At 44.4% G+C, this 72,089-nt stretch overlaps 1 protein-coding gene across 1 annotated transcript; it reads right to left on the reverse strand.

The window, feature by feature from the left end:
• Positions 1–24,155: 24,155 nt before the first annotated feature.
• On the reverse strand, positions 24,156–54,018 carry LOC148524965 (fatty acid-binding protein, adipocyte-like). Its single transcript, XM_088471545.1, has 4 exons — positions 53,903–54,018; positions 37,846–38,018; positions 34,761–34,862; positions 24,156–24,337 (listed from the first exon to the last, which is right to left on the reverse strand). Exons 1-4 carry the CDS (start codon positions 53,979–53,981, stop codon positions 24,287–24,289), a joined length of 405 nt encoding a protein of 134 aa, XP_088327671.1. The 5' UTR covers positions 53,982–54,018; the 3' UTR covers positions 24,156–24,286.
• Between the last annotated feature and the right edge of the window lie 18,071 nt (positions 54,019–72,089).

Raw genomic sequence — 72,089 nt, forward strand, 5'->3', positions numbered from 1 at the left:
AGAGGTGAGGGAGTAATATAAGAGAGGTGAGAGAGTAATATAAGAGAAGTGAGTAATATAAGAGAGGTGAGGGAGTAATATAAGAGAGGTGAGGGAGTAATATAAGAGAGGTGAGAGAGTAATATAAGAGAGATTTACTCTGTATTCAATTGCCAAACAGGTGAGAATGGGACACAGCGAATGTGAACCGGGCGAAAAGTGCAAGATGAATTGGGGGAATCACTGTACCCCAGAAAAAGATGGGCTGACTTCGGAAATCATTATGGCAGTTTAGTATTAGCCTTAATTGAACTACTTATGGTACTTCAGTGGTGGTAATTGGTTGCTATTAGCATCTTGGTAAAAGTGTTGAAGAATGGCATAAAGCAGTGTTTTTTGGAGAAAATAAGTAGTCCCATCAAATTTGGGGTGCTTTTAAATGGGTACTACCATATTTTAATGTCTCTAATGTGTAGTTTTAGAAAAGTGAAATTCCTCCATCATACCTGCAATCCCCAAAACACTTGGCCCCTTCTTAGAGCGCCCCCAGAAGCTTATTTCGCAAGTTTTTGAAGTTGTCCCTTTTTCATTTTTGCCCCAAATTTCAAAGGCGTTTTTTGGGGTGTTCCTGGAATTTTTTTATTCTATTTTTTGGGAGAATTGTCCATTGGGGGGGTGTACCAAGGGTTTTGAGTGGTTTCCTAACATCTGCCCCCCAAAATATAGATTTTACACTTTTTTGCGCCTGCTATTCTGTGGAGAAAAAGTATCACCTATTTCAGTGCCTTGACTTTTCGTATAGGCGAAAACGGAATGGAATTGAATACGGAGAAAAAAACAGGTGAAATTTTTGTAAAACACCACATGAAAACGTCTTTTTGCTCCAAATTGAATACGGCCCTTAAACTGTTACTAATGTAACATGTATCTCCTCATTCCTTCCTGATACTTTTCAGTGTCCTCATAGTCTGGAAAATAGAGGAGATATGTCTGTAGAGGATCCGGACTGCAAACATTATCCCATGTTAATGCTAACAGCTGGCGCCGCCTCCCACACAGTCCGGACACCGCTGGAGAGGAGACATGTCTGTAGAAGACCTGGACAGCAGACATGCCTCCATGGCAATGCTAACAGACTGCGGCGGCACCTTCCACACAGTCCCCAAGACCACTGGAGAGAAGACATGTTCATTTAGTAATCTATGTATTAAGCTAAAATTGAGTTAGATATATGCCACATGTTTGATGACTTTAAATGCATATAGTTTATATGATTGTATTAGACTACAGGTTCTCAAACTCTGTCCTCAGGACCCCAAACAGTGCATGATTTCCAGGTCTCCTCACAGAATCGCAAGTGAAATAATTAGCTCTTTTAAAATGTGTCAGTGAGTAATGAATACACCTGTGCACCTGCTGGGTGACCTGGAAAACGTGAACTGTGCGGGGTCCTGGGGACTGAGTTTGAGAACCTCTGTATTAGACTATGGGCCTGATTCAGCAGTGCATGCTAGTGCACTGCTGAAAGCAGATTCCCAATGTTTGGGAATCTGTGCAGGCGCAGGGCCCATTCTGCGAGTGTGCTGCTAACTCGCTCACAGACTGGCAGTGTCAGTGATTGACAGTCAGCTGCCATTTGTGGGCGGGGAGGGGGCGGCAATGCCTTCCATTTCCCAGAAATGGAGGCGTGTTGCCGCCATTGTGGGGGAGGGAAGAAGCCAGGATTTCCGTTGGCTGATGGAGTTTTCCTGGCCTCTTCCTCTAAACTGCGGCGGCCGGCCATGGGACCCCATTGGTCACCTCATCTGGCCGATGGTACTCAGATTATCCTATGCTGCATTGAACAACGCAGCTTGGATAAGTAATGCAAAGGAGGCGTGATGCCTCCTGCTGCATTACCATATCTGCAATAGTCGCAATTGCAAAGTTGCCTGTGTGCAGCTTTGCAATTACGATCCTTGCTGAATAAGGCCCTATTTGTTTAAGTAACTTTAATCCATTCTTTCCCTTACTCACCTTAACCAATTACTATTCTTTGTTTACAAAATAAACTGTGTTATTCTTTTATGCAAAGCCTTGTATGCCTTTTTTTGTACCTCCCTGGGGAAACTTTGCCTCTCTGCTAGGGCATGGTATTGGAAAGAGCTGTTGCCAAAGTAACTAATACTAAAAAGTGGGCTGCGCAATCCTAAAATTATGACCCAGCAAACTCACTATATGTTCAATATAAATTTATTATAACATGTTTTTAAAAAAAAATATCTATAACAATGTCTGCTATAGGATATTTAGTAAAATAATAAAACATGACATGATAACACACATAAGTGATAAAATAAAAAAACACATAAGTTAATTCGCACATGTGTAAATCCTATATAGCAAGTTGATAAATGTTGAATTGCTTAGACAGATACTATTAGCAAGAGCTAATAAAAAGAAGAAAATTCCTTTTTTGGGGAGCACTCATTAAAGACAAATTGATATTCATTTCTTAATATCCGAAGTATACATTTTTGAAGATATGATATTTATTTTTTTAAAACATATCTTTTATTAATGTTTCTTTAAAATATAGGGTATCTGGGCTTAGATATGTGTCTCTATGTGTCAAGGCTATAATAGGGAATATTCACCAGATCTTAATAGATGTGTCAGAGTCAGGGCCGGATTAACAGCCCGCCGAGGAGAATGACAGGAAAAAAAAAAAATTCTATCATCTCAACCGGCGTCGCACACATGGTGGAGGTGGTACTGTCCTATCTGCACCCCGCCGGGGCCATAACAACGGGAGTGGGACGGGCCGGCCCGTGTGCGCGACTCCACAGCCACACACCATTGGATAGTGCACTTCCAGATCCCTTCGGCGCTCGCTGCTATTCTCGGATGCAGCAACTGAGCAGCAGTGCGGCAACCACCCATTTGCGGCAATACATCGCGCATCACGGGTGTCATGATGTCACGACATTGCCTGTATGCAGCAGCCTGCCTGTTCCAATCCGACTCAGTGGAGAGAAGACGCGAGGAGCTGAGCTCAGGAGACCAGCCAGCGGCTGCAAGGGGTGGCACGAGGAAGAACTGAGCTGCCGAGCAGAGCAGGTAAGTTAATAACTGGGGACTGGAGCAAAAAAGAATACCTCAGATGGGTGGGTTTTGTGGAAACAATATAGGATATACCATCTAGGAAGGGTGGCACAATGACTAGGAGGGTGGCACAATGTATATGCAGACTAGGAGGGTGACACAATAATGTATATACAGACTAGGAGGGGGGCACAATAATGTATATACAGACAAGGAGGGTGGCACAATAATGTATATATAGGCAAGGAGGGTGGCACAATGTATATATAGACAAGGAGGGTGGCACAATAATGTATATACAGACAAGGAGGGGAACACAATAATGGCTGTTCAGGGGAGGATAGGGGGAGCACAATAATGGCTATACAGGGGAGGACAATAATGTATATGCCGAATAGGAGGGGGGGCACAATAATTTGTATACACACTGGACAGGTGGCGATACATACAATGAGGGGGGACACAATGGCTGTTTAGGGGAGGAGAGGGGGCACAATAATGGCTATACAGGGGAGAGGAGGGTGGCACAATAATGGCTATACAGGGGAGAGGAGGGTGGCAATAATGGCTATACAGGGGAGGACAAGGGGGAGCACAATAATGGTTAAGCAGAAAAGAGGAGAGGATGGCACAATAATGGCTATGAAGGGGAGAGGAGGGTGGCAATAATGGCTATACAGGGGAGGACAAGGGGAAGCACAATAATGGTTATGCAGAAAAGAGGAGAGGATGGCACAATAATGGCTATACAGCGGAGAGGAGGGGGGCAATAATGGCTATACAGGGGAGAGGAGGATGGCACAATAATGGCTATACAGGGGAGGACAAAGGGGAGCACAATAATGGTTATGCAGAAAGGAGGAGGGGGGGCACAATACAGAACATACAGGTGAGGGAAAAGAATAATACAGAGCATATAGGGCCCCATTTACAAACTAAATATAACCCCTTTAGCGCTCTCTAAAGGGGTTATGCCAGGTTCCTGTATTTAGTAAACAGCGGTGATCTTAGATTACCGCTGTTTGTACAGCATCACTCTCGCCATCTTTTAGATGGTCAGAGCAATGCGGGCCCCATTGCCGGCAATGGAGACATGGCGGTGCCTTTCCGGCTTCAGCGAAGCCTTCCAGGCACTGCCGGGTCTCCGTGTCATGCACATGTGCAGACGGACCATCACGTATGCGCATAACACTAGAGTCCCGTCGCTGGCAGCGTTAGGCTGCAAGCAGCCCAGCTGAGGACCTCGTCGGGGACTTCGACTTCGCGGGACCTCGCCGGAGGGGTAAGTATTACTAAATACCAGTGGAATACTAAACGAAAATTCCCACTGGTATTTCCCTTCGTTTGTAAATGGGGCACATAGACGGAAGTGGGGGCTTAGTGGCACAAATACAGATATAGGGGGTCAGAACAATAAAGAACATACCAACACAGAGAGGCAAATACAAACATTTAAGGACATAAGACAAGTCAAAAGGAAAAAATGTAAGGGGGAGTATCAATTAGGTTTACCCTGCAGCTAATTTAACACACTGCCCAATTCATTTAGCTGCGGGAACCCCACGCGCTAAGCCCTAGAGCAGTGGTTCTCATACTTGGTCCTCAGGACCCCACACAGATCACATTTTCCAGGTCACTCAGCAGGTGCACAGGTGTCCTGACACATTTTAAAAGATGGTGGAGCGAATTATTTCATTTGTCAGTCTGTTAAGAGATCTGGAAAGCATGCACTGTTTTGGGTCCTGAGGACCGAGTTTGAGAACCTGTGCCCTAGAGGGTGGATTTTTCCTCATAGACTCAGGACCTGCAAGTAACAAATCTGCGTTAATATGCACTTTAACATGTGGGGAAACCCATAGATTCCTGCACTTTCCGCGGAATGCACGGAGCGCGTGATAACCCATGATGTTCTATGTGGGGAAATGTGATTAATTAAATATCTCCAGGACTATTCCCCGTGCGGCAACTGTGCACCGAGTTCGATTCCCGTGTAAGATGGAAAGAATATTGCAAATATACTATTTATTATGATTGCAATAGTAATGTTAGTATAAAGGATATCTAAATATATTAACCTCAAAATAACTTATATAGAATGTAAATTGGGGCTGTAGTCAGAATAAATGATTGACAATTATTATAACTTGACGCCATTTACCTTCCCCCTAGAATGTTTTGGAGATAGTATAAGGGCTATTTATCAACTATACTAACATTACTATTGCAATAATAACATATATTCTATTTACATGTATGGGTGAGTGTGTATACATAAATATTTAATATTATTTATTATATAATATATATTTGCGCCATTTTTTATTTTATTGTGAACCCCCACAGAATTGTCTCCCAGTGCTGAAATACGGCAACAGCCTCAGACTGAGAAGAAGCTTCTGAATAATACAGCTGGCACAAGGAGGAATGCATAGCAATGGGTCTGTTGAGAGGTAGAACAATTTAATTCAAGAAATAAAAATGTTATACAATTTTATTTTGGTGGGGTTTTTTTGTCAGATTTTGGAAAGGGTATTTGCTGTCAGTTACGGGATCAGGGCATGATGGTGAGTGAGGGGTATTTCAGTTGGTCATTTTGGGCTAAGGGAGTGGTTGTGAGTGAGGGTTATATCATTGTGAGGGGGGGTTGAGAAGTGATAGCGGGGGTATTTCAGGTGATGAGTGAGGGTTAGATCATTGGGGGCGTATGGGGTTGTCAAGTGATAGCGGGGGTATTTCAGTTGGTGAGTGAGGGTTAGATCATTGAGGGCGTATGGGTTGAGAAGTGATGGTGGGGGTATTTCAGTGTTTGAGGGATGTTTAGTTACAGCTATGCACACTGCTGATAATCAGGGCACATCGGCAGTGCTGGTGTTCATTCTCTGCACTTCTGCGCTACACTGTCTGCACACTAAGGACCTCATTCAGAGCCGCTCGCTATTTGCGGTCGTTCGTTCAAAAAAAAAGGGGTGGCTATTCAAATGAACCGTTCGCTCTTTGCGGTCTGTTCACGCCTCTATGTCTGAACGAGCGAGCAAAACTTGCGGTCGAAATTTTGAAAGATACGCCCCCTTGCCGCTCGCACCATACGTCATGTCCGCTATTTATTTGATTAATCGAGTACATCGAACAGCGTATGAACTGCTCGCTATTCTTGTGGTTGGTTTTTCCTACCACTATATTGCGAGCAGTTCTGACTATAAAACAACCAGGTCACGTGGTCGATGACGCTGCTGTATTAATTATGCACACCCTTAAAACGCCCGTTTTGACCTTTAAGCACGCCTGCGTTCTGAATTCCACTCCCCGTTTTCAAACACCTTCCCCTGTTACCACCCACATACGCCTTATCCTGTCACTCAAAGTAGCAGGCATTCGCTATTTAACGAACTAACGATTTTCGGCCGCACTGACTGGTTCGCGCATGCGTATTACAAACCGTACGCATGCGCAGATGTGCGAACATCGCTCGGAACGAACGAGCGGCCGCTTACGAGCGGCTCTGAATCAGGCCCTAAGTTGCTTGTCACAGAATAATACTGGTCAGACAGTGACAGGCAGCTATTCCATCAGTAGGGAGGCCGTGGAGAAGCTTGGTTTGGTCTTGTGAGACTATCAGGTTGGTGCTGGGAGGGACATGGAGGAGGAGGAGCATTGTTTTGTGTGCTGTGAGCAGTCATGGACCAAGCGACTGGCAAGAAGCACAAGTGACGCAGAACACATCTGATCTACTGCCTCCTCCACTATATGATATCTAGGTTGGTAAACCCCAAAACTCAATACTCCCCTGAATGAAAGTGAATCATCACCAACAGAGAGAGGATTAATATATTAAGCTGGAACAAGAATTGACATGCAGGTGAGGAATGGGGCGGGCACCCGACTTTACATACAGATGAGGGGATGGGTGCAACAACAGTGTGTGTTTTTTTTTATTTTCTATTCAATGAAAGAGCAGATAGTACATGTTTCATATAAGTGGAGGGATATTGAGGTGGTTAAAGGTAGATGCTAGCTATGCCCTCTATGATGCTAGTCACATCCGATGGTACGGGTCACACCCCCTGTGTAAACCACACCCCCACATTACTAGTCACACCACCGCCATGCTGGTCATACCACCTTTGCCGACGGCACACAATAGGCCCTTCATAAGTTTCAGCTCCAGGCCCATGTGGACCTTAATCTGGCACTGGCCAGAGTATTAGTACAATGCTCTGCATATGAGCAGCAACAGAATTCTGGGTTATCTATGCTTATGAATTGATAGTATCTGTGCCTGCATTGGAAGAAATAGTTGTTGGAAAACAGGAAAATTAGTGTTTGCCATTCACCAGCTATCCGGACACAGGAGAACAAGCTACTTACCATCCACTTCATAGATAGATGTCAGTATTTAGGTGAATATGAAAGGATTAATGACCTGACCAGATTGCTTTACAGTAAAACTCACTTCTGTGAAAAGGATGAACGGAAGCTGCATCTGTAGCATGTTGCTAATTTACTGTCAACATGTGCAAGTGCACCTCCATGCTATTATTATAGTGTCAGCACTGATGTGTCATACTGTACGAGGCTCCCAGAGGCCACCACAGAAAGTATATGTGATGTTAAGCTTGTAAGCATGAACACCGTATAATTATCTTAATTATTGGTTTCACCTTAGGCAACTATTTTTGTACTAAACATACAATGCTGAACCAGGCCCAACACCCTGCACCAAGTATCTTTATATAAGCTTAATCTCCCAGAATGTTTGGGAGATTCATGCATTTTGGTGAGGTCTACTGGACTTGCAGGAGAGTAGACCAGCGTTCCAAGATCTGCCCACTTACCCAGTGAGCTGGATGGCTTGGGGCCTTGATGACATGATTTACATCGAATTGCATCATCTTTATCACAAGCCTGATGCACAATGTCACAAATTGCGATGTAGTACAGCAGGTGTCAGACGACAATAGCATGATCGAATTAAAATTCCGTCCTCATGACCCACCATACAATGGGGTCAGTCCAATTAGGTGCGAATTGTGAGTAGCGAGTTTGTTTCATGAAACTCAATGACTTTGTACGAATACGCGCACCTGGGAATTCTCCAATTAAAAATGCCTATTCGCAGTACTCACAGCGGAGGTTTGCGAATTGACTGGCAAATGCGATGTGAGAGAAGTGCATTAAAAAGTGGGGAGACCATCCTGGACCACCCAAAGTTTATAATTTTGTTAGCAGTACCATATAGAAGGCTGTTTGTGGGCATTAGGAAAGTACTGAAGGAATGGTGTCAAATAACTGATTTGTGCTTTTTTTTAAAAATGCAAAGAAAGATTAAAAAAACAAACTTTTTCTCATTTTATCTCAAACAAATTAAACGAAAAATGCAACATAAAGTAGGGAAAAAAAGGAGATTTTGGAGTATTTAGAATTTTTTTTTTTTACACAATTAAACAATTATTTTTCAATTAAAAAATACTATAAATTAAATTTGGGGTGCCTAAACTAATGAAACAGTTGAATTTGGGGTAATTTGAGGCCATTTAATTTGTTAACCCCCCAAAAAATTACATGTAATTATTGGACTAATTAAGCTAATTGCAAACTTCAATTTGCGAATAAGTCATTAGGTGGGGTGTCCAAGGGGTCAGCACGGTGTCCTGACATTGTAACCTTAAAATAAAAGATTTCCTTTCCATCTCTCACCCTCAGGGAGGTGCGAATGGAAAAATGTGAATTAACTCTGACTGGCTCAGTGTGAATTGATAAATAGATTGCAAAATGAATTTGCTATGCAAATATGTAGAGAAAACAGCAACACGCACCTTGCAATTCGAACCTAATTAGAATGACCCCAATTCCGCAAATTGCAGAGAGTAGTGGCTACAATGATGAGATTCATAACACAACTCCCCCTATACAAAACACCTGGACATACACTAAACTCCAAGATCTCACGGAGGCGACATTTAAAAGTAGATAAATCTGATATACTTGCAGGTAACAGTAATTGTGCTCATCCTTTTCCGTAAAAATTTGTACTTATCGCGCAATCCTATTAGCCGTGGTTTCCGAAGGTGCAAGATCTCTATAGCAAAAAGTTGCAATAAGTTTTCACCACCTCCTGAGGAGGTGAAAAGTTGTGCAAAACCCCTTATGTTTAGCTAAAAATGTCAGGACTTGGTACAGAACCACTAGGACACTTTCCTTAATGACTAATTAGGCAAAAATATTTTTTAAGTTAGATTAATATGGCCAATAAAGACATGTAATTTTTGGGGCAAATAAGTACAAAGTGCAGGAAAATGGGTTAATTGAAGTGGGACTGGTATATGCAGGGGCGCCGAGAGGGGGGGAGCGGGTATTATTTACCCGGGCCTGGGCTTCATGAGGGGCCCGGCGGGGGCCCGAGTCCGGTGCCGCCTCCCTCCCTCCTCCCACCTACACAGCAGCCCAGCACACAGCGTGGGCTGCAGTGGGAGTCTGCTCGCGGCTGCTAAGCAGCAGCCGCAGCAGTCTCCTATGCCTGTGGGGGGGAGCAATCACACTGATCGCACCCCCCTCTGTCTTTGTGCCGGGCTGAGGGGCTCACAGCACCCCCATCCCCAGCGGGCAGCAGCACTGCCAAACTGTTATATATTTTTGTTTTAGCTCACATAATTAGGCCATACCCCTCTCTTCACCTGGGACCGGCAGGGCTCTCTACGCCCCTGGGTATATGGGGTGCAACATGAATGGGACAGGTGTTTTTAAGATAGCATGGGGATGTTAGAGGTGTATTTCAAACTTACTTTAAAAGTGTCTGTACATGACACCAATATATGCTTATAGGGATTTTCATGCACGAACAATTTAAGTAGAAAATATATTTTGCAGAAAAACACTTGCTTTCTCTCATTATTTGAATGTTTTTGTTTTAAATTATATTACATCCATTTGACACATTTTAAGAACCCTAAATATTATTATTATGGCCACTTATAAATTATGTTTAAATTATATTATTATTATTATTATTAATAAATTATTATGTAATTATATGTTATAATAATAATTATTATTGTTTTTAAATTATAATTATTATTGTAATTATTATTATGGTAGTAATTATGTTTAAATTATTATGTAAATTATTATTACTAGTAAATTATAAAATGTTATTGTTTAAATTATTATGACCACTTTTAAATTGTTTTCCTATATCAGTTTGCCTTTTTTTTGAGTACATGCAGTTTTCTCCATTGTTACCTATATTTACTGCGGCAAAATACACATAAAATGATTGCATGTTTGCAGCTTTGCGACTTTTGCAAATGGATTGTGCAACAAACGGGAGTGTGCATAACTAAAATGCACTAAATTATTGCACAAAGAGTTGTGAAGTGTGCGATAACTTAACACCCATTAAGTTATCGCGGCTAATTGAATTCCCCCGTTAGGAGTTGCGCGTGAAGCAGCCACAATTGTGGCCATGCTCTGTGTTTGGAAATAAATACAAACTGCACCTCGCCCAGCTGATTGAAGTAGTCTTCATCATCAGCATGCATTTGCACCAGCCCTATCTACAGGGCCCACTGGCACCTGTAAATGAAGTATTAAAAAAAGACAAGACACAAACATCAAATTAGTAAAACATCTTTATTAAAAAAGAGAAATCCCCGAGATATACTACTTACAAAATCCTATGATATAGGTTCTCTTCGGCCCATGTAGGAATCCCATGGTACATGGCAAAAATTAAGAGTTATGGTAGACTTACCTTTGTTAACTGTATTTCTTCAACCCCATAGGATCCACAGAGATACCATTGGGTGTGTGTGGTTGGAGTGAACCAGGCACGAAACAGTTAAGCTTTATCTCCCAGGATGCCTCTGTCCTCCTCCACATACACCCCAGCCACAGGCAGACAGTTTTGTAAACAAGCCCAACGGAGGAGCAGGAAAGATGAGAAGGAAGAACATTACTCCCAAGAAACACTCTCTCAGAAAATGAAGGAATCAGTGATCAAGAGAGAAAAATACCCACTGAGGCCAGGTGAGTCAGGGTATGCGCTATGTGAATCCTATGGACTTCGAAGAAATAGAGTTAACAAAAGGTAAGTCAACCATAACTTAATTTATTCTTCAGGTTCCATAGGAGGATCCTCAGGGATACCATGGAATTCTGACCCTAACACTCTCTCAAATTACCATCCTATCTCCCAGCTCCCATGCCCCTCCAAGCTACTGGAGAGACTTGTCTACACCCGCCTCACACACTTTCTTAACACCCACAACTTATTGGACCCACTTCAGTCTGGCGTTCGTTGCCAGCACTCCACAGAGACAGCACTGACTAAGGTAGTAAATGATTTGGTCACTGCTAAGGCTAAAGGCCATTACTCACTCCTAATTCTTCTAGATCTCTCTGCTGCTTTTGATACTGTTGACCACTCTCTTCTCGTACAAACATTACAATCCCTAAGTCTTAAGGACACAGCTCTTTCTTGGTTCTCTTCCTACCTATCTGATCGCTCTTTTTCTGTTCTTTTTTCTGATTCTGCCTCCTCTTCGCTACCTCTATCAGTTGGAGTACCGCAAGGCTCTGTCTTAGGTCCTTTGCTATTCTCAATCTATACCACCTCTCTTGGCAAACTAATCCGCTCTTTTGGATTTCAGTACCATCTGTATGCGGATGATACTCAAATCTACCTATCCTCTCCAGATTTATCACCATCTGTATTGGTACGTGTCACTGAATGTATTTCTGCCATTTCATCTTGGATGGCATCTCGCTACCTGAAACTTAATATTTCTAAAACAGAATTAATTATATTTCCACCGGCCAATAACAGTCACCAATCTGATCTCTTTATCACTGTTGATAACTCAACAATCCACCCCACCCCACAAGCTCGCTGCCTTGGTGTCATCCTTGATTCTGAACTGTCCTTTGTTCCCCACATTCAATCTGTCTCAAAATCATGTTACATACATCTAAAAAACATATATAAAATTCGACCATATCTCACACAAGACACTGCAAAAACTCTAATCCATGCACTCATTATTTCCCGCATTGACTATTGCAATAGTCTCCTTACTGGTCTTCCCAAAAACAGGCTATCGCCATTACAATCCATAATGAATGCAGCTGCGAGACTTATCTTCCTTGCCAAACGTTCATCGTCTGCTGCCCCGCTCTGTCAGTCCCTCCATTGGTTGCTAGTTTTCTACCGTATTCAATACAAAATACTGTTACTTACACATAAGGCCATTAACCGAATTACACCAACATACATCTCTTCACTCATCTTAAAATATCTCCCAACCCGACCTCTCCGCTCAGCACAAGATCTGCGTCTCTCATCCCCGTGCATTATTTGCTCCCATTTACGGTTACTTTATGGTTACGGTGACTTTCTTCGGGCTGCACCCACTCTGTGGAATGCCTTACCACGCACAATAAGACTTACCTCTAGTCTTCAATCCTTCAAGCGTTCCCTGAAAACTCACCTCTTCAGACAAGCTTATCAGATTCCAGAACTGACCACATAACCTTCATAGCTTCCATGTCTTATTACATCCCCTCTCACAGTTCACACATAACCTCACATATCCTTCACATACTCCAGACATTTGGCCGACATTCCTGTGTGACTGGATCATGCAGCCCACCAAGAAACTCTGCATTCTGGCTGGACCAAATTGCAATATATATAGCACCTATCCTTGTGTATCAATGCCTATTTCCCTATAGATTGTAAGCTTGCAAGCAGGGCCCTCTTACCTCTATGTCTGTCTGTTATTACCCTGTTTTGTTCTATAAATGTTTCCAATTGTAAAGCGCAACGGAATATGCTGCGCTATATAAGCGTATGTTAATAAAATAAATAAATGTCCCATAGCAGTTTCCCTAAGGATGGGGACACTTGTGAGCAGAAAGGAGAATCCAACACCCAAAGGAAGATTCCTGAGAGCAAAGGTATCAAAGGAATAAAATCTAAGAAAGGTGTGGACACAATTGTTCAGCAGAAGCGCCACGTCGAACCTCCAACTAGGGTCCCACAGACCGAATAGAATGAGCTGTAACCCTGTTTGGAACAGGAAGATCAGCTTGCGTGTAGGCCTGAGAGATTATCATGCAAAGCGATTGAGCCAGAGTCTGTTTGTTAGCTGACCAGCCTTGCTTGTGAAAGCCATACAAAACAAAAAGAGAATCTGATTTCCTCAAGGAATTAGTACAATCGACGTAAATCCGAAGAGAATGAACCACATCCAAGGAAGCTTCACCTGCAGAAAGATCCGAGGACTGGAAGGCCGGAACCACAATCTCTTCATTCAAATGGAACCAGGATACCACTTTAGGGAGGTACCCAGCCCTGGTATGGAGGACCACTCTGTCCGAATAAAAGATCAAAAATGGGGAGCGACAGGAGAGCGCTTCTAAATCAGATACCCTGCAGAGGAGATAGCAGGGCAGAGGAGATAGCGAGGAGAAAGAGCGTCTTCACTGTCAGCCACTTGAGGTCTACTGAGTTCAGAGGTTCAGAGCCATGTGAACCATGGACAAATCCCACGGAGACTCCGGAGTGACAAAAGGAGATTGGATGCAGAGGATACCCTGAAAGAATGTTCTGACATCAGGCAGGGGAGCAATCCTTCACTGGAACCAGATTGACAGAGCAGAAACCTGAACTCTAAGGGAGGCCATGCGAAGATCAAGGTCTAACCCAGCCTGGAGAAAGGCAAATACCCGGAAGACCCTAAAAACTGTAGGGTCATAGCCTCTGGGGAAGCAGCATTAGAAGTAAGAGTGCCAAACTCTGTAATAGATGCGGGCTGAGGCAGGCTTACGTGCCCTGTGGATCATCTAGACCATAAAGTGAGAGAAACCCATGGCTCTTAAGAGGGAAGACTCAAGAGCCACGCCAGCAAAGACAGACGAGGTAGATCCAGCTGCAGGCAAGGGCCCTGTGTCAAGTGGAAATGAAATGTCTATGGAGAGACTCCGTAGATCGGTGAACCAATGTCGCCTGGGCCAGGCCGAGGCTATTAGTATCATTGTGCTGCCGTCTTGCTTTGATTTTTTAAGCACCCTTGGGAGGAGGGAGATCAGAGGAAAGAGGTATGAATTACACCTCGGAGCCAGAGCGTCCACAAAGGCAACTTAGGGGTCTCTGGTCCTTGACCCATACACGGGGACCTTGTGGTTGTGGCGTGAGACCATGAGGTGTACGTCTGGCAGGTCCCATTTGTCAACCAGGAGTTGAAAGACCTCTGGATGGAGAGCCCATTCTCCGGCGTGTATGTCCTGTCAGCTTAGGAAGTCCGCTTCCCAGTTGAGAACTCTTGGAACTAGACTGGCCTGCCGTGGAGAAGATCCTGCATCTGAGTTAGTGCTCTGTACACTGCTCGAAGCTCCAGAATGTTTATGGGCAAGCGACTTTCCTGAATTGTCCACCGTTCCAGAAAGGAATGATTACTGACTACCATGCCCCATCTGAGAAGGCTGGCATCTGTCGTGAGAAGTTCCCAATCTGGAATCCAGAAGGGGTGACCCTTGTCCAAATGGGACGTCTGTAGCCACCATGAGAGGGAAAGCCGAACCTCCGGAGAGAGGAGGATCATCTTGGACCGGATCAGATGATACTATCCATTCCACCGTGAGAGAATCAGTTGTTGCAGAGTACTGGAGTGGAACTGGGCATATTCCACCATAATGAAGGTGGACACCATCGACCCCAGGACCTGTATTGCTGAGTGAATGGATACCCTCCAATTGTAGAGCAAGCTGCGCACACGCAAGTGTAGTGTCAAGATCTTGTCTGCTGGCAGAAAGATCCTCTGTATTCGAGAATCCAGGAGTGCCCCCAGATGTATCATCCGCTCTGTCGAAGATAGGGAGGACTTTTTCCAATTGATGACCCAACCGTGTGTTTGCAGACAGTCCATGGCCAGCAGGAGATGGCATTGTAACACAACCCGTGAGTCTGCCAAGATTAAGAGGTCATCTAGGTATGGCAAAATTCTGACTCCCTGGCATCTGAGGTGTGCTGCTATAACCACCATTATTTTAATAAAGACCCAAGGGGCTGTTGCCAGACCAATAGGTAGTGGCGGAAACTGGTAATGTTGCTGCACAACCGCAAGTTGTAGGAACCGAACCGCTGGTGGGTTGGAGTAATAGGTACATGTAGTTATGCATCCTGAATGTCCAGATAAACCATGAAATCCCCAGGCTCCATTGCCAGTGTAATTGATCGCAAGGTTTCCATACGGAACTTGGACACTCCGATAAACTATTTGAGGGATCTGAGATTCAGAATAGGCCGATGAGACCCATTTGGCTTCTGAATCAAAAAGAGAGTGGAATAAAAATCTATTCTTCTCTGAGCCAAAGGAACCTGTATTATTCCCTGTACACAACAGGGAGTGAATGGCCTCCTCGGGGGCCAGGGCCTTGATAAGGTCTGATGGGGGACCTGTACAAAAAATTCCTGGGGATGCCGCCTCAACAAAGTGAGGGCGTACCCCCGAGAGACCACTTCTCGGACCCAGGCTTCTGTTGTTGTTTGACGATCAGAGTTGGCATATTGAAGAAGTCGGCCTCCCACCCTGGGATCCACCAAGAGTAGGCCCGCCCCATCAGGTGGAAGGTTTGTCATCAGGCTTAGAAGCTGGACATCTGGCCGACCAAGGCTGCTTGACTCGTGGCTTGGTGGTCTTAGACTGCCTGGGAAAAGACTGTCCTCTTGCCTTAGCCTGGGAGGCAAAAGGACCGATAAGGGGACAGCCTAGGCTTAGATGCAGCTGCTGATGGCAGAAAGGCAGATTTAGAGGCTGCCACGGTAGCCACAATCTTGTCCAATTATTTGCCGAATAGCCTGTCTCCAGAAAAGGGTAAGGATTTGAGTGCCTTCTTGGGTCCCAGGCAGGGGCGTTTTAAGAGAGGAGGGGGCCCATGTGCACTCCTCGTGCAGGGCCCCCTCCTCTCTCTCTGGTGGCTGGCAGCCGACTGACGCGGCTGGCCAGACACCGGAGCATTAGTAGACTTCGGGCACTAGAGTGTCCCCAAGGTCTACTGCGCATGCGCAGAACGCCGGAAAAATGGCCGCGGCGGCCATTTTTCCGGTGTTCTGAGCAGCAGTGACACCCGACACGGGACCTCGGACAGGTAAGTTTAAAAAAAAATGGGTGCAGTGTGTGCGGTGCGGGGCCCACCGGGACCCGTGTGCCCCGCACACACTGCACTCATTATAGATACGCCACTGGTCCCAGGTCCGCCTTCCAGGACCTTAGCCAAAGGATCCAGCGTGCGACTAACAAAGCTGCAGATTCCTGGGAGGCAAGGAGTCCAGTATCCAATGCAGCGTCTCCCAAATAAGAGGCCGCTTCCTGAATATGGGAGATGTAGTCCAGTTGTTCCCTGATAGCGTCTGATGGCAGGCTCTCTTCCAGTGCCCCTGCCCATCCTTTGATAGCCTTAGCCACCCAGGCCGCAGCCATAAGTAGGAAAGTGCTTATTGAGGGATCGCCGTCAGGGCTGGGGTAGGGGCTGCCGGGGGAGAGCCTACCTTCCCTGTGCTGCATTAACCTCCAGTTGCGCTGACCTCCTGAAAAAATGGTCACCGCCTCAGTCCCCAGCACCAGTCTAACTTGCCCCGGTGCTCTATTGGGGGAGCGGACTAACCGGTCGCCCCACTGCATCGCCCTCCAGCAGGTCTCCACCGCCGGAGGTAAGGACTGCCACTTACCTGCATCACTGCTGCCTGGCTGCAGTCCTTGGTCCCCAGTGGCGCCACTAGTCACGCCCAACTGGCGCTCGCCGAAATCACTGGACCAATTACCGGTGTTGCGGTGCCGGCGGAGGTAGATGGAGCAGCAGCACAGATGTCCATTAGGACGCCTAGCACTGCTTGTTCTGTAGTAAAAATAAATAAAATAAGTAATAAAATTAAAAGCTTGGGACTGCTAAAGCAGTCCTCCTGTTATCTAAGGTGCGACTGACCCTGTCCAGCACCAAACGAAAAACTATCTGCCTGTGGCTGGGTATATGTGGAGGAGGACCTAGTGGATATATTTACTAAAGAGCGGGTTTTTAGAAGTGGAGTTATTGCCCATAGCAACCAATCAGATTCTAGTGATTATCTTCTAGAAGGTGCTAGATAAATGATAAGTAGAATCTGATTAGTTGCTATGGACAACCAATCAGCTTCAAAAAATCTGCATAGTAAATATACCCCTAGGCCTCATAAAAAAGATAAAACCGGCATCATTTACACCAGGGGCGTATTTAGAATGGGTGCAGGGTGTGCAGTGCACACGGGTCCCCGGGTCCAGGGGTTGCCAGCATCGCACACCCTGCACCCATATTATACTTACCTCTCCGGAGTCTCACTTTGGTGCCAGTGTCAGCTCTGTACAAAACGCCTGTAAAATGCCCGCAGCGGCCATTTTGCCGGCATTTAGGGCATGCGCAGCTTGGAAATCACAGGGAAAAATGGCCCCGAGTCTATCAGTGCGGCAGTGCACTCAGTGCTGAGTGGAGGGGGCCCGGGACGGAAACTGCACATGGGCCCCCTCCTCTCTTGAAACTATAGCTGATTTACACAAACACAAGTGCATAAGGTGGCGTCCTGTAGATTTATGTTACTTGGGCCTGAATTCATTGTTCCTGGCTCCTCACCTGTCTTGGTAGACCCTCGTGATCAAGCTCTAGCGGCGAAACGCGCGTCGAGGACGTACGGGACGGGGAAGGACGGGACGGATGGATGTCTGTTGCTGCACGGCGCAGCATCTTTACCACAAGTTTGTACCCAGATCGGGATCCTATTGATTGTGGTCTATATCTATTTACATTTTTGGACTATTTTCGCCCATACTATGATGGATGCGTACGTCTCAAGTCTGTTCCAATCCCGATAACTATATCCGAGTAATCACTCTCATAGAGGCTATACCATTTGGACAGTAGCAGGGTATTATTCCTTGATGATCAGTATATAGTCTATTCATTTTTCTAAGGAATCACGTTCATCTTTATATTTGTTGTTTGCTATGGTAGCCATGTTACTGGTAACTTAGTACCGTCATTTGCATATTGTGACAGTCATGTTAAGCATTGCTTGTAATCTACCCCTTAATTATGTTATAATCAGGCATTTGACTTATGCACTGTGGGGAGTTTGATATGCAGTATATGTATCTATATTATTGTTAACACATTCCCAAATCTGCAACAAGGGATTTTTCATATATGCATAAGTGTCGAACCCAAACACAGCAAGTGAATCTTTGATTTCATACCATCTTTTGGCTGAGTATTTTTAACCTTGCCTGTGTGGTGTTGGGTTTGGATAATATAGACCCTATCAGTATAATATCTGTGCATGTATGGATACTGAACACTTTGTACACAGCGGTACTTTCATGATATAAAAAAAAAAATTTCTGTTATTAAATGATTTATCATAAGTTGCTAAATACTATGTAACATGGTTTAATGCTTAAATGTATGAATAATGTAATTTGCAAACGTGACAACAGGAGTTTATAAACACACTTATCAAACCTTCATATATTCTAATCATATGTCATTTATTCTTAATGTGTTGCTTTTCTTTATCTCTATTAACTGAGGACAATCTCTAGTCAGTAGTTCTCTCATTGAGTGTCCAATGCATCAGTATGACACCCAAAAGTAGAAATGAAACCTGAGTAACGTCCCTGTTATTCTGTTGTTTCCAAGGGTAAACTATTATCCGGTAATCTCTCACTCCTCACAAATAGCAATTTGCATAGGTGGGGAGCAGCAGAATGAGGAATAGTAGCACTATACCCAGACTTTTCTGATACTTCACGTTCTTTATGCCCTCACAAAATGATATGTTAGAAGGACAAACTCGGATATTTTCTATATATGTTACTATTGTGTTGAATTGATTAGATTCTTTTTGGAGTTTTTTAAAAAATGGGGGTTCCGATTCAACACTTGATATGTTTGAATATATGATTTCAAGTACACTTTAAGTATTTATACTGCATGTCTTATCAATTTTGATGCCAGACAATTATACACTTAAGGTTCTTAATATTTCGCCCCAAATTAGATGGATTAATAAACATTGATGTCATCATAGTGACACTTTCCTGTTTATTGTTATATGTGCTATAATTTATTAATTTTTGTCATATTTTGCATATTATAGTATTTGTGGATCTCTACTTGATGTTGTGTCTGTTTATATATGAATTATTCTTCTTATTTTAAAGATATTTATTAAAAGTTAAGATTTAATTATTTGATTATTCATCTAAAAAAAGAGTGCTCACCAAACAGAGTTCTTTCTATTTTTCTTTTTGACAATCTGTATCTAACTCTAGTGAGCACCACCACTGCCAACATATACTTTTGAAATTTTCCCCTCATTATTCTCAGGAACAGTGGTTAATACTAGGTATTACTATTTAATCTGTTTATTTGCCTGTGCGTCATCATTCCCGTGTGTTCCCCTTCCCTTACGTTATATTGGTAGATATGGGCTCTGGCTATTTACATTACCTTCCAGGTGGGCATAGCCTGTGCCACTCTCACAGTATCGTCCTTCTCCGCAATGTACAACACTGATATATTGGACTGTAGCAAAGCATTTGAGAGTAAAAATCTATCAAATAGACCCAAAAAAACATACACTTCAAAGGACAGACCATTGGACCATAGAGAATGCGGCAGAAAAGGTGCTTTCAATATTGATGTTATTTTGGATTTGTACAATCATTAATGCCAATTTTTATAAAAAGAGCTAAGGGCTGATTCAGACCCGCTCGCAAGCGCTATGTGCTCGCAAGCGGGTCAATGTTTGCCCCCTGAGCATATTCCGCCTCCGGCGTGCACATGCGCGAGACCCGGCCAGCGACGGGCGCTCCGTTGCTACGGGTCTCGCACCAAAATGGGGCGCCTGTCGATTGTGATTGACAGCTCACCCTGTTTTGGAAGCTGGCAGGGGGGTGGCTGGACAAATGGAGGCGTTCCCGAGGAAACGCCTTCCATTTGTGGATGGCCCTACTGACATCACTAGTGACATCACTGGGGCTTTGCGATGGACGAGACCCTACCACAAGGGTCTCATCGCAAGCTCGATGGTCGCGACCATCACCTGGCCGCTCGCAAAAGCTGTGGGTGGTCACCTGCAGCTTAGCGAGCAGCTAGGAGGCCGGAACAACAACAAAAAAACGCTGTGATTCAGAGCGAGCGCTCTTAATGAGCGTGCGGCTCTGAATCAGGCCCTCTGTTCTATGGACCTCATTCAGAGTCGGTCATTGTGGCCGCACGGACGTACGCCATCGATGTTCGCTAAACTGCGCATGCGTAAAATTCGCAATGCGCTTGCGCAAACTAGCTATTACGATCAGAAATTGCTCTCTCCTTCAACTTGGCCAGGTCGTTAGTTTGAGTGACAGGATGAGGCGTTTGTGGGTGGTAACAGGGGAAGGTGCTTGTGAACGGGGGAGTGGAGATCCGAACGCAGGCGTGCCTGACTATGCAAACGGCGTTTTATGGGAGTGCATAATTAACTAAGTAGTGTCATGGCACATGTGACATGGGAGGTTTTTACACTGACTTGATCGTAGTGCTTAAGAGAGGGTATGGTCAACCTTAAGCTCTACGACCAGCTCCGATGGTTCCCGATGGTCTCGATTAGTCCTTATATGCCCGGAGATGACGTGTAATGGGAACGAGAAGGGGGCGTATTTTTAGTCTTACGGCCACATCCTCCCCTCGCTCGTCCAGCTATCAATCCCATCTTAACGACGCAACTTGCGAGCGCTTCATTTGCATATCCGGCCCCTTTTACCTTACGACCGTGCGGCCGCAACGACCGACTCTGAATGAGGTCCTATGTGCTCAGCCCTGTAGTGCCTACACTTATTCTGTGCAGTGATATGATGAAGTGAGGATAATCTAATACTTGGCTTTATTTATAACATGGCGAAGTACAGGAAACCTATCCTCTACTCACCGCACAAGAGGAAAACATAATTATCTAGAGGAAATGAGCCCTTCACATGATGAAGATGGACTATTCCATTGTGTATCATAATATGCATGGGAAATCCAAAACAATGCACAGTATACAAACATCCGATATAACTATGGCAAGCACAAGGACATCTGTTTTACGTCTTTTGCAGCCCGGTTTGTCTCTGCTATGTGTTGTACAGTAGGTGCTCTGTACACGTGTGCCAACCTCTCACTCACAGTCACTGAAGCTATATGTGGGTGACTTCCTTATGGTCAAGTGGTCCTAATGTCTGCTGTGCAGCCAGCATCATGTATACACAGCACAACGTGTACACACTGGCAAATACATTACAGGCCTGATACTGAGTAGGACGCAGCGATGCCCGTGTCTGCTTCTTTTGCTGGTCACATGTCTGCGGCTCTATGCCAATACCGCTACAAGCCCTTCCCTTGTGCACATCCGTGCGTATGAATGTGCAGGAACTAAGAGACCCACTTCGAGCATCTGCAGTCATGCTTGGAGACACCACCATCGGCTGCATCATTGACACTTGCACCAGACCTATGCTACTGTAGGTGTAGATTCTCCCTCTAAATATGGCCTCCTACAGTATATGAGTGATTAAGAGTCTGTGTATGCAGCCACTTCAGCGACACTCCCATAACATGCCCATAAGAGGGACCATCTATATTCATCTGAAATCACTATAGAGCCTATACATTCTATAACCCCTATAAATTACCCAAGGCCACAGAAAGAACGTGACCATGGAATTTGAGCCAGAGTCTTCAGGAAGTCACAGTGTAATTGATGTCATTATCCTTCACCCGATAAATTACTACTCACCGTTTAATGTCAATGGGGTCTATTCATCATCACTTAATTTCTACAAATGAACATTTTCACCTGTAACTGTAGAAATTAAGTTTTGGGGCTATCCTTTCAAATCCTTCCGCCCCTGTCCGGCTCCTTCGGCTGGACGCCGGGGATTTTGTGCGCATGTGTGACCTGTAGGTTACGTAGGCGCAGTAGTGTCAGTGAAGCAGTGATTTTCGGATCAGCTGTCTCCACGCCGGAGCAATAATGAATTATTCCAGAGCTAGTGTCAAGTCAGTATGTTAATTATTGGGGTCCGTTCGGACCCCGATATTTAACATAATGAATAAAGCCCTATATGAGAAATCTATGGGAGCAAGAGATCAGACACATGTCTATCATCATGAGAGGTACAAATAAGACGGGTTAACAAGTGGATAGGATATATCAAATATGTGGGATGAAACACTCTGGGATGTGGCATGAAATCATTTGGCTGTAGGCACTATCCCAATGGCCAGGTATAAATTCAGGTCTGTTTCCTGTTATGGAACAATGTGTAATAGAGCCTGGTGGCATAAGACCATGGGGCTTATGTAATAGGTTGCGTACTGCAGTCGCTGAGGGAACTCCTGCAAGTCTTCCCATATTTTTAAAGCAGCAATCATTTTAAAGGCAAATCCAGCTTGGTTTTGTCTTTAAAATGATTGCCGCTTTAAAAATACAGGAAGACTCGCAGGAGTTCCCTCAGCGGCTGCAGCTCATAACCTATTACATAAGCCCCCATACAGTTTTTTCTAGTATGCCCTGCTTTCTAGAGATGCTAGAAATTACTGTATTTTAGAAACTATTTTGTGCGATTGTAAGGTCAGTTTTTCATTATGGCAATGTTTTCTCTTACACATATGCTATTCTTAGGTGCATTCAGAGTTTTAATCTGGGTGCTAGTTTTAACCACTTTAATATAATGCAAATTTCAGCAAGAAAAAAACAATCCACAAATGGCAGTGGGTGTAAAACGAACCATTTTAAACTGGAAAGTTCTCTCCTATAATGAAGAACTTGCTGTTCCTGATGACAACCCTGCCCTGGTGCAGAGTGAGTACTAGGCTAGTTTGTCTAGCGTATCGCTGGCGATATTGCCCAATGCCCTGCAATGCTCAGAGAGAGAACTGCACACATCTGACACCACTCCCAATGATGGGAGGAAGGAAGAGGTGTGTAAATGTAGGCAGAATGTTACACACATCAGCCCTTCTGTTATTATTAGGGCTGCACAGCTTTGTTTTTCTAAGTGGGCTGCTTTTTGTTACATGTACTGAACAACCCAAAGGTAACAAAAATAAAAACAATTGTGCCTTATGTGCTATGGCTTAAAAAGCCAGAAGGGCCACACCATCTCTATTCATCTACTGTACTTGTGAAATTAGCTATCATCATTAGCAACATGGATTTGCACCAGCCCTACCCAGCACCAGCCCTTTCCTTTGTGCAAGAGATATGTCTGAAATCAGACCGACCTTCATATTCATAAGTGTCACTCTGATACTAAATAAAATCTGCCGCCGGTATTTAGCATCATTGTTAAATGGAACATAAAGTATCTTCATGTACTCACGTGTGTCCCCTAACTGCTCTCTGATTATGGGCTCTACTAAAGCCACGTACACACTTGCTGATATTTTGAACGATTGAACATTATCATTATCGTTCAATCATTCACAATATCGGCCAGTGTGTATGTGGTAAACGTCCTACGATGCGCGCTACCACGGGTCATTTACGATATCCCCAGTCAGCTGTACATGCAGGCCAATCTGAGGATATTGTGACGATATCGCGGCATACACACATAGTCTAGTGTGTATGCAGCTTTAGCACACACCTCAATTCAGCCACCAAACAAGATCACAGTTATCCTGAAGCTTGAACTTTGTCTCATTCAAACAGCACTCTTTCTCCTAAGCTTCTCATAATCTCCATTATATTGACATACATGCTACTCAGAGAAGTACACCAGGGGGGTAAATTTACTAAAGGTTGATTTTAATCGATTTCAATCGATTAAAAATCAATCTGAATTGAACATCGATGTTGTATTTCAGGTGCTAAATCACACATTTACTGACACACCTTCTGCCAAGCCACTTCCCCCCCCAAGTTTCTCAAGCTAACCCCTTTATAGTCATAGCCCACACTAGTGCATAGGCTAGACAGACATTACATGAGTAATAATATTTTTAGAAGAAAAAAAAAAGCCACAACAATAATGTTGGAGAACAAAAGCTTTACTTTGTATACATAGCATAGCACAGATGGCCGCCCGTACTGGTCACAAATGAGCTTTTGATACACACCCTGGTGGAGAGAGTGTTATGCTCATGATCTTACATTTTGTTAAGCACACTGAAGGTTTCATTTTCTGTCGAAGATCCGAACACATTTCACACTTCCGAACGATAAGTTCTGAAAGTAAATCATTTGGAATGTTAAATATGGAAGCTAGGAACAAATGAAAAATAGAAAATGGGAACAATTTTTTAAAACATGAAGCAAAAAGGGCATTTCTATTAGAAATGTGGAAGTGAGAACGTTTAGGGTTAGTCGTATGGGGGGAATCCAATTATCCATGATAATGTACCGCAGCTAATTGATCTCCCAGGGGCTATAAAATCATCCCCGAAGCGCGGCCACCTGCAACACTTATCTAGGATTTTTTTTCAGGAGCTTAGCAGGCTCTGAAAAAACATCCCCGAAAATGACCCTGTTATCGGGAAGTTGGCAGTGAAAACACATCGGTCCATGAACTTATCACGGATCCTATGTGTATTTGTCCTAAAACAATGTAAGGGGATAATTGAATTCTCCCCTTAGTTTTAGGTTAAGTGAAAAATGCATTGTCAACATTGTGACCATGTAGACATTTCATCAGTGTTGACATGCTGAACATGTCGACACGTTATCTGTCAATTTGCACCATGTTGACATTCTCATGTCGACATGGTAACCAAAATCCAAAAGAGGATCTCCTGCCAAAATGTACCAACTCTCTCCCTATAATGCCATTTACCCGTTTTATTCCTACTTCTGAAACACCCCTCTAAAATAATATGGTAGTGTGTTGGGAATATCTTAACAAAGTAACAGATAAGTCTCGTTCTGGAGCGATTGTTTTCCTTGGGCCACAGGTTTATGAATCTTCTCCCAATATATCAATACATTTAGTACTGAAGAATATCTGTGTTTATTTATTACTCTAAACAGTAACAAGTGAGCTAGTGCAATACACGGTACAGAAGGTATGACTCAATACATTTCATAAATGACATACTTGTTACATTAGTTCACTACAGGAAAGGACACATTTCCAAAGGAAAGTTTATTATACTGGAACAAAGACACCTTCCCAGTTGTCTATCTGTAAATTAAAGTGGTTAACTCAATACTTTGAGCAAATATCAGAATGTATGCAATAAATATATCGTTACTCAAATACCATAACAGTAATAACATGCAGTAAAATAAACATTCAATATATTACAGTTCCCAGATGGCTGGCCAGCTAAGTTAATAACGATGGTGCACAATGGTTGCTCCAGTAAGTCTACAATCTCCTGAGAAATGCAGATGATTTGTGATAATTAACTGGTGAAATTCTGTCACTATCTCTGCTTCACTGTATTGACTTTCTTCCTAAGCCGGTTGGTTTAATGGGGAAGAAATTGATTCCTGCTCTATACTGTCAACAGAGTTTATAGTTATAATCTTGCTCTGGGCTGTGGACACTGTTGCTAATCACACTCAAAATCCTCTGTCCTCTGTGTACAGGTTATAATGTTAAGGTTGCACAGAGAGGAACATGGGCTGGCAGGAGTATAGATTTGTGGCACCTCACTATGGCTACGCTGGTACTGATTTGCAGAGTTCAATAAGAGTTTGCGGGGAGCAGTGTAAATAACTGAAGTAAGTATGGCTGACGGAATAACTAGAAATTCCAGAGCAGTCCATAAAGTCTATGGAGTCTGTAAGCTGACTGAGTAAGGCAATTGATGTTACGGTGCTTTTATTAAGACTACAGCTCCTTCCTGATCATTGTACTATATAGGTACCTTTTCTGGCTCTGTCTCTCACTCCTGCTAAGTGCTTTTTGCTAAGTGCAGTAAGTCCCACAGTGAGCTGTCACTCACCAGCGCTCCTCCAGTCTCTCTTTCCACTGGGCCCGCCTAATACAGGCTCTGTCTCCGCCTCCGGACTTAGTTAAGAGGCAGGAGAGGGCTGTCATGAATGCCTCCGGCTCCGCCTTGAGCTCCGCCTTGACGGATGGCTGTCACTTGCTCTCCGGAGGGCGGAGAGACGCTCCGGAACTCACTCCAAGTTCACTGCTGAGACCTCCAGCTGCGCTGCCTGCGTTTAACCGCTGATCACCTTCCGACAGGCGGTATCCTCTTCTAACGATGGCTCCCTCAGGACTCAGCAACGGTTAGTCCAGCAGCCCCTTATATTAGCTTCCTCCGGGTTCTTTTGCACGCGCTCGCTCTCCTCCCGCCAGAGTCGCGTGCGGCTCCCTACTCATTTAACGGCAGTCCTCCATTCTCGGAGCATGGTGCAGGGCTCCCCTTAAAGTCTCATGGAAGCTACCCTGCCTCGTGCCCCCCGCATATAACAGCAGTCCAAGTCCCAACAGGATAAACCATAACTCCCAAGGGAATAGGGTAATGCCAGCCTGGGCACCAACATTAAATACAATCGAAATAAATACAATACTACAGTGGTATTTAGTGACACCAACATTAAATACAATCTAAATAAATACAATACTACAGTGGTATTTAGTGATACCCCCAACACTTGGGGTACCACATGCCTCCCTACTAAATCATGCGTGTCCTCACGCTGGATTTCCCAGACTCAATTACAATGTATTTGATCAACAAAGTACAGGTATAGCAGAATTTACACTTTTTCTAAACACGTAGTTGAAACAGCATTACTGGTATCTCATTGGCTTTTTCCCTATGGTGCTTCTGCTTGAACGCCTCAATCCGGAGGAGGCCAAATTGACTGAAGTGTCATTTGAGGATCTTTGTTCGATTAAGTCTGGGGTTTCGTCCTCGGGCAAGACTGGCATTTGAGGGCACGGTTTGGTCAGAGGTAAGTTTACACTACAATGAACCGGCCAATACATACTCATTAAAAGGTCCAGACTGTTGATCGGACTTTTTATACTAGAGTCTTCGGCCATTTCAGTTTGTGCATTTTCGAAGCTTTGAGAGCTATCAGCTGGGCTATGACATAACTTAAGCTGATCTCGATGAATCAACTGACTGTGGTTGTCATTTTCTCGCTGAATTCGATACACGGCCACTTCATCCCTTGGCTGCTCAGTTACTCGTAGAGCGTCATTTCCCATTGATGAACCAGCTTACTAATGCGTGAATTTTTTTTTTTCCACACTCGACATCCAATGGCTAAAGGATCAGCTTGGGCTTGGCAGTTGTAGTTTTTTCCTGTCGTTCTCTAGCCATTTGGGTTTGTCGATTGACTAATTCATAGGCTGTTTTTAGTCTACGTTGATGTTCAGCTACCCATTCGTTTTGAGTGTCTTCATCTTGTGTATCTTCCAAAGATATTCCCAGTTGTACATCTGCAGGCAGTTGTCCCTGTCGTCTGAACAATAGATAGTAGGGAGTGTATCCCGTGGTTTGGTGGATGGTATTACTATAGACATAGACCAATTCGGCTAGTAAGGTGGGCCACTCATTTCGTTGTGGTAGAGGAATGGCTCGGAGTAGGTTGATGATGGTTTGATTCATTCGCTCACAAACGCCATTCCCTTGGGGGTGATAGGGTGTGGTTCTTAATTTCTCACACCCATACAAGTTACATAGTTCTTGAAACAGGTGAGACTCAAAGGCTGAGCCTTGGTCCGTTAGGATTTTTCTCGGATAGCCGTAGGGACGTACGAAAGCTCTCCAAAATATCTCCACAGTGGTTCTTGCAGTAATGTCCCGAACTGGCAAAATGACGTCATACTTGGTGTAATGGTCCACCATTGTGAGAGCATACTGATAACCCATGCGACTCCTCTCCAATTTGACATGAACGATGGTGACCATTTCTAGAGGATGACAAGTAATTATGGGGTGTAAAGGAGCTCTCTGTGACGTAGGCGGTCCTCTCTTTAAGACACATGGAACACATGCGTTGCACCATTTCTATATGTCCTGGCGCATATTTGTCCAGTAGAACCGTTTCCTTATGCTTGCTTCAGTTTTTTGGTAACCAAAGTGTCCTGACCTATCATGGTAGGCCTGCAGAACCGAGTCAACTTCTGCTTTGGGTACAACATTTTGAATGATTTGGAAATGAGTTTTGGGATCGATACTGTTTTCGAATCAGGATGTTATGCCTCATAGACAATCTGTCTCGCTGTCCCCACAGTTTCAGCAATTCCGATGGGACCTTTTGTCGTACTAACTTGGGTAGGAAACTACGGTTTTGAATCAGATTCTTGAATTGCTGGAGTATGGGACTATTCTCCTGTAATTGTCGCCATAGACTGTCTCTGTTTTCATTTACTGCAGACTCCATATCGATCTCCTCTGATGTAATGATATTTTGTTTTATCCCCTCTGGTATTCGTTTAAAGGTGGGCATCTCAATTGCCTCTTCATCATCACCTGTTTCTGGTGTTTCTTTACTTGATGGCATTCTAGACAGGGCATCTGCATTTTTATTACTTTTTCCACTTCGGTATCGAATATCGATTGGGAAGTTAGCCAATCTGGAGACCCACCGCTGTTCCAGAGCGCCTAGTTGAGCAGTTGGTAAATGTGCCAAAGGGCTACAGTCAGTGAATGCGATAAAGGAAGTGGCTAGCAAATAGTTCTTACATTTTTCAGTGACCGCCCAGACAAGTGCCAGCAGCTCCAATTTAAAGGCGCTGTAGTTGGAATAATTTCTCTCAGTGCACCTTAGACTTCGGCTTGCGTAAGCAATGACATGCTCTCTTCCTTCCTGCACTTGTGACAGGACTGCTCCCAACCCCAAGTTGCTAGTGTCTGTGTATAGATGGAATGGATGGCCATAATCTGGGTAAGTCAACAGCGGTGCTTGCGTAAGTATGGTCTTTAATTGATCAAAGGCCTCCTGGCACTGCGAAGTCCACAGCCCGGGGACATTCCTAGTACGCCCAGTATTCGGAATTCCCGTCAACAGTTCATGGATAGGGGCTGCAATCTCAACGAAGCGACGATAATACCCCACGAAACCTAAGAATCGTCTGACATCTTTGATAGTCCGTGGAATGAGCCATTCTTTTACCACTTGGATTTTATCCGGATTAGGCGTATCTCCTTCCGCGCTCACAATGTGCCCCAGGTAGGAAACTTTTGACTTGAGGAGATAACACTTGGACGGTTTCAACTTGAGCACATGTTTGATTAGTTGTTCAAAGACTTCTCTTAAGTGTTGCAGATGGTCTTGGTAGATTTTAGAAAAAATTATTACGTCATCCAAATATAGCAGGACCATTTCAAAATTTCTATGCCCCAAGCAATGCTCCATAACTCGCTGAAAGGTTCCTGGAGCATTACAGAGTCCAAAAGGCATCCATTCAAATTCAAACAAGCCCATTGGTGTTATAAAGGCAGTTTTTTCTTTATCTTCTGGAGCCATCTGTACCTGCCAGTATCCACTGGTCAAGTCAAGAGTAGAAAAGAATTTGGCTGACTTTAAGGCTGATAACGACTCCTCAATTCGAGGAAGGGGGTAGGAATCCTTGTGAGTAACATTGTTCAATTTGCGATAGTCAACGCAGAATCGTAACTGCCCATCCTTTTTCTTGACTAGCACCACCGGGGCCGCCCAAGGACTTAATAATTCCTGACGCCTTCATTTCCTCCAACATTTTCCTAACAGGCTGATAGAGAGCTGGTGCCAAAGGCCGGTGTCTTTCTTTGACTGGCACAGCATCGCCAGTAGGGATATGATGTAAAATATCAGTCACAGTTCCAAAATCAGATAGATCAGTACTGAAGGCTTTAGGGTTTTCGAGGACAACCTGAAGGGCCCCTTCTTTTTGAATAATTGGAGTCTCCTCTTCACCAATCTGTATTGCCTTCCACCACGCATTTTCTGATGGGGGAAGATCAACTTTCGTCACCGTGCTATGTTGTGTTGCCTCAAAACTTGGATCGATGACATCCTGAAAGGTCACTTGTGACAGTTTTGCGATGGGGTAATTACGAAACAGTCGAATGTGGTGGTTATAAGGGTTTAAGATCCGCAATGGCACTCGACCACCCTTGACTTCAACCAATGATCTAGCCACTACAAAATCATCCCGGTTTTGTATCTCATTGGGCTCAACAATGCCTTCGTAGTTGGTTCCCTGTGGTCCACAACGCGCTTTAGCCCATATTACCGTTTCTGAATTAGGCTGTAGGATTACAGGCCGATGATCGGCCACTCGCACTTTCCCAACCTCTCCATTTTGGTTGGCGATCCTCTGATGTCCCTGAATCACCTTAAGGGTATGCTGCAGTGCCTGTCGCTCTAAGGTTTTTTTCCGGTATAGTTCAGTTTTGAGGGCTAATATGAGCTCTTCTGGACATCTTTGAAGAATATTCATTCCAATTATGACAGGAATAGCGTTGTCATCATCCACTTTGGTGATTAGACACCCCTGTTTGTTCAATATGGCTTTTCCAATTTGAATATCAGTCTCAAAATACCCATGGCAAGAAATTCCTAATCCATTGTTGGCAATTAGTTTTAACCACGTCGGTGGTGGGAGGAAAACTTTTTCGGTTCCCCAATACTTCTGGTAAGTTTTTAACTGAATTGTGTGGTGACTTGGGATCCAGTATCTAGCATAGCTGGTAGCTCCACTCCATTTAGAGAGATCTGAACAACTGGACAACGCCCCACGTATTGTGGCCACCACTTCTCCGGTGTAGGTTCTATTCCATTTGTCCTCCCCGAGGATTGTTCTCCATCCTCGGGTGTTGGAGTTTAAAGAATCATTTTGATTGCAGTTTTGTTCAATGTGTCCGCTAAGATTGCATTTACGACAAATCGGACGCCCGTTGAGCATCAAACCGGTCAGTAGGCCTACGCCCTCCAGAACGGGGAGGGGTCCACCAATCAGACGGCGTTCTTCTTCTTTCTGTTCGCCAATTACTTTCTCTAGGTTCAATTGTTTGTTTAGTGAACCTCCGAAATTCCTGGCACATCTCAGCCATCCCTGATGTTAATTTTTCAATCTGACCTTTTAGTGTGTTCATGGGATCGGGAGTGGAGGCTTGCGCACCTTGGATCACACGTTCTTTTATTTTGACTGAGCTTCCTACTGGTAAGTCACGAGTCATTTCCTGGAAACCCAGCATCTCCGGGAAAGTTACTTCATCATTTTGTTTAAATCCTACCATTTTAATGGCGGCTTCATTGAAATCCAAAAAAGCTGCATTCTTAGCATACATAACTGAGTTCTAATATTATCCTCCCTAGACCTTTCTATGAATTGAGTTATAAGTGTTTCCTCTACATTCCTTACTTCCGCAGCGTCCTCTGCTTGTATGCGCCGCAGGGCCTCTTGGAGACTCAAAGCGTAGCTACGAAGGGTTTTGCCACCTTGTTCTTTCCTTGCATATAACTTCATTTTTAATTCTGAAGTGGTTCTAATATCAAAAGTATCAGCCAACCTCTGTAAAATTTTATCAATATTCTGTCTCTCATCCCTTGGCCAAGAGGTAACCTCTCGTAGGGCAGATCCCTTCAACTGACCTATAAGTATCTCCACTTGCTTACAGTCTGTTAATGGATACAAGTGAAACATGCTTTTCATTTTATTTTTGAAATCCCTCAGGGAATTACCTTCCGTATCTTGATCGTCTCCTGTGTATGTCGGGAGCCAAGGGGCCCCGAAGTAGTAAGGTAGAGTTATAGGATTCAATTGTGACATGACTGGATTCTGTTGAACTGAATCTCCCGATGACTGCTGACTTTGTGACATTTTCTTTTAATCTTGAGCTGTCTCTGTCTTAAATTTGGAATCCTGTTCGTCGTGACGCCACTTTTTGTAACAGTCCTCTAAAATAATATGGTAGTGTGTTGGGAATATCTTAAAAAAGTAACTGATAAGTCTCGTTCTGGAGCGATTGTTTTCCTTGGGCCACAGGTTTATGAATCTTCTCCCAATATATCAATACATTTAGTACTGAAGAATATCTGTGTTTATTTATTACTCTAAACAGTAACAAGTGAGCTAGTGCAATACACGGTACAGAAGGTATGACTCAATACATTTCATAAATGACATACTTGTTACATTAGTTCACTACAGGAAAAGGACACATGTCCAAAGGAAAGTTTATTATACTGGAACAAAGACACCTTCCCAGTTATTTATCTCTAAATTAAAGTGGTTAACTCAATACTTTGAGCAAATATCAGAACGTATGCAATAAATATATCGTTACTCAAATACCATAACAGTAATAACATGCAGTAAAATAAACATTCAATATATTACAGCTCCCAGATGGCTGGCCAGCTAAGTTAATAACGATGGTGCACAATGGTTGCTCCAATAAGTCTACAATCTCCTGAGAAATGCAGATGATTTGTGATAATTAACTGGTGAAATTCTGTCACTATCTCTGCTTCACTGTATTGACTTTCTTCCTAAGCCGGTTGGTTTAATGGGGAAGAAATTGATTCCTGCTCTATACTGTCAACAGAGTTTATAGTTATAATCTTGCTCTGGGCTGTGGACACTGTTGCTAATCACACTCAAAATCCTCTGTCCTCTGTGTACAGGTTATAATGTTAAGGATGCAGAGAGGAACATGGGCTGGCAGGAGTATAGATTTGCGGCACCTCACTATGGCTACGCTGGTACTGATTTGCAGAGTTCAATAAGAGTTTGCGGGGAGCAGTGTAAATAACTGAAGTAAGAATGGCTGATGGAGATTGAGGACTAACTAGAAACTCCAGAGCAGTCCGTAAAGTCTATGGAGTTTGTAAGCTGACTGAGTAAGGCAATTGATGTTACGGTGCTTTTATTAAGACTACAGCTCCTTCCTGATCATTGTACTATATAAGTACCTTTTCTGGCTCTGTCTCTCACTCCTGCTAAGTGCTTTTTGTTAAGTACAGCAAGTCCCACAGGGAGCTGTCACTCACCAGCGCTCCTCCAGTCTCTCTCTCCACTGGGCCCGCCTAATACAGCCTCTGTCTCCGCCTCCGGACTTAGTTAAGAGGCAGGAAAGGGCTGTCATGAATGCCTTCGGCTCCGCCTTGAGCTCCGCCTTGACAGATGGCTGTCACTTGCTCTCCGGAGGGTGGAGAGACGCTGCGGAACTCACTCCAAGTTCACTGCTGAGACCTTCGGCTGCGCTGCCCACGTTTAACCGCTGATCACCTTCCGACAAGCGGTATCCTCTCCTAACGATGGCTCCCTCAGGACTCAGCAACGGTTAGTCCAGCAGCCCCTTATATTAGCTTCCTCCGGGTTCTTTTGCACGCGCTCGCTCTCCTCCCACCAGAGTCGCGTGCAGCTCCCTACTCATTTAACGGCAGTCCTCCATTCTCGGAGCATGGTGCAGGGCTCCCCTTAAAGTCTCATGGAAGCTTCCCTGCCTCGTGCCCCCCGCATATAACAGTAGTCCAAGTCCCAACAGGATAAACCATAACTCCCAAGGGAATAGGGTAATGCCAGCCTGGGCACCAACATTAAATACAATCGAAATAAATACAATACTACAGTGGTATTTAGTGACACCAACATTAAATACAATCTATATAAATACAATACTACAGTGGTATTTAGTGATACCCCCAACACTTGGGGTACCACACTTCATTAGATAGTAATTCCAACAGTGGTACAATACACCATTCAGACCCCTGTGTCCATCCTGCATGGTAATCCTGTGGTCTGCAGGCTCCTGTTCCCATGTAGCTCCGCTGACCTCAATAGTATAATGTAATGTACCATCACATATGCAAATAGGTTTCATTTCAAATGGAAAACACTGCTAGGGCAGACTAGTCAAATGCACACTGACTAAACAAATATACATAAATGACAGAAAATCCTCATGAATATTTCATCAATAGCTCATGGAGTTTGGAAACAGTCGGTAAAGATAATATGTCGGTGCCATGTACGAGAAATATAAAACCGGATACCCTGCTGACTTTAAATCCCAATAGTGATTGTTATCCATAGGCAAGTGAATTTGCTGGATGCATTGAGCTGAGGGGTATAGGAATGAAGTCCCATTATTACAAATTCTATTTTATGAATCATGGATTAATTTATGCTCATTTCACTTTTAATAATAAAAGAAAAAAACACCTAAACTTGCAAAATAAGTAGAGGCCTGTTTACGTCAATGGTCCCCAGAGCACAAAGGAAGGAGCTTTTACTAATGAAGTTCTGGAGGCGTTCCAGTCTATTTTATAGCAAGTTTATTAAGAGTACAATTTCCCTTCAATGCACCCATGTATGTTCCCCCACACTAAAAAAAATACATTTGCTCATGGATTGTGCGTGCGTCTACCCTATATTACTTTCTTGACAGGTGAAGTACACATGACAGTGTTATTGCATCACATGACTGAACCGAGGAAGAAGGTGGAGGTGCTAACTGCTGCCTAACCCCAGCCCTAAAATGGACTGCTGCTATTTTGCCTGTTGACATTCACAATATCGACATTATGACCAAGTTGACATTGTGAATGTCAACATTGTGACTGTTGACATTTTGTCCATGTCGACTTTCTGGTGTCTACATTCTCAGTATCAACATAATGACTGGATGCCCCCTGCTAACATCCTAGAGGCAGGTGTAAAATGATCTCCTCATCACAAGCTACTTACAGTTACCAAGCGGCCATCTTTAACTTCTCGTGTTATCAGATTCTCTTTGCCATCCAACATCTGCGATTGCTTTAATACTCCATTCTCCAAAGTCATAATGTTCTATAATATGGAAGGAAACAAACAACACAACTGAATGTAAGGACAGCTGGTATTTTCATATATAGACAGTTTCTGCAGTAAACCCTGGGCACGAGAGCAGAACTACCATGGTTGCAGGAATTCAGATAATATGGGGCCTGCAGCTGAGTTGGTGGTGAGCTCTGCAGGCTATTTCTAACCTACTCCAACTTACTGAAGCTCCTTCTGGTGTTCAGGCTGTGTCTGATGTTATTCTAGAACAAGCACCATTGAAGGATCATGTACATGTTGGCCATTACAACATGTTGCTGTGAGGCCCACAAATGTCTAGTTACATCCCTGCCTGGACACCTGTAGCTGTACTTCTACTGTAATATTCCATAGCAAAGCACTTTCTTTCTACATTCTGTCCAGGGATATATGCTCAGAGGACCTTCCATCTTGAATACCTACTGATTGCTTGCCTTTCTGATGTGGGCTATTCAGATGCACAGACATGCACCGTCTTATGGCCGTGTTATGGGAGTGTCGTGGGAGCGTCGCATAACTGGTTGCAAGCCCAGATGCTTAAACGCATACATTGGAGGCCATAGTCTGACTGAGAATCTGCATCTGGCATGGGGCTGGTGAAAGTTTCGATGGTACCTCCCAAGTGGGCTTATAGTATCCAAACACATAAAATGGGTGTCTCAGTCCATGCACATTCAGACACAAGGATATACACCAGGGAAGGGCTTGTATTTTGATATACCTGACGCTGCATCCGACTCAAACTCAGCAACATGGGGAGCAAATAAGGTTAAAAAGACCAAAAAGAGGAGAAAAAACACTGAATGGGAGCCGCCAGTCTCACATGACCTCTGTACACTGTCTCTGCCACGCAGCACATCCAATCAGAGCAGGAGGTGGGAACGCAGTGTATTCTGCCCCATGTCCTTTCCCTCCTTCCGCTGCCTGCTCTAACTGTGAATGTAAGTATTTTCAGACTACATTAGCCAGTGAGTGGGTGCATGTGTGAAGGTTTGTCTGGCATGTGCAATGTAATTGTGGAGGTGTGAGTGACATGGGGGAAACTTGTGGGGAGGGTTGAGTGACATGTGGGGACCATATGGGGGTGTTTTGGAGTACATGTGGGATCTGAGAGCATTTTATGTCATGAGGGCATGTGGAAGTATTTTATAACAGAGAGTCTGAATGCATGTGGGGAGAATGTTGATGCATTTGAGTTCTATTTGTCTGCATTATAGGATAAATCCAGGGTTTCTTACAGATTTAAAAAAAAAAACTTTGTGGAATATCTTGCACATCATCTATACTAATATAATAAGAACGTGGTGTCTGTCTCTTTGTTCCAAGGTGGCGCAGAATCTACTGAACCAACTTACATGAAAACTGCATTATTTTGTAGTGCACACTCCTGGAAATAATCTGCACTTTGTTTCATCTCAATTCGTCAAGGGCCACACACTGTTACATAATCTCTAAAAATGGAGACACTCTTAAATTACACAGGTTCCGGTGCTGGCTTCAGTGGATATTGGCAGTCTGACAAAAACCTGATAAAGCTACAAAAGTATTGTTTTAACCTCTGAGTAGTACCTCCACACAGTAGTAGTGCCCCTTATACATTATCCCACACAGTAATGCCCCTTACGCTACATAGTAATACCCCTTACACATTATAGCACACAGTAATGCCCTTTACAGATTATGCCACATAGTAGTAGTGCCCCATATAACACATTATTCCACACAATAGTAGTGCCCATTACACATTGTCCCCCCAGCCACTCACCTCCCCGTATCCCTCCAGCAGCTGTTGCCTCCCTCTGTGTGCCATCAGCAGCCAGCAGGTGTGGAAGTGGGGCCAGGCCACCAGCTAATTACAGCTGGTGCACAGGCAGGCAGCAGCAGACATGGACAGACAGCGCTGGCGCAATTTAATCTGGCACTAGTCGCGAGCCAATCGGAGCTCGCAGACCGGCAGTCAATCAGGAGCCGCCACTGCTGATTGGCTGCTGGTCAGTGAGCTCTGATTGCCTTGTGAACGGTGGCACTGTCTCTCCATGACTGTTTGCCAATGCGCCAGCTGTAATCAGCTGGCAGGCTGGCACCAAATCAACATTGCTGACAACCGGGCTCCCCTTGACAGCCCTGACTGGACCAACCCACCTTGTGTGCATTACTGGGTGCAGGGGGAGCGGTGGGACACAGAGGCAGCTCAGGCACCATAGCAGCTGCACCCCCTGCACTCACGGTAGTTCCACCACTGCTTGCATGCATGTTAGCAAACAGTGGGGTCCTTTTCAAGATCAAAGGAATGGGGTTATAGGCGAGGACAATGTGAATAAAAACTGCAGGTGTCCTTCAGGGTCCAGTCTTCAACCCGGGCAATGCCAGGTATCCCAACTAGTTACAAATAATAGTAGCATCCAGAAATACCAAAACCATAAAAAAGCCAATGCTACAAATAGTAAATGCTCTTCTTGAGCATATTCCATATATGTATGTCTATCATTTGAAACATAGGGGTCTATTTACTAAGCTGTGTTAGGAGATAAAGTAAACAGTGAAAAGGTACCAGCCAACCAATTCCTAACAACCATTTTTCAAACACAGCCTGTGACATGGCAGTTAGGAGCTGATTGGCTGGCACCTTATCACCGTTTACTTTATCTCCTAACACAGCTTAATAAATAGACCCCATAGACTGAAGTGAACAAAATATGACTTTTCAAAATTAGTATGGAATGGCACCAACATCGCTTTCATTCTATGACAAAATCTTAGGGCTATATTTACGAAGCAGTGGATTTTATAAGCCGCAGCTTCTCAGCGGGTTGGAGCTGAAAATTTAAAGCGGCACTCCCATTCTGTGTAATCCACAATGTGCTTTACAGTGAATGTGAGTGCCGCTTTAAATTACAGTTCTAACCTGCCGAGAAGAGAATAAAAACGTTCAGCACATCACTGTGCTTTCAGTGCTAGGCCTTGGAATCCTCACCTTAACATTCTTGCCATCAAAAGTGGATTCTTCAAATTCTGTGTTTAATTTAAATGAAACTTCTTTTGTCTTAAATTTGCTCTGTGTTTTAATACACCAGTTATCCCCATTTCTAGAGATGATCAAGTCAGGTTTCAGTGCAAGAACCGCTTTCCGGAAGACAAAACTTACCCCTGCAAAAAAAAAAGCACAGAATTTATTACATTTTTCTCACACATCCTAATATATAAACACCAATATAACTAAAACAAGAGTTGTGCAGAAGAGCAGAACGATCATGGTAGCAGAAGATGTAGCTGCAACAGGCCCTGTAGCTGGAGGAAGTGGGACCACCCAGACCCGTAACTAGACTTTTTAGTGCCCTGGGCCAGAAAGAGCATTAGTGTCCGTCCGTCCTCTCCAATTTTTCAAATAGGGACATAAGACGTGTGCTTGAAAAAGGCCCATACGATGATGAAGAGGTACCAATCTCACTCTGCCACTGTTATCCAGGTGTCACTGCCAAATACAGTGCATACTTGCCTACCCTCCCGCTTTCTGCGGGAGCCTCCTGCTTTTAGGTGGGAGCTCCCACTACCCCGCAATATAAAGGGAATCATCCGCTTTCCCCACTGCCCCGTCAGAAGTCTGGACTGCGCATGCACAACTCCGGATGTGACAGGTGCGGGGTTTGAGATTGCATGACACGCGTGTGTGGACGTCATGCTTACTGTAAGCCAACCAACGCGGGGTTGGGAGTGAGTAGCGGTGGCCGGCCGCCTAACCCAGCCCGATCCCAGTGTGGCTTTATAATGTGCGCGGGTGGTCGGCAGTGTTGTGCTGCGGCAGCGCTGCCTATACGACCACAGTGCCCTTACCTCCTCTCCACAATGCGGCGGGACCCGCTTCCTACTCCGCGGCAGTAAGTGCCACGTAGAGCCGGCCCTAGCCAAATTAGTGCCCTAGGCAAGATTTTGGGTGGTGCCCTCCCCCCCCACCACAGGATCCTGAAAAAAACGTGTGGCCTCACAGAAGGGCCGTGGTCTCACTGTACTGTGGACCCTTCCCCATTGTGCTGCGCTCCCAGCACCCCTCACCCAGCACAGATCATAGCACACATCACCCAGCACCCCTGTCCCAGCACAGCACCCCTCTCCCAGCACCACACCCATCACCCCTCTCCCAGCACAGCACTCACGCTAACCACTAGCCGTCATCCAGGTGCCCCGTCCCCGCAAACCGCCGCTGCCTGCTCACTTGTTTGCTGTGCCAGGCCCGATCGGAACTGTCAGCTGAGCTCCGATCATGAATGCTGCACAGTGACAGTAGCAGCTTCCATAGTCTCTGCCCAGCTAGCAGCAGGTGCCCCGGCTGTGCCTGCCCCAAACCTCTGCCAGCCATAGGCGGGCTTTGGTGCCCCTAGGCATTTGCTTAGTTTGTCTATGCCTAGGGATTGGCTCTGGTGCTACGAAAACTGAGCAGCAGCAGCAGAGTCATCATGTGTACCAGGTAAGTGACTGCACACTGGCCTGGGGAGGGGACACAGCTTCCAGTAAACACTGATATATGGTATTGTAGAGGGAAGAGGGGACTGTATAGTGATATATCAGGGGACACAGGGCCTTTCAGAGGCGGACGCTCTGACCAGAGCGCTCGCTCTGAATCAGGGCCCTCCTACCTAAAATTGGAGCGGCCTCCTGGCCGCTCGCATAGCTGTAGGTGACCACCCACAGCATATGCGAGCGGCCAAAAAGATGGTCGCGATGGTCAAGACCATTGCGACCATCGGGCTTGCGACGAGACCCTGCGGTAGGGTCTCGCTGCCGCAAACCCAGGAGTGCTTTTGGCTCTATCAGAGCCAAAAGCACTCCCACTGACATCACTAGTGATGTCAGTGGGGCCGGAACCAGACGGTAGGCGTTCCCATGGGAACACCTCCGTCTGGGCAGCAACGCCCCCGGCACGCCCACCAAAGGGGGCGTGCTGTCACTCACCATCGACAGCACGCCTGCTTTGGTGCGAAACCCATAACGACGGCTTGGCCGTCGCTATGCGGGTCCCGCGCATGCGTACGACGGAGCTTCCTCCGTTGTGCGCATGTGCACTAGGGCACCATCGACCCACTTACGAGCGCTCGCGAGCGGGTCTAAATCAGGCCCACAGCTCACAGTACACACTGATTATGTGGTGGTATTATTATTATACAGGGGAGAGGTGACTGTACAGTGATATATGAGGAGACACAGCTCACAGTACACACTGATTATGTGGTGGTATTATTATATAGGGGAGAGGTGACTGTACAGTGATATATGAGGGGACACAGGGCCTGATTCAGAGCCGCTCGTAAGCGGCCGCTCGCTCCGAGCGATGTTCGCACATCTGCGCATGCGTATGGGTCGTAATGCGCATGCGCCAACCAGTCATTGCGGTCGGAAATCGTGTGCTCGCAAAATAGCGAATGCCTGCTAATTTGAGTGACCGGATGAGGCGTTTGTTGGTGGTAACAGGGGAAGGTGCTTGAAAACGGGGTGTGGAGATCCGAACGCAGGCGTGCCAAACGGTCAAAACGGGCGTTTTAAGGGTGTGCATAATTAACAAAGCAGCGTCATCGACCACGTCACTTGGTTGTCTTTTAGCCTGAACTGCTCACATGATTGCGGTAGGAAAATGCTACCACAAGCACTGCGAGCAGTTCATACGCCTTTCGATGTACTCGATTAATCTAATAAATAGCGGAGATGACGTATGATGCGAGCGGCCAGGGGGCGTCTTTACAAAATAGCGAGCGCATGTTTCGTTCGCTCGTTCAGACATAGAGGCGTCAACAGACCGCAAAGAGCGAGCGCTCTATTTAAATATCCGGCCCCTTTTTCTGAACGAGCGTCCGGCTCTGAATCAGGCCCACAGCTCACAGTACACACTGTTTATGTGGTGGTATTATTATTATATAGGGGAGAGGGGACTGTACAGTGATTTATGATGGGGAATAGCACAGCTCCCAGCACACATGGGGCTCTATTTACTACAATCCGCATATTGAATGCAGATTGTAGTGTGATATACCAAGTGAATTCGCATTGCGAATTCAGGCAATATCACAGGGATTTACTACAAATCCCTTACAGGGACAGAGCTTACAACAAAGCTCTGTCCCTGCAAATCCCCTACGGAGCCTTATCACGGTATTTTCGCAAAAAATACCGTGATTAAGTGCCCTCGCATGCGCCGACCGGTCGCTGCTGCTACCCCCCAGCGCTAAGCCCCGCCCCCGCGATCACGGACCCCCCCTCCCCCCCTGCGACCCCCCTCTCCCTTAATTACACTTACCTGCATGCTCCGGGCCTCCGGTGATGTTCTCCATTCCTCCGGTCAGGTGATCTCCCATACTGCACTGGGGCCCGATCACCTGATGACCGGGCAGCAGTGCACTATGGGAGACCAGCTGACCGGAGGGGAGACATCACCGAAGGCCCGATCACCGGTCCCTGGAGTCAGGTAAGTAAATTGTTTTTTTTACTATTTTTTTTTCTTTTTTTTACTGTAATCAGCTTGCGGTCTGTTTAGACCACACAGCTGATTACTGGGACCGACTCCCGGCTCTGCTATCCCCATTAGAGCAGAGTAGGAGGCCGGTAACCGGGGGATAACACCACCTCCAGGTGGCGTTATTATCACAGGGCTTTCCACAATATTTTTTCACATTTTATTTTTAGTAACTCTGGTCGGATCACATTTCCCATTACAATTATGGGAAATGCGATCTGCTTTACTAAAAATAAGTGATACTTAGGGGTTGGAGTAGAATTTTACGAATTCTACTCCAATTGCCCTGTAATAACTATAGGTGATACTAAAATAATGTGAAAAGGGTGTGAAAACACCCTTTTCCACTTTATTTTAGTCAAAATAATGTTAATAAATTGAGCCCATTATGTGGTATTATTATATAGGGGGAGGGGACTGTACAGTGATATATGAGGGGGAATATCACAGCTCCCAGCACACACTATTGTGGTATTATATAGAGGAGAGGACTGTTTAATGATATATGATACATCCTGCACTGCTGCAACAGCATTGAGACAACAGCCCACACACAGCAACTGGCAGCCGTTACTCTTGCCCACAATCCCCAGCACCTGCATTTTGCAGTATACAACCCTGATCTCCCGTTATTGCTGGCGTCTCACCTCTAAGTAGAAATAGATATGGTAGTGTATAGATCCCTTTCAGTAGATGTACCTGGAAGTGACATAGAGTGGGGGCGGAAGTGCGGTTCCATGCCCATAAAGGACACCAAAAGTAGAAATTTGTTCGCTCGCTACGCTTCACTCGTCACAGGTTTATATTTCCCCTCCATATGCACATGGATAGTAACTAATGACGTTGGACAGTGAGCGATGACGTCGGGGTACATCTGCTGAAGGGGATCTATTCACTACCAAATAGATATGCCCATAGGTAAAGCTAGACACGCCCTTTGGGCGGAGCATGGCACACCTCCCTCGAAGACACATACTACAACCGACTATAATCTCCCTGAAACTAATTTTCAAAAGTAGGCAAGTATGATACAGTGTAAATCCAGTGGCTACAATGATGATACACAATAATTATGCAGTATAACTCACCAGCTCTAGAGGTAGTGGAGCACTGGTGTAATTGTCTCTGCAGCAGTGTTTGTCCATCAGAACAGCCGTGCACAAGTCTGGAGACAACAGTGTAGATCAGTGGTTCTCAAACTTGGTCCTTAGGACCCCACACAGGTCACGTTTTCCAGGTCAGCCAGCAGGTAGTGTATATTCATTACTCACTGACACATTTTAAAAGAATCACATGTGGAGCTAATTATTTCAGTTGTGGCTCTGTGAGGAGACCTGGAAAAGATGCACTATTGGCGGGCCCTGAGGACCGAGTTTGAGAACCTGTGGTGTAGATCACAGACTGAAGGTATAGGAAGAGTGCTACTAGTGTATATACCGCAAATATCAGCGGCGGGGTGATCCTAGCGCTCCCGATAGGCTGTTTTAGTGGGGCGCCGCTCCCTGTCCGATTTTTAAAGGGCAGAATGCGTCCTACCCCTCTTAGCGGCGCCCCGCTAAAACAGCCTGGCAAATGCTGTACCAACCCGCAGGTCGCAGTGTCCCGCTGATGGGGAAAATAACGGTGCATCGGTCAGCAGTGCTTGGGGGCAGCCCGGTACGTCCGTAAATGCCGTCCACGCCCCCAAGAGTGACAAAAGGGGGCATGTCTTAAATACACACCCCTTTTCTCATGACCACGCCCCCTTTCTGGGGAGCGCAGGAGTGCCCCTGTTTAGGTGTGGTGCTCTGCCCCACGCCGGACCTAGAATGAACACTAACATCAGTGTATGTACCCTGTGCCGGCAGCTGAACTTAACGGCATAGGTACTCGAGGTGTGCTGGTAACACCTGTGTTGGGAATCGGAGCCTGTGTTCAGGGCTGCCATCAGAAATTGTGGGGCAGACAGATGTGTGTATTAAATAAAGGAGGATGTGACGTGCTTCTGGATGTGGCCAGATGGAGGATGAGTCTGCCAGGGAGGAGATAGGGGAGGCCAGGAGATGCAGAGGATAAAAGAAGAGGAAGCTATAAGTGAGTATGGTTATAAACAAAAAATTGACAGACCCCTGCCCTCCGCCATGGCACATGTTGCACCACCCTAGTTACGGACTAGGGAGCACCTCCCCTGTTATACGTAGCACTATGTTCGAGGAGGTATTAACAGTCATCGGGCATTAAGTACATTTTTGTTCTGAACTACAGAAAGAACAAATTTAATCTTTTGGCATCCTAAACCCATTAGGATTCTGTTTTCTGTGTTCCTCTACATCAGGGATCCGAATCATTTGGTCTGGCCCTCTGAGCTTTTTTATGCTAGCCTCATCTGGCTGTAGGGTGCCTAGAATGGCACCCTGCAGCCTGAATCTATGGAGCATTGCCATCTGGGGCGTCCTTAGGATGCTTCAGATGGTCACACCGCTGCCCTTACAGCTCCCCGGAGCATCCACAGGATGCTGTAATCACCGGCAATTGTGACCCTCCCCCCTTGTGATGTCACACTGAGGAGGCGTCATCTACCCGCGATTAATGTTATATATATCAAAATGTCCCTCAGCAGAAAAAAGGTTCCCCACCCCTGCTCTACATCAAGTGATCAATTTCTTAAAAACCTTGAGTTAATAAATGTCTATCTGGCATTGGTAAGCACCAGGGGCTGATCTGAACCACTAACAGAAAAGTCTAGATTCACCCCTGAACTTGCTCAGAGAGGAAGGGACCTCTGCGCAGGAGTTGGCCAGCCCAGTAATTGCAGTTGGTGTGTGGCATTGGTATAATATGTGGGGATGGGGGTGGTATTGGTGTAATAGGTGTGGATGTGGGGTTGGGGGTGGGATGTAATGTGTGAAAATAAGAATGGGGAAGGTATTGGTATATGTACAGTATATACTGCAGGGACATGAAGTCAGGGGAGGCAGAACAATACAAAGAAGATATTTATAGCTTATAAACATCTTTGCTTATTGTAATAATTTTTATAGTTAACACTCATCAGCTTTGTGGAGCTCCCTGGGACTGCAGGGAGACGAGAGATGAGGCAGCAACAGCTCAACCTCGCTACTGTATAGTCAGACACTGCTTGGAGAGATGGGGGCGGGGCTACACCACTGGTAATAAGCTGCACAGAAAGAGAGCTAATAGAGGCACACAGGGATGCATGTTGGAGAATCAATGGACACTGAAGCTAATGCCAGGTACACACTAGACAATATGTCATCCGATCTGGTGGATCAGAGCGACATATTGGTCACATTGTCTAGTGCAGGGGTTCCCAACCACGGTCCTCAAGGCACACTAACAGTCCAGGTTTTCAGGATAGCCATACTTAAGCAAAGGTGTCTTAATTAGTACCTTAGTTATTTTGGTTAAACCATCTGTGCTCAAGCAAGGATATCACTAAAACCTGGACTGTTAGTGTGCCTTGAGGACCGAGGTTGGGAAACACTGGTCTAGTGTGTACCCGCTATGTTGCCCACTCGTAATCAGCGGCATCGCTCCTCGGACCTGCATACATATCATCAGCGAGGGCATGCTGCTGAATGCTGCTTGGCCAAGGCTGTCACTTGCCAATCAGCTTGGCCCTGTATGTACACACTTGCCAATGCCGGCACCCGGCTGGGTCTCGTCGCTAACGATGTCAGTACACATTAGATATTGTCTAGTGTGTATCACCCTTTAGTATAGTGAGGGGAGAGTTGCAGTGAGCAGTGGGTGAGACAGGCTCCCACCCCTCTCCATGTGTGCCTCCCCTGCCATTCACCTCACCGCACATCATTGATATGCTGTAATGCATAGACAAGGACATGAACAAATTACCAGGAGAAAGAAATGTGTCTGTTACTGGCTTACTGCAAATTTTAGTTTTCTTTGTTCTAACATTTGGAGCCCTACCCCCTTTACAAATCCTGCACTTGCCTCTGGACAGCAGTAGAGCCTGGAAAACATTCTGCATCAGACATAAGTGCATCTGGAGTGCAGCCTCACCAGCCAGCCAGGAAGAGGTAAGAGTTATTAATTTTATTTGACAAGAGTCAAGTGTGTGAAGGGCTGGGAAGTGGGTATTAGGAGTAGGAGGGGTGGTAGGCTGAAACTTTGCCTGGGGTGAGAGAAGTCTTTGGCCAGCCTGGGTCGCATTTCCACTTGTGACTGGGGAGGCACAACTAGGCTGTCATGACGTGTTCTCGCATTGGACAAAGTTTAGTAGGTCTATGCAGATTTGGATGGAGAAGTACATTAAGTATACTGCAGTCTGGTATGGAATTGGTATTTAATGCCGGTGGCTAAATAGCCGCCTGATCCAATACCGACAGCGGAAGACCGACGGTTCGAAATCCCGACGTGGGGTGGTAAATACCCTAACCCTCCCTTCTCCCTACCCTAACCCTCCCTTAGTGGTGCCTAACCCTAACCTCACCCCTTAATGCCCAATCCTAACCTCCCCCCGTTGGTGCCTAAACCTAACACCCCCTTCCCGCAACCTAAACCTAACCCTCTTGGGGGGGTGCCTAACCCTAACCTCCTCACAAGGTTGCCTAACCCTAAACCCCCATTCCCCTAGCCTAACTCTAACCCTCCCGAATGGTGCCTAACCCTAAGTCCCCCTGGGGGTTCCTAAAGCCAATCCTCTCCCCCGCGGCTAGAACCTAAGACACCTGGCTTACCTTCGTTCGGTATGCTGGGTGTCAGGATTTCGTCGTGGGGCTAATGATAGCTGTCAGGATTTCGACGCCTATCTATAGTCCCATGTCAGGCTTTTAGTGTCCTGATTTCGGCGGCCGGGATAGCGCCCGCTGGTATCCTGACTACATCCCGTCTGCTACACGTCTGTACTGATGAAGATGATGCTTCAAGCTGGCATACAGATGAGAGAGTGAGTGCATGACAATGATACATACAACTCTGCATACGAATGAATATACTAATTTATTTATGCCCAAATTTTCTTCATCTCTGCATCATTCCTTTCATCTTTGGTACAGTGAGCTGCAACTAGAAACACTGTCATTATAGAACTTACTGAACTCTATGGTACACATGACCTCTATACTCAACTAGAGAACAGAATGAAGATGAAATACTCCATGCTGCAGTCAGGTCCATCCTAACCTTTACATAGTACAGAGGTAATATTTACCATAGAGTTCAATAACCTCCGTAATGTCAGTGGGGTTTGCTGCATAAATTACTAATTTTCCCCAGTATGTACAGTAGGAGGCCATACTTTCCAAGTACATAGAAGACTGTTCATGTGCCATCGGAGAATTGGGACACATTCCTACATTGGCTTGTTAATAAAGTGGCCTTGTTTTCTATATTCTTGAGCTAACTGGGGATGATAATGCAGCAGAATGGGATGTCAATGAGTTTTGACAGGGCCATAACTAAGGGTGTGTGAGCTGCACCGCCGCCCAAGGTGCAAAACCAATGGGGCGTCACCATCACTGCAACGTGGCAACTGTATTTGGCTCGCGGGCTAGTTGTAACAGCACCCACAGACTAAATAACAACTGGAGAGGTGCACTGCAAGTCCTTAGGTTCCTGGTCCCGGTGGCAGCTTGGTCCCCTTTTTTGGTTTTAGTTTCACATTTCCAAAATATATGACACTCTATTCTACAAGCCACTGACCTGACAATGATAGGGCTAAATCGGATATTCGCCAGCACTAACTCCACCATCTCTGAGTGATGATAACAAGGACACGACTGAAAAAATTTAGATTTTTCAATCCGGACCTCTTTGAAACAAATTGGGCTACTGAACCATAACAGAGAAAAATGTAATAGATAGATGTAATAACACATATACTCTATATAAATTTTTAATGTTTTAGATTTTTATTTTATATTTCTCAAAATTTCCAGGTAGGTGCACAGGCCAGGCCTCGTGCAATCTTAGAAGAGCGGGAAGAGTGCGTTGAGAGCAATAAGCGACTGTTAGCACTATAAATAGTGTTGCCGTGCCAGCAGAATTGCCATGGTGATGAAATAATCACAACTCGTGGCAGTTGGTTATTATATTTTTTTGTGCAACAAATGGCAACGAAAATGATAAAGCTCTATTAAAATAAGTATTAAAGGGTTGTATCGCCCCTTTGTGACAGGTGCCCTTTAAATGACAGATGAGGAGGTTCCAGAGAAAAAATTAAGTGGCATACAGTATAGGGATATGTGTGAAAGTGCCAAGATAGAGATGCAGGTGAAGAAAGTTGAGTAACATAGTGGAGGATTTGTGTGAAGGACAGCAAAACTTGATTAATGAGAGAACTGAAAACAGAGTGTGGAGTCACACTGGGGGAGATATACTAAGCTCTGAAAAGTGATAAACTGGAGAGTGATAAACCAGCAGCCACTCATCTCCCAACTGTCATGTTACAAGCTGTGTTTGAAAAATGACAGTTGGGAGTTTCAGAGCTTAGTACATCTGGCCCACTATGAGAAGATTAAGTGAAATCTAGGGTCTGTTATTTGCTAATCGCAGATAAACTTGATTTATTAAAGAACTGGAAGACAAGAGCATTGCTGAACACTAAAGGGGAGATGTATCGAACCTTGGAGGGAGATAAAGTAGAGTAGTTTGCCAAAGCAACCAATCAACTTCTAACTGTCATTTCAAAGATTGTGCAGATAAATGACAGTTAAGGCAGGTATCCACTACCCGATTAAACAGAGCGATTGAACTATAACGACATTGTTATCGTTCAATCGTTTGCTAATCAGGCACAAATTGGGCAGCTTAATGTCAAAACGACCAGCACCCGAACATGCTGGTGAATCTGCCGATAATTACAGATTGGCCATATTCGGGGATGAGGGAGGGTGCCCAGCCTTTCACAGTCTGCTAGTGGATGTGCCCCTTCAGAAGCTGATTAGTTGTTTTGAGCATCTTCTCCACTTTATCTCTCTCCAAGTGTTGATACATCTGCCCTAAGACAGACTTGTGTTAGATGTACAATAAAAGAGAAATAAATAGCATCCCAATTCGCATTCTGCCAGATGGGGCATTTGGGGCCACATTAATCAGTTACCCTAAAGACGTACTAGAAAGAGAGCGTAATGGTGAATATTTGTCAGAGATAACATGAGTGACAGATCTTGCAACAATTTAATGAAACAGCTGCTTTTCTAATCTTCTAGGGTGGTTTAATTTTGGCTAATTCTGAAGAAAAGTGGGCCAGGCATCTTGTGCTGTGCTTAATTTGCTTTGTCTAAATGTCTGTAGCAAGGGCATGGATTTCTAAGGAGGGACAAGGTTATAATTGGGTAAATAAAACCAGAGCCATGGGTCACCTTAGGCGGCCGATGTTATGCAGATTATCCGATGCTGCGTTGGACAGCTAAGATAAATAATGCACAGTGGGCGTGATGCCTCCTGCTGCATTACCATATCTGCAAGGATCACAATTGCAGAGCTGCCTGCATGCATACATCATATCTGTAGCCTGCGTGCATACATCATATATCTATAGCCTGCGTGCATATATCATATATCTATAGCCTGCGTGCATATATCATATCTATAGCCTGCGTGCATACATCATATATCTATAACCTGCATGCATACATCATATATCTATAGCCTGCGTGCATATATCATATATCTATAGCCTACGTGCATACATCATATATCTATAACCTGCATGCATACATCATATATCTATAGCCTGCGTGCATATATCATATATCTATAGCCTGCGTGCATACATCATATATCTATAAACTGCGTGCATACATCATATATCTATAGCCTGCATGCAGCTTTGCAATTTCAATCCTTGCTGAATCAGGCCCATAAACTTTATTTGGCCTAGGTGGTTACACCAATATTTATGCTATTGGGGTTGACGTAGATGACACATCCTGAAAATGCAGGATGCCCACTTTCTTTTACTAATGAGAAAACATATATATTTATACCATTTGTGTTAGAGTTCTCTTATTAATACATTATTATATATTCCTATACATGATTTAGTCTTTGCAAAATGTCCTCATTGGAGATTCTACATCATGCAACATTCATTAGTTCTACATTTCTTATTATATGAGACCCCACTGAACAATGCATGGTTGTCTTGTATTAGCATTGCGGACATTTATAGGGGGTGGGGTTTATATTGTTTTGTTTGTATTCCTTATGTTAAAGTACATTTGATTCAGTCATCATCTGGGGAAGGGCTGCATTACTAGTGATTCTGCTGCAAAATGTGAATATGTTTAAGTGTATTATGTCCCAGTACCATTAGAGATGTGAACGCATAAATATCTGTATAGGGACTGTGTAAATAAATGCATCCTTTATGTAGATGAGACAGAGCCCATTATGTTCACGACTGTCTTTGTGCTCCATTTCACCTGCTATTGCCGCTGTACACCTGTTCATCTCTATTACACCTGTGGGGAGTCCTGTTTGTCTTCCCTGACACACAGCATGCTGACTGAGATGGGAGAGACTGAGATATACAAACACAAGCAGAGAACAGCAGCACCTTCGTCAATCACAGAAATATACAGTATATGGGTGCAGTTTATTACTTAGACAGTCAAAATTTAGACAATCAAAGTCAACAGGTACATTTTTAGACAACCAAACTGTTGACATGGACTACATGTCTAGAATGAAAAGGTAGACATTCAGAATGTCGACAGGGACATAATGTATACATGGACATAACATAGACAATATATAGACATTTTGACCCTATCAACGATATAATGTCAATAGGGTCAAAATGTCAACAGGTAAAATGTAGACAAATCATAAGGTTGACAACCAAAATGTAGACACAGTTAAAGTGTTGACAGTCAAAATGTCGACAGTAATAATAAAATGATACAGCCACACATGATGTCTAAGACACCGCTAAAAGCAAATGTCTTAGGTGCGTCTGAGAGCCGGCGGTTTAGACGCTACAGCGTAAGAGCAACAAAATAGTTACATGTAAGAAAAAAAATGCGTGAAGGTCCTCCCAAGATCAGTAACCAACCCCCATCTCTGAGCCTGGACTGGTAGTGAATATATATATATATATATATATATATATATATATATATTAGGGATGTGCAGGCTCGGATAGGTTCGAGTTTGCACGTGGAGTTCGGATTTTTCCCTCCAAAAAAACGGAACTCAGAAAGAGGCAAAACGTCGTCTTGCACGGACGAACATCATCATTCCTGGACTTTTGTCCTCAATTCTACACACAATACTCCATAATGATAACGTGTAAAAAGTTTTTTTGAGATTTTTGTAAATTTAATTTAAAAAAAAACTAAGAAATCACATGTACATAAGTATTCACAGCCTTTGCTCAAAACTTTGTTGATGCACCTTTGGCAGCAATTACAGCCTCAAGTCTTTTTGAATATGATGCCACAAGCTTGGCACACCTATCTTTGGGCAGTTTTGCCCATTCCTCTTTGCAGCACCTCTCAAGCTCCATCAGGTTGGATGGGAAGCGTCAGTATACAGACATTTTCAGATCTTTCCAGAGATGTTCAATCGGATTCAAGTCTGGGCTCTGGCTGGACCACTCAAGGACATTCACAGAGTTGTCTTGAAGCCACTCTTTTGATATCTTGACTGTGTGCTTAGGGTAGTTGTCCTGCTGAAAGATGAACCGTCGCCCCAGTCTGAGGTCAAGAGCGCTCTGGAGCAGGTTTTCATCCAGGATGTCTCTGTATATTGCTGCATTCATTCATTCATCTTTCCCACTATCCTGCTAGTTTCCCAGTTCCTGCTGCTGAAAAACATCCCCACAGCATGATGCTGCCACCACCATGCTTCACTGTAGGGATGGTATTGGCCTGCCGATGACCGGTGCCTGGTTTCCTCCAAACATAATGCCTGGCATTGACACCAAAGAGTTCAATCTTTGTCTCATCAGACCAGAGCATTTTGTTTCTCAGAGAGTCCTTCAGGTGCATTTTGGCAAACTCCAGGCGGGCTGCCATGTGCTTTTTACTAAGGAGTGGTTTCGATTTGGCCACTCTACCATACAGGCCTGATTGGTGAATTGCTGCATAGATGGTTGTCCTTCTGGAAGGTTCTCCTCTCTCCACAGAGGAATGCTGTAGCTCTGACAGAGTGACCATCGGGTTCTTGGTCACCTCCCTGACTAGGGCCCTTCTCCCCCAATCGCTCAGTTTAGACGGCCGACCAACTCTAGAAAGAGTCCTGGTGTTTCCGAACTTCTTCCATTTATGGATGATGGAGGCCACTGTGCTCATTGGGACCTTCAAAGCAGCAGATATTTTACTGTACCCTTCCCCAGATTTGTGCCTCGAGACAATGAGGTCTACAGACAATTCCTTGGACTTCATGCTTGGCTTGTGCTCTGACAAGCACTTTCAAGTGTGGGACCTTATATAGACAGGTGTATGCCTTTCAAAATCATGTCCAATCAACTGAATTTACCACAGGTGGACTCCAATTAAGCTGTAGGAACATCTCAAGGATGATCAGTAGAAACAGGATGCACCTGAGCTCAATTTTGAGCTTCATGGCAAAAGACCCCCATACATCACCAATCTGAAAACCACAATTGAACAATTTGAAGATTTATTGCCCAATTTTAGGATTTCCCAATCTAGCAATCTGCGCCCATACATTACAGATCTTTTTCAGTGATTTGCAGATCGATTGCAGCAAACACAGATCTGCCAATCTTGAAAGGCCCATCATTTTACTAGTAACGGTCTGCAAATCTGCTGATCATGTCCTCCATACACTAGCCATCTACAGCCCCAATCCATCTGTGAAATCCAACATGTTGGACAATCTGATATAGCAATTCCAATCACTTTTTGGTTGCAATCTGCGATCTGTGAAGCCCATACATTGCAGATTTTTATACACAATCGATTGCAAATTGCAGAATTGCCACAATCGATTGCTGATGTATGGGGGCCTAAAGGCTGTGAATACTTATGTAAATGTGATTTCTTAGTTTTGTTTTTTTATTAAATTTGCAAAAATTTTAAAAAATCTTTTTACATGTTGTCATTATTGGGTATTGTGTGTAGAATTTTGAGGACATAAATGAATTTATTCCATTTTGGACTAAGGCTATAACATAATAAAATATGGAAAAAGTGAAGCGCTGTGAATACTTTCAGGATGCACTGTATATGTGTATATATATATATATATATACATACACACATTGTGTACAAAATAATTCTTTATATATCCTTCATATCAACTTTTCAGAGCTTAGTTGTGGGAGCACCTGCAACCCGCTCCTTCCCTATAGGAAGGAGTCCCAGGTTGCAAAGAGGGATACTTTCAGATCCCTCCACCCCTGTCTGGCTCATTCTGCCAGATGCTGGGGCTTCTCTGCGCATACATGACCTGTAGGTCACGCATGCGCACTAGTGTCACTGCTACGAGAGGAGCAGTGAAAAAACTTGTGGAGACAGATGATTTTCGTATCAGTAAGAATGTTAATTATTGGGATCCATTCAGACCCCGATAATTAACATGATGAATAGAGCCCATGATAACAAGTCAGACATGCCACTATCCATGTTAGTATAAACCAGTGGTTCCCAAACTGTGTGCTGTGGCACCCTGGGGTGCCTAAAGACACTTGCAGGGGTGCTTCAGGTTGGTGGCATAGCACCAATTCAATTATTTATGGTCAATATAATGTAAATATGTGGACAAACAGAAGCACAAACCTGTCCTCCACCACATAACTGAACCTCAGGGTGACAGGTAAGCACAATTTATTTAATCATTTTTTTTCCTGAATTTCTCAATAACAAACTTGTGGCTTATGGGTGCCGTGATTCAAAGCTGATGCCGTGATTCTAAAAAATTTGGGAACCACTGGTATAGACATAAAAAGAACACTTAAGGAATCAAACACAACACACATTGTTCTAATTATAGATATAATTAAAATTAACCATATTGTGCGCATACAAACATTTATCATCTTCTACTGTACAATGAAATAGCAGCTCTATATAATAATAATAATAATAGTAATAATAATAATACAGCTTGTCATATCCACATACATTTCCTACCATCATGGAGACACAACACACCCATTCAACAACAGTAACAATGTAACTCATTTTAATGTACGATACTTTAATCTGTGGACAGATACAAAGATTTGAGCAGCCTGGTAACCATTAATCTGCAGCACCTGACACCTATTGCTCTATGTCACTGTAATTACACAGCGCTGTACAGCATTCATCAGTTTATCATACTGTATATTGTTTTATATGAATGGATTGCTATTCTGATTTTGTAGAGACACACACTTATTCCTCCCATCATTCACATGCAAATCTGCCACTTTTTTCTCAGAATGTTCTAATCCCCTGGGATTAATCTACCATTCTCTAGCAACATTAAACATTAAACAGGAATTATTTCTTTTTTTTCTTTACTGGAAAATCAGTTTTCAACCAAATGCTTCTCAATATTCATAAACTAATACAAACAATGCAGCTTCATTAGATATAGATTGTTCACTTACCAAGCTCCTCCAGGTATTTATTAAAGTCCTCATTGTTGCCCTCCGACAATATCCAAGTCCCAATCAATTCCTCGCCCATGGCGGCAGTGATGAGTGGTACAGTGAGGTGTACAGGAGAAGCAGAGCGTGAGTAGGGCTCCTGAGAGAATCTGCCTTTTATACACCTGCAGGGCTGTGCCCTGGGGATCTCATTACATGTACTGTGACATGGAAATCCTCCCCTTGTCCTCTAGTCCTGATTCAGCTCTTCTATGACATATTAGACACTATAACCCCTTAGTTCAAACAAAAAACATCCCAGCATGTATTTCACGCAACACTCACACTCGGCCTATTCTGATAACAGCATTTATCAAGTATCCTTTTAGCCAAAGCCAACATAATGAGGAAGCGCCACCGCCACCAGTGATCCTGTGCCCAGTCACACGCAGCGCAATGTCTGGTTAGAGTGGTCACAAAATTGGTTAATTAACTTTAAAGCATAGAGTACTGTAGATAAATGCATACCAGATATCAAGTACAGAGTGCTCATCTGTTATATGAGGAGACATCAGGCTTTCAACTGCAATTGTATAGAAAGGGTTTGGTGGGGTTCGCACTAGTAACATAGAAGAAATGTAGATAATAATAAAAATAATAATACAGGTAAGTGATACAAAAACCAATGTCTTGGTCTTAACTACAATAATTATTGTAAAGGGGCCTATCCCTTTCTCTGCCTATATACTTGTTTAGATAATTGCAAAACTGACCATGTTTCCTGAGATAGTGTAGAGTGACACTGGGTGATTGGTAATGATTAAGCTCACTTAGTTACAGATACCAAAAATATATAAACTAAATGAGCTATATGAGCTTGCCCAGAGTGCTTACATCTGTAAACATACATGTAAATGCATCAGGGTCAGGGGCGGATTGGGCCGCCGGGACACCGGGCCGGTTTCCGCTGGGCCGGTCCCCACAGTGCTCGGCAGCCGCCCTGCACTTACCTTACCTACCCCTGCTGCCGCGATCGGACCTCAGCTCCAATCGGGCAGCTCTACAGCTCAAACCCTGCTGGCTAAAGATAAAGGGGCCCATTTATCAAAGTGCATTTGAGGTAAATTCCCCGAAAACACCTGTTTTCGGGGGTTTACCTCAAATACTAAGTATCCCCCGAATGTATGAAGGAGGGACCGCAGCAGGTATCTCCGATACCTGCTGCGATCCCTCCATTGCCGCCGGCAGCCGCCTCCCCCATAGGTTTCTATGGGGGATGCGATGCTGCCAAATGTATCAATATCGGGAATGCAAAGAATTCCCGATATTGACCCCAGCAGCTATCGCTATCTGAAGGTAGCGTTAGCCGCTGTGTCCTATGGGCACTTACCACATTTCAGCCGGCGGAGGAATCTTCCAGATCCCTCCGCCGGCAATGGGCGCCGCTCATGTGCGGTACTGCATGCCTTGATCGCATTGCAAAATGCGATCCTTAATAAATGGGCCCCAAAGGCTGACGGGGGAGCTGCTGACTCCTCCCACAAGCCTCCGTCCAGCCCCTCTGAGGCCCAGCCCGACTCCCAGCCCTAATTACTTCGGAGCTGCAAGTAAGTGGTGATGGCAGCAGCTGCACAACAAGGGGGGAGGGGGGGAGGGGAAATGAGGTGAGGCTAACATACATTAGGGGAGGGGAGGGGGGAGGAGTAGGGCTGAAACTCACAGGGGCTGGTGGGAATGGGCCTGGGATACACAGGGGCTGGTGGGAATGAGGCTGACATACACGGGGACTGGGGTACACAGGGGCTGCTGAGACACAGGGGCTGGTGGGAATGAGGCTGACATACACGGGGACTGGGGTACGCAGGGGCTGCTGAGATACACAGGGGCTGGTGGGAATGAGGCTGACATACACGGGGACTGGGGTACGCAGGGGCTGCTGAGATACACAGGGGCTGGTGGGAATGAGGCTGACATACACGGTGACTGGGGTACACAGGGGCTGCTGAGACACACAGGGGCTGTATCAGCTGGGCTGCTGGGAACAGACACCCCTGTCTGTGGACGCGCGTGGACGTGCGTTTCGCCTACACAGGCTTGGTCACCTGATCCCCCAGCGAAACACACGTGTGGCGATCAGGTGACCAAGCCTGTTTAGGCAAAACGCGCGTCCATGGACGGGGCTGTCTGTTCCCAGCAGCCCAGCTGATACACCACTGGCAGCCATATTCTGAACTTTAAGTACAGTGACAGGTATCCTCTTTACTTTTGCTACATAGCGCTCTCTCATCCAAGCCGGACAGAGACTTCTCCCCTGCAATGCTTTAATAGCAACAGGGGGAAGATACTGTCAGGAGCGGGGACAGTAGAAGCGCTCTCTCTGTTGTTTCCCTGGGGATCATGCCCACCTCTCTCTTATCCCTTGTCCAATAGTTTAGACAAAGGAAAGTAGAAGTTGTGTTACATATCTTTTTCCCTGGGCTTTCCTTACTTCTATGACCCACTGACTCAAATTACTAAATTTTTCACGTGTACACCAAGTGGGCACAATCACTACTAATAACATACTGTTATTTTGCCTCAGGACATATGGTTAGTCCTGTAGGTAATTTAAAGGAATTGTGTGTCTTTTTGTCCTCTTTTCTTTTGCATTAAGTACCTTGGTAACACAGATGCATTTACATGTATGTTTACAGATGTAAGCACTCTGGGTAAGCTCGTATAGGTCATTTAGTTTATATATTTTTGGTATCTGTAACTAAGTGAGCTTAATGATTACCAATCACCCAGTGTCACTCTACAGTATCTCAGGAAACATGGTCAGTTTTGCAATTATCTAAACAAGTATATGCGTTTTATTTTCCTTTCTTTTGTTTGCTAACTGAACCTTAATAACCTTAATGCATGTATATGTACGTTAACAGAAATTCCGGTTTTTACAATTGTTCAGAGGGACAAAGTTATTATGCTTGGAACTTTTTGATTTTCAGTCTTTAACAAACATGTCTAAACAATCTAATTATAATGATATGACTGCCTAGATAGAATATGATGTTTTTGGATCATTATTGAACAAATTGTTCTATCCTATTTACCATACATCAATGTGGGTATCTATGACTCTTCCCTATTGAATAAATATAGTAATAATTATCTAATCAAGTATAACTGGGGAGATGTCAGAGAGTGACAAATTTTTGCCATAATTAGAACTATAGAATCATCTTAAATATGACACATCCATAAATATATTTAGCTAATTTCATTATTTGGATGTGTACCTACTGATTTTATATAAAATTCTTTTCTCCTTTATTTCTTGTGATCGCAGGATGTTAATCTGTAATTTACTCCCTTTTACAATTAGGTTTTTCATTAAAAGTTAATTATTATGTCTTCATTATTTCATTTTATGTTATGATTTTTGAGATATTTCTTCAGAGTGCACCAGAAAAGACTCTTTTGTTGTTCTGCTTCTTTGCAAACCTCATGATTTCAGCTGCAGTTCTCTGGTGGGATACAGGTGAATGTTACACCCCTTTCACATCGCAATTGGCGGGTCGCACCAGGGATTTGTTCACGCGTCCATCCCGGGTGCAACCTGTCAGAGACCCCTTTCAGACTGGTGGCCCGACTGGCAATAATGCCGGGTCGATGACGTCACCGCCATTGCTGCTGGGCTGGCACTTGGAGATGAGATAATCTCCAAGCACCGGCTCTTCCTGGACCCGGACTATTCGTTCACACCGCACTGCGAGCCAGGTTGAACTCGTGTTCAACCCAGCTCGTTACCCGAGTTGAAATGCAGAGTCGACCTGGGTTATTTCAACTGGGCCCTTTCATACCGCGCAGTTACCCGGGTTGCTGCGCGTTTATGTGCAATAATCCGGGTGTCTGGTGTACAACCATGCGTCTGAATGTGTAAGGACTGAGACGCCCATTTTTACTGTCTTTAGAGGCTGAAATCATTCTGCACCAGCTGCACAATAGGTGCAGATTCTGTGGCCTCCAATGTGAGCAGTTAAGTGTCTGAGTTACAACCACTTCAGCGACACACGCCCGCGACACTCCCATAACACGCCCATAAGTCGTTACATCTTTGTGCATCTAAATAGCCAGTGGAGTCCCTCCCTGCTGTGTCAGCCGTGCGCACCCCAAAAAGGCGGTCTGACCTTGCAGCCCTCACGGGACGGGGGCGTGGCCTTGCCGCCCGATCCTCCTCGTCCCGTTTTTATTAATATTACTGGGGGGGGTGCAGGGGGTGCTGACTGCATTGTGTTGCAGTGCCGGCTCCCTCACAGTGTCAGGAGCCGGGTACTGCACTTAATACTACAGTGCAGCACCCTGCTCCTGTCACTGTGGGGGAGTGTCAGTCTGCACCTTGGTGTCACCCCTCGGCGAGTGATACCCGGGTGCAGCCTGCACCCCCCTTGTGATGCCCCTGTAAATAGCCCCCTCCCAGTCACCACCCAGGAATGCCCAGTACATTACTTGTAAATTTCAGACACCGAGAATCTCATTCGGTACTGTGACTCTGGGCCTGATTCAGACCCGCTCGCGAGCGCTGATCGCTCGCAAGCAGGTCGATGTTGCCCAAGTGCACATGCGCACGAGGGAGCCGGCTCTGTCGTGCGCATGCGCGAGACCCGAATAACGACGGCCAAGCCGTCGTTATGGGTCTCGCACCAAAGGGGGCGTGCTGTCGATGGTGATTGACTACACGCCCCCTTTGGTGGGTATGCCGGGGGCGTGGCTGCCCAGACGGAGGCGTTCCCATGGGCATGCCTACCGTCTGGGGCCGGCCCCACTGACATCACTAGTGATGTCAGTGGGAGTGCTTTTGGCTCTGATGGCTACCACAAGGGTCTCGTTGCAAGCCCGATGGTCGCGATGGTCTTGACCATCGCGACCATCATTTTGGCCGCTCGCTATAGCTGTGGCCAGGAGGCTGCTCCAAAAGGTAGGAGGGATGGCCCTGATTCAGAGTGAGCGCTCTGTCAGAGCGTCCGGCTCTGAATCAGGGCATCTGTGTGCAGGCAAACAGCAGAACGCATGCACCATATGAGGTGTTAAGAATTTCCGCCGCATGCGCAGTAGCAAAAAAATCTCAACTCAGAATTAGGTCTTTAAAGAAGAAGTCGCAGCAGCTTCTTACCTGTCTGGCCCGGGGAGTCTGCACAGTGGCGTAACTTCATGCCAGGTGCCCGGAGGCAAGATAAATGTTGGTGCCCCCACCAAATTAAAGTTTACCACCCACCACCCCAGCCCCAGCTGCTGCCGCCCCCCTATGCAGTTCCTTTTATACAATGCCTCAGTAGTGGTGCCCCTATGCAGTGCCCTCAGTAGAAGTCCCCCTATGCATTGCCCACCTATGTAGTGCCCCCCAGTAATGGTCCCCGTATTATGCAGTGCCTCCAGTAGTGGTCCCCCTATGCAGTACCTCCAGTAGTGGTCCCCCTATGCAGTGCCTCCCAGTAGTAAGGTCCCTGTAGAGCCCCCAATAGTAATGCCGCTGTAGTGCCCCCATATGATGCCCCCAGTAGTAAGGCCCCTGTAGTGTCCCTTGTAGTGCCCCCATATGATGCGGCAGTAGTAAGCCCCTCTGTAGTGCCCCCTGTAGTAAGCCCCCTGTAGTGCCCCCAGTAGTTTGCCCTTGTAGTAAGCCCGCTGTAGTGCCCCCAGTAATAAGCCCCCTGTAGTGCCCCCAGTAGCATGCCCCCTGTAGTGTCCCCAGTAGTAAGCCCCCTGTAGTGCACCCAGTAGTGCCCCCAGTAGTAAGCCCCCTGTAGTGCACCCAGTAGTAAGCCCCCTGTAATGCCCCCAGTATTAAGCCCCCTGTAATGCCCCCAGTATTAAGCTCTCTGTAGTGCCCCCAGTAGTAAGACCCCTGTAATGCCCCCAGTATTAAGCCCCCTGTAATGCCCCCAGTATTAAGCTCTCTGTAGTGCCCCCAGTATTAAGACCCCTGTAATGCCCCCAGTATTAAGCCCCCTGTGATGCCCACAGTATTAAGCCCCCTGTAGTGCCCCTAGTTGTAAGCCCCTTGTAGTGCTCCCAGTATTAAGCCCCTTGCAATGCCCCCCCGCCCGCACGCGAACGAACACACACACAGATACAAAAAAAAAAATAACTTACCTTAATTCCCTCTCCAGTGCTGCTGCCTTACATCTCCGGCGCCTGCTCCTCGGAATTATGGGAGTGACGTCATGACATCACTTCCATAGTGCTCTGCGGGACCCGGAGCTCAGGAGAGGGCTCCGGCTGCCACTGGCGCTGGGAGGGGTAAGAGAAGGAGCGGGCGTCCGCTGGTTACACACTCAGTGGGTGCCAGGCAAATGGAGGGTGCAGGGGGTGCGATCGCTCCCCCTGCATCCTCCGTAGTTACGCCACTGGAGGTGGAGCGCCAATCAGCGGTGCTCCTTCTCCATGCAGCTCCTCCTCAGCAGTGGCCGGCCCGGATGACAATGGAGCCAGGTGCCCCCAGTAATAAGCCCCCTGTAGTGCCCCCAGTAGCATGCCCCCTGTAGTGCCCCCAGTAGTAAGCCCCCTGTAGTGCACCCAGTAGTGCCCGGCGGCAAATGACTCCATTGTCTCCGGGAGTTCCGCCACTGAGTCTGCACATTATAGACCATAGGCTGCAGTCTATGCAGCCCTATCCTCCCTGCCATCCCGGTGATTGACAGCTGATATCACTGGGAGGCGGGGCTTAAGTCTGGCATCTGCGACAAGTGGAGCCTAAATAAGGGGCATGGCAAACATTTCTGCCCCTGGCAATAGCGATAGATGGTCTAATCCCAAATCAAATAATTTGGGCCGGCATCATTGTGGGAAGTCATTCCATTTGCTATGCTACTGAATCAGTATTGCACGTAAGAGCAACGCTAAACGCAGATTCACAATTATCGGGAATCTGTGCGTGCGCAGGACCCGATCTGTGAATGTGCAAAACAGGTCATGGGTGATCGCACGCAGCCCCTGCTATGCCTCTGTCTGATTTACAGGCAGAGACATTTAAGGGGTAGTGCAGGGGGCAGTCGGCATTCCTGAAAACGGGGAGTGTCGGTTCAGTTTTCAGGGAGTGGCAAAGCCAAGCGCTGTGTCCATGAACGCAGATTCCTGGCTAATGGTCACAATGCTGATTCCAGCCTGCATGCTCAGTCGCAGTGCTGGGATTGCAATGCAGCACGGGTTGTCATACAGCTCCTGCTGCATTTGCATATTAGCAATGATGGAATTGCAAAGCTGCTTGCATGCAGCTTTGCAATTCCGTCCTAAGCTGAATCACCCCCTTAGTGTGGTGCTTTTGAAACCACATATTTCCGCAATGATTGCCCACACTATTGCATTCAAATAAAAACTTGAAAAATAAAAAAAATTTAAATAAAATAACCTGATCACCGTCTCTTGCAGGATAGAGGATGTTTCTAGCAGCCAATCAGCAGTGTTGTCCCCAGCTGCCAACCAAATGTAAAACTCCTGCAGTAACCATAATACATGATACATATATGAATGAACCCAAGGGGTCATGTGGGCATTATACAAAGGTACAGCAGTATATAGTGCTGGAAATTTGGTGTGTTTTGATCAGGGATGTGCAAAAAAGGTAGACAGGGGAGGCAGTGCCTCACCTGCTATACACTTTTTACTTTGACTTTAAAATTAGAAAAACACAAAGAAGATATTTATATTATTTTCTTTAAATCTTTGTTATAATTTTTACAGTAAAAACTGTGGCGTATACCTAAGCATAACAGGAAAGACTCTGTCTCACCTGACCACACATCATAAGTGGCATGTAAGTATGTCTGAGACCCTTCTTTGGCTAACCCACAGTGACACAAAGGCCAGCCCCCAGCCTTGTGGTTTCATCCACTTCCAGCATATTCTGCCCTCTGTTCCTCTGCAGGTGCATGTTTTCAACCATCATGTCATAGAAAAGAGGTGATTTTCCATTATATTTCTTGAAATTCTATGGAATACTGCAACTATCAAGCTTATTTTTTATGTTTTGTAGGTGTTCTTGATATGTGCATTATAATTTTAGGTCACAACCTCATTCTAGCTTGTATCTTCAATAAGAAAAGAACAATGGAAAACAGTTTACATCCAACCACATCAATCTGTTATACATATAAGCCCCGTATTTTGTGTCAAAACAATTATACTCAAATTGGGGGTGCTGCCAGCAGACAAATGGTAATATTTACCTATACTTACAGACATACAAGAAAAAAGGTTTTGTCTTAGATGTCCCGCGCAATACTCAATTATTATTTAAATAAAATTTAAATATTATGTATACATTAAAAGTGTCCCATTCTGAGCGAAATAAGGTTTAAAAATAAGAAGAAGTAGTTGTGTACAAAGTTGGAAATGTGTAATAAAATCAAGGATTATCCTCGCTGTGTGTCCTCACTATTTATTCATTTTATAGATTAATATTCTGACTCTGCAGAGCTATATACTACACAAATGGTAATACAGAGGCAATTCAACTGGACCCGATTTGTTATATATAGTACGTGTTTGCCAGCCAGTTGGTATAGTGTTAGTAGATACAGTATCTATTGTTTCAGGTTGGTTGTTATTTAGGAGATGTATATAAATATATGATATAGTTGTTATCACTCCCTTTACGTCAACCTCTTACGATGATACTGCATCTCATTATATTCAATCTCTGTTGCGCTTATACAAATTAAGTATATTATATTTTGTTTAGCAATTATTATTTCATGTATAGCAACCTCTTGTACTAATACATGTGCATATATTATGTATGTGTTATAGATGGAAATTATTCTGGTCCCATACCTCCATTGCTATATGTCAGTTCCACTATTCACACACAGAGTAAATGTTATACAGCTTTTCTTATTAGGTCACTGGCCATATATAGTCAAAACTAGATTGAGTTCATGCACATTCAGACAAAGGTCAAGCCATCAAATATTTCCTTAGCATAGGAATACCAATTTATTTAAACGATTTCCTGACCACCCTCCTAAATTTTGTATTAACAAAAAATTACTTCCTATGTAAAGAGCGCTACTATGTCCAGGTTAGAGGGACAGCAATGGGGGCAGCATGTGCCCCACTAATGTGAACCTCTACCTGGGGCGGTGGAAGAGGGAGGTGGTATTTAGTGAACGATATGAAAAATATACGGACAATATACTAGTCTACCTGCATTACATTGACGATATCCTGATGTTATGGGAAGGTGATAGAGGGAACCTAGAAGAATTTATTTCAATTCTGAACATAAATGATCTCAACCTGAAACTGACTCACGTTATGAGTCAAGAGGAAATCAGTTTTCTGGATTTGAGAATACGGATTGGCGAACATAGTCATATTACCACTGATATGTTTAGAAAAAACACAGCTATGAATAGCATTTTACACTCTACTAGTTCCCACCTACCCGACACTATTTGAGCATTCCCGAAAGGAGAAATGGTACACACTAAAAGAAACTGTTCTACTATGGAGTCATATAAAATCATACAAGGACAATTATGTGAGAGACTTAGAGATAGGGGGTACAGCAACAAATTGATTAAAAAAGTGACCAGAGCAACTGAGAAATACCCAAGAGATTCACTGTTGAAACCGAAGATGAGACAACATAAAGAAGATACGGTTAGATTCATTGGGACTTTCAATGGCCACTGGAGAGCAATAAATGATATTCTCCAGAAGCCCTGGTCAAGTCTTTCAACTGATACCTACCTGGCTACAATTTTACCTCCAAGAATACAAACCAGCTGGAGAAGATCACGTAATATCTAAGACCGAATAGTTCAGTCACTTAACCACAATCAAAAAACTATTATATAATAAAAAAGGATCTTCTGGATGTGGACACTGTAAGGCCTGTAGTTATATGATACCTAAGCAGTGGTTCTACGATAAATACATTAAGAAATGGACAATTCAGAGTTACATCACCAGTACACAGTAGGAACAATGGGCCTGATTAAGAGCCGCTCGTAAGCGGCCGCTCGTTCGTTCCGAGCGATGTTTGCCCAACTGCGCATGCATACGGATCGTAATACGCATGCGCAAACCAGTCAGTGCGGCCGAAAATCGTTTGTTCGCTAAATAGCGAATGCCTGCTAATTTGAGTGACAGGAGGAGGCGTATGTGGGTGGTAACAGGGGAAGGTGCAAGAAAACGGGGAGTGGAGATCAGAACGCAGGCGTGCTTAAAGGTCAAAACGGGCATTTTATGGGTGTGCATAATTAATACAGCAGCGTCATTGACCACGTCACTGGGTTATTTTATAGTCAGAACTGCTCGCATGATTGCGGTAGGAAAAACCAACCACAAGAATAGCGAGCAGTTCATACGCTGGTCGATGTACTCGATTAATCTAATAAATAGCGGACATGACGTAGGATGCGAGCAGCCAGGGGGGCGTAGTTTCCAAAACAACGACCGCAAGTTTTGTTCGCTCGTTCAGACATAGAGGCGTGAACAGACCGCAAAGAGCGAACGGTTCATTTGAATAGCCACCCCTTTTTTCAGAACGAACGACCGCAAATAGCGTCCGGCTCTGAATCAGGCCCAATATACCATCTCTAGTGTCCCTGTGGTAAGAGATACGTGGGAAAAACATCAAGACTACTAAAGACAAAAAATTTAGAACATGTTGGAACAATCCGAAATGCCATTCAAAATATGGCAAAATGTAAAACATTGACGTCAATAGCCAGACATTTCTATAAATATCATGACAGCAAGCACAGTCTTTTGAAGGCATTTGCTATGAAACATGTTCAAATGGGGATTCATTGAGGAAATTTTGATGAAGAACTATTCAAAATTGAAGCTAAAATGATCTTTCTAATGGACGGCCTACAACCCAATGGGCTTAATGAGAATAATAGTTATATTTCATTTCTATGAAGGTTCTGGATAGAATGAATTTCTTAATCTAAAAAGAGAATTTTTGGTCTCTAGATCTATATGTGTGAATGTATAATTCGCTATGTATCATATTATGTCTGTGTCTGAAATATTTGGAATATTAATAATATACTATACTTACCATGTGGTTCTTGACATGTGGAAATTGGCCCAGGACTACAGTGTGAGATGAAGATATAATAAATTTATTAATCTAACAAGAGAATTCAGTCTCTAGATTTATCTGTGTGAATGTATAACTCACCATGTATCATACTAAGAGCCATATTCAATTAGAGGCGAAGTTTTCGCCTGGCCGACTGCTCGCTTCATTTGCCTGTTTCAGAGGCGAATTTATTCCGTGCTCGTCCCCGCTTTTCGCCAAATTCAATTGCAAAACAGGCTAAAACGGAAATAGGTGAATGCGGAACAGGTGAAAAGTACTGAAAGAATTGGGGAAATCAGTCTCTACCCCAGAAAAATATATATTAACATAGGGGATCAATATAGAAGTGTACTAATAGCCCTAATAAAACTATTTTGCGTACTTAAGTTGTGTAAATTGCTTGCTATTAGCGCCTAGGTAAAATTGGTGAAGAATGGCATAAAGCTGTAGTTTTTGTGTGAAAATAAGTAGTCCTGTATAATTTGGGGTGCTTGAAAATGGGTGCTAGCATGTTTTTATGTCTCTAAAGTGAACGTTTAAAAAATGTGAAAAATCCACCTGCTGCATGCACCTACAATCCCACAAACACCTGACCCATACTTGGGGACCCCCAAGAAGTCTATTTCAATACTTTTAATGTTTATCCCCCCACTTTTTACATTTTCACCCCAAAAATGATATGTCTTTTTTGGGGTGTTCTTAGGTTTTTGTTTCTGGTTCTTTTTGCAGATTTGTCCTTTGGGGGGCTGTCCCAAGGGGTCTGAGTTGTTTCCCCACGTTTGCACCCCAAAATAAAGATTTTGCATTTCTTTTCACCTGCTATTGATTGGAGAATCATTTTTGGAGAATTGTTTCCACTTAGGCGAAATTGTCCTGGAATTGAATTTGGCAAATTTTTTTTAGGCTAATTTTTTCGCAAAAAAACAGGCGAATATGGCTTTTCACCTCTAATTGAATTCCCCTCTAAGTCCTTTGTTTGAAATATTTGAAACATTAAGAAAATACTATACCCAGGGGCGTATCTATCCATTGGCCAGGATGGCAGTCGCCAGGGGCGCCAGCCAAGGGGGGGCGCCGTCTGGCAGTGCCTCCCATGGTCAGGGGGTAGAATAAAGACAGGACTGCCTGGGAGTCAAATGTACACCCCTATGATGTCCGTCCAGGGCCTGGCAGCCACTGGTGAGAGGGAGTCACCCACCCCCTACTTCTCGGCACCTCCTCACCCACCCCAGCACCTCCCCGATCGTCCACCCCTAGCCTCCTCCTCCCTGTTCTCGGATCCTCCCCGCTCGGCCTCCCCAGCAGCCACAGCTGACTCTCCATCTCGCATGCCGCCGGGCACCGGGAAGCGGAGGATGTGGGAGTGTACCTGTTGGCTGCTCCTGTGCGGGCTGACAGCGGGACACCTGGGCCGCGGCTGACTCTCCGTCTCACATGCCGCCAGGGAGCAGAGGATGTGGGAAGGTACCTGCCGGCTGCTCTTGTGCGGGCTGGCAGTGGGACACCCGGGTGTAGTGTTACAGATGACAGGCTGAGTGTGAGTATGTGACAGGGTGTAGTGTGAGTGTGTGACAAGGAGTAGTGTTACAGGATGAGTATGAGTATGTGACAAGGTGTAGTGCTACAGGATGAGTATGTGACAGGGTGTAGTGCTACAGGCGACAGGCTGAGTATGTGACAGGGTGTAGTGTTACTGTATCTGGCAGGTGAGACATGGGGGCTGGCTAGGGAGAGGTTTTAAGTACAGAGTGTGTATTTATACAAAAAATATGGGGGGAGGGGCGCCATTCCACTACTTTGCCATTGGCACTCGGGTCCCTAGATACACCCCTGACTATACCTACCATTTGGTTCTTGACATGTGGGAATCGGTCCAGAACTATATATACTGTATATATAGAAGATTGATGAGAATAATTGAATAGTAATATCATTGAGGATGAATCTACCCTTTTTAGGAGAAATAGACCTTTGAGTATAAGCATTCCCATCAAGAACAATTGCGTAGAGGATGATATAGGATATAATATTAATATTCGCATATGTAAGACTCCTGATTCACAATGTGTTTCCTTTTATTTGTTTAATGATCACTTACAATTTTCACTACACCTATTTTTGGCACATGATTCTCACTACAGTAGTATTTACAGGATATATTATCTGTACACTTATGAATTCTGAATATGAGTTGAAGTTCTCACACATAACACTATTTATTATCAATCGCTGTTTCAAATAAAGATAGTTAAATTAAATGTTTTTGTTTGAACATGGGTTTAAACTTTCATATATAACGCTATCTATCTATTTTCAAACTCTTGAATATCACTACCTCAAGATCAATTAATTATTTAAATTTTTCGCAATATTTAGATCACCGAGTGTTAGTCACTAAAACATGATACACTAATCAATCTTAATAAACTCACATACTAAATGTCTCTAATTTTTTTAATTTTTGTAATTATACTCATTGAGTCACGGAATAAAAAACTTTTCCTAGTTACAACAATATCATATTGAAATTTATATGGAAAAATTGTCTCACACTATTATAAACCAAGGTTAGGATGAATTGTTTTTTTACTAATCTCTGGATAATTATAAATCAGTGGTTAAGGTTTAATGCACAGTAATAGTATATATATCCTATAATAGTCATTGGGCCGAATTCAATTCAGTGTGATGTTGAATAGCTCTGGGAGTGAGCTCCTGAAGCTACTGTATTCAATTCAAAGCGCTGTTTAGGCGGGCTAAAAAAATCCGACAAAAGTGGCGGGCGCGCAGCTGTTTGCTGGCTTAATACGGCGCTGGCAGCTTCGCCGCCGGCACTTTAGTCGGAGAATGCTGGTTCTCGTGACTAAACACCCAGGTTAATTCCCAACCAAGCTAACAGCGCGGTGTGGTGAATAGCTCCGGTAGCTCCCTCACGCAGCTATTCATCATCGCATTGAATTGAATTCCCCCCATAGTGTGAGAAGATTAAAATATATACCTGCATAAAACAATGGATGACTATTGAGGGCTCATTTATAAACTTTCCATTAGCTGCATTGCCTTGGCTCGCCTCTCACAATTTCCTGGTGTCTTACATCCAACTATGAGCCCTACTGTCACGGTTTGGAAATGTCTTAGGGTTTTGGAATATATTTCCTCAATTTATTCCTCCTTAACTCTGCTACTTGACAATCCCACATTACCCCCTGGAATAGTACGACAGACCTTTAAAAGTTGGACACAAGCAGGCATCTCACGGATTGGACAGTTATACAACTCTTAAACATTTTCTTATGTCGAAGACCTCCATCCTGGGGAATCTCGGATCCTAACACCTTTCGAGAAACTGGTGGTGTCTCTAAATATTTCCTCTCATATAGTATCAACTTTATACAAATATTTGATTGAAAACCGTTTTTCTACATTACCAAAATTTACAAAAAATTTGGAGAGAGATCTTGGCTTGGATATTAGTATCCCTCAATGGCAGTCTACAGTATATTTGAAAAATCGTGGAGCAGTTCCACCAATATGAGACTCATTTTAAGGTCATATCTCGATGGTACCGATGCCCATCTACATTATCCAAAATGTACACTGGAGTATCAGTGTGATGCTGAAGGTGTGGTTTGGATCTGGGAACCCCCTTACACATATGGTGGTCATGTCCTGTTTTGAGGGTATTTTGGGATGAAGTCATTTTGGTTACACGTGAAGTATTAGGCTCAGGTATACCAGATGGACCTGAGTTCTGGTTCCTGAATTTACATGCCTCACCATTATCTGCATATAAAAAATTGTTGTTGAAATACCTCAATAGTGCAGATAAGGGCTGTTATTCCTGTGCGCTGGAAGTCTACCTCTCCCCAACCCTGGTTGAATGGTTTCAGAGAAATTAAATGTATAGGTCTATGGATGGGTGAAGTAGGTATGGCTGGCGGTTCAAATCCCGACAGCGGCAGCCTGGCACGGGTGAAGATCCCGATCGTCCCTAAGGTAAGTATTGCTAACCTAATTCCCCCCCCCTAACCCTCCCTTAGGGGTACCTAACCCTAACTAGCCCCGTGCCTAACCCTAACCCCCCTTCCCCGCAGCCTAAACCTAAGTCTCCCAGGGGGTGCCTAACCCTAACCTCCCCCCGGGGGTGTCTAACCCTAACCCCCCTTCCTTTAGCCTAACCCTAAACCCCCCGGGGGTGCCTAATCCTAACTCCCCCCCCCCCCCCCCCGGGAACCCTAAACCTAACCCTCCCCCCCGCGGCTGTCCATGCCCGGCGCCCGGCTTACCTTTGTTTGATATGGAGGACGTCGGTCTTCCCGGGGTATAGTTAATGACAGGCGTCGTGTTTTCGATGCCTGTCATTAATACCACACTGGGATTAGAGAGTCTGGAAGCCGGCAATTGGCATTTAGACCGTCGGCTTCCAGACTGCATCCCTGTGGATGACATAATTTTGTCCTCTGCTGATAAGTTTAAGAATTATTCAATGATATGGTTTAGCTGGTTGGAATTCTGTGAATCTGAAAGATATAAGTCCCTTACAGATGTACCTCAGCTTCTATCTTCTGATTCGCTACTTGTGCATGGTCTGTAGCTGTTGTTTCTGTTGGTAACTATCCCCCCTCCCTACCTACCTCGCTCTCCCCCCTTCTCTTCCTATACTTGCCTGAAATATCTTACTTTCTGTTTCTCTCTTTTCTCTTATTCCTTACTCTAGCACATTTTGTTATATTTTTTTTGCATCATGTGTTCCTTTTCTCTTCTTTTTTAGTATGGTTCAGATATGTTTGTGTATAATTTGTATTAATATATTTATTTTCTTGGATACGGTTTGTTCCATGTACTCTTTATCTTATATTTCTGTTATGGTGTACTGTTGTTTTTTTTATAATTGTCTATGGCTTAAAACATTCAATAAATTCAACTTGTATAAAAAAAATATATACCTGAAAAATGTATATACCTAAGAACTGTAAGTGGATAATTATTATACAGTATATATTCCCTATGTCCTCATAAATAATATCGAAGATTGGATTAATAAAAGCTTAAATAATTAATATATTTCGCTATTCAAGGATATCATATCCTCCTCTTTTCATTCTTTTTGAATGATGATGACAGTACTTAATATATGATCCCAACACTATTGTTATTGTGTATCCCTGAGATCATCTACTTACCATACCCCTTAAGGGGTTTATTTATCAAGCAGTGAAAAACTTAGTGGAGCGAACCAGTGGAGAAGTTGCCCATGGCAACCAATCAGCTTTGAAGTAACATTTATTAAGTACAGTCTATAAAATAATAGGTAGGAGCTGATTGGTTGCCATGGGCAACTTCTCCACTGGTCCACTTCACTAAGTTTTTCACTGCTTGATAAATAAACCCCTAATTAGAATGATAGAGATTTGCAGTCAGAATGAACTGTAACATGATTGGTGGAATGGAACACACCCTCTATCCATGGTCTCGGAAATAAGAGATATAACTGGCTGAGACACGGAGCTCTCGATAAGAATAAAAGACGACACCCGATTGGTCCTGGCTATCACGTGACCACAGGACATGACATGATTGACCATCCTGTATCAATAAAGTTTGAGGCTGTAGAGGCAATCGGCTTGCCATGACAAAGCTCACAACAGTGAAACACGCGTCAGCACACTCGCTGTGTGTACCTCAGTAACATTTTTGTGACGTTGTAATCCCAACCTGATATATATAATAGCGGGTTGATAAAGTGAAACCCACCCAGCGATAAGACGCTTAATCAAACCAGAGTCTCTGTGCTATGCAATTTACAGTGTAAATTGACAATAGCAACACTGTTGCCAAGGGTGTAGTAGGTATTACCGCATGGCTGGCACTTCAAATCCCAACAGCGGCAGCCCGGCAAGGGTGAAGATCCCGATCGTCTCTAAGGTAAGTATCGCTAACCTAATTCTACCCCCTAACCCTCCCTTAGGGGTTCCTAACCTCCCCCCTAGTGCCTAAACCTAACCCTCCCCTCCCCGCTGCCTAAACCTAAGTCCCCCTTCCCTTAGCCTAAACCTAACCCTCCCGGGGGGGTGCCTAACCCTAAGTGCCCCCGGGAGCCATAAACCTAACCCTCCCCCCCGCGACTTTCCGCGTCTGGCACCCGGCTTACCTTCGATCGGTATGCCGTGCGTCGGTCTTCCGGCATATGGTTAATGACAGGCGTTGAGTTTTCGGCATTTAGACCGTCGGCTTCCAGACTAAATCCCTGTTGCCAAATATATCTCTGAAGTATTCAGACCACAGTTGTAACAATGAAAGAATAAGGGCTACAGTGATAGAGCTCTTGATAACTGTGTGGAGAGATGTTGTAGGCTTTTAATGAGTGATGAGAGAGGAAAAACATACATAGAACATATCAGAGTGTATTAAGTAGATACATTGCATGTCAGTGTGACAGAATATCAAGATCTATAAATTGATACTAAATTATCTCATTATAGTTACAGACATTGGTCTGTATGTGCATGAAATCAGTCTAATTTTGACTATATACAGCCAGTGACCTAATAAGAAAAGCTGTATAACATTTATTCTTTGTGTGAATAGTGGAACTGACATATAGTAATGGAGCTATGAGACCAGAATAATTTCCATCTATAACAGATACATAATATATGCACATGTATTAGTACAAGGGGTTGCTATACATGAAATAATAATTGCTAAACAAAATATAATATACTTATTTTGTATAAGCGCAACCGAGATTGAATTAAAGGGAGTGATACCAACTATAGCGTATATTTATATACGTCTCCTGAATTAATACTAACACTATACCAACTGGCTGGCAAACACGTACTATGTATAACAAATTGGGTCCAGTTGAATTGCCTCTCTACCACCATTTGTGTAATATATAGCTCTGTAGAGTCAGAATATTAATCTATAAAATTTATAATAATGAGGACACACAGCGAGGATGATCCATGATTTCATTACACATGTCCAATAGGACACTTTTAATGTATACCTAGTAAAGATTTACATTTTTATTTAAATAATAATTGAGTATTGTGTGCCACTTCTAAGACAAAACCTTTTTTCATGTATGTCTGTAAGTATAGGTGTATATCTTCCCTAAAAAGA

Source organism: Taudactylus pleione, unplaced genomic scaffold (genome assembly GCF_031769625.1).
Source record: "Taudactylus pleione unplaced genomic scaffold, aTauple2 ptg000114l, whole genome shotgun sequence".
NCBI classification, from domain to species: Eukaryota; Metazoa; Chordata; class Amphibia; order Anura; family Myobatrachidae; genus Taudactylus; species Taudactylus pleione.

What these genes read in the sequence shown, in the direction of transcription:
- LOC148524965 (XM_088471545.1), bottom strand. Translation starts at nt 53,981, where the DNA reads ATGGGCGAGGAATTGATTGGGACTTGGATATTGTCGGAGGGCAACAAT. An exon ending in TTGATGGCAAGAATGTTAAG is followed by an intron (nt 34,863 to 37,845) that starts GTGAGGATTCCA and finishes TCCATATTATAG; the next exon opens with AACATTATGACTTTGGAGAA. An exon ending in AAGATGGCCGCTTGGTAACT is followed by an intron (nt 24,338 to 34,760) that starts GTAAGTAGCTTG and finishes ATTTACTTTCAG; the next exon opens with AACTTATCGTTCGGAAGTGT.